This window comes from Vipera ursinii (genome assembly GCF_947247035.1).
Source record: "Vipera ursinii genome assembly, chromosome: 6".
In the NCBI taxonomy this organism is placed as follows: domain Eukaryota; kingdom Metazoa; phylum Chordata; class Lepidosauria; order Squamata; family Viperidae; genus Vipera; species Vipera ursinii.
In genome coordinates, this window is record NC_139515.1 from 58,634,517 (window position 1) to 58,706,605 (window position 72,089).

A 72,089-nucleotide genomic window follows, 5' to 3' on the forward strand; every position below is an offset into this window, starting at 1 on the left:
CCAATAGGTTTCTTCCATCCCAATGTGATCTTTTGGAGGCAATGCCTCCCCATCAAGAGACAGTGTCAGAGAGCTATTATTTTTCAACAACTCCACCCTGAGATTGCTGGAAATCTCTTTAAGCATCTGCCAGAATTCATCTAGAATCAACAGTCACTTGTAATACGTCATCCTAATCAGACTATTTCTTCCATAGAAATCATTTATCTGAAATGAACAAAATCCAAGGGCTATATATGCTATTATGCCCATACCTACTTGCATATATCAGGCTTTCTCTTTCTCATAAGAAGCCAAGGGTAAAATCAAGGTATATCCAGGTCAGTTTATTTGATACAGCAGAAAAAATGTAAACACAATTAATTTTCCTGCATATGTTAAAATCCTCAGATACAGATTATTCACAGCACTGGTTTCATAGTAACAAAATCAAAGTTATATGACTCCGGTAGACCCTGGTGCTTTGTCTGGTTGAAATGAACCCAGCTGAAGACAGGTAGGTCTTTCTCCACAGGTGGCCCATTGATGGCATAGGCTGTAAACTTTGCAGCCATACTGATATCTGCTACCTATACAAAATTTTAAAAAAGAGAAGAAAAGAAGGGGTAGATGGATATTTCACAAATATAAAATGCACAAATTATTTCTGAAATTTCCTTCAAATATGAATAGGTCATTTTAATTCATGCTTTTTCTGCTTTCTATGTGACATTAAAAGAAAGCAAAATCATTCAGAAATGGCCCAGGACAATCCAAACCATGTTAACTGAATCACATATGCCCCAAACCAGGCCCCTTTATACAGCAAGGTGAATGAAGACCAGAATGGAGATACTGAGTTATACATTTGATACTGGTGACATATGATTTTGTGTATTTTAATTTTGTGTAAAGCAGGGAGAGAGGCCTGAGTAATTTCCTAGATTTAAATAAAAAGGGAAAGCTGGCACATGAGGATGCATGACAACAAATTTGGATTCATCCAGGTTTTGTCTTGAGCTGACTTTATGAGCAGATTATCTATCAAATATTAAGCCACATTGCCTAGCAATGAAAGCATGGTGAAATTTCAACAACCAGCCTCCTTAGTGAGAGAATCTTAACAATTGTCCTATGCTATTTCTTCTCTGCCAAAGATACCCAGTCTTGTAATGTGTTGTACATACAGCTATCTTTGAAAACCATCCAGAACCAACAACTGGTGGTGTAGTAGTATTGGGAATCTCTTGTGATACCCATGAGACACTTTATTTCATGAGCTCCACTGACTGACTTCTGGGTATAAGTCAAGTTGCTGGTTATCACCTATGAAACCCCTCCTAGCATAGGACCAGGATATTTGCAAGGTGGCCTGCTTCCAACAATATTTCTCCTTCCCACACATTACAATTGGAAGGGCATATCCATATCCCTTCCTTGAAACTGTCATATTTTGAGACCTGAGATGTGCCTTCTCAATGGTGGCTCTTTTTAGAATAATCTTCCCCTCAGCATAAGTTGGCTGCAACCTGCAAGCCATTACAAAGAAGGTTAAGACCAAGCTAATACCTCAAGCCAGAATGAGTAGAGTCCCCATCCATAGGAGTTATACTACACTTCAGCTGTGTTTGCCATTTATTGCCTATATCGTTTTAATGATATAGATTGGGATTTTTCTGTTTGTTGGTTTTGTCTTTTTCTTTCTTTTTTTAATGCCCTTCTGTTCATATTTTCCCCATATTTCAATTAACTCTTTTAACTATTTCCTCTCACAATTCTTGCTATTTCTCTTTTTGACATCCTGAAGTAAAAAGTGAGTGATTACAAATATCTCAATGTTCTGTTCCTGTATGAGTCTTCCGTACTATTGCAAAATAGATGGATAAAAACAGTGGTGAGATTCAGCCAGTTCGCACCATTTCAACAGAACTGGTAGCTAATTTTTTATTGCCCAGGCCCAGAATAGACTTCCAGAAGCGGCATCCACACAGAGAACCAGTTGTTCACATATTTGAATCCCACCATTGGTTAAAAATGACAAGTCAATGTTCAAAATTTCTGAATCTTCCTTCCAGAAAATCAAATATTGTAGACTACACACATGAATGAAGGTAAATATACATGTCCCATGAAAATGTTGCAGGATCCAATCTGAGTCAGTTATCAGAACCAAAGTTTCATTCTTCCAGGGTTTTGGGCTGATGGTGGCTCCCCCATGATGGGACTCCAAAACAAGCCTGAAAACTTGGGAGAATAATCCTTTTGTCCCTTTTGTCAGTTTGGATCCTGTAACGTACACACAGGTTAAGAATGAAGACTATGATATTCCTTAGTCAAAATTAATTTCTCAAGAATAGGAGTGGCTATGGCTCTTCCAAGGGTTACTAAACTACAATTCTGAACTTCTACCACAGTTAGCCAGCAGGGTGGTTAGGACTACAAGAGACCCCTTGCCTCTATCTTAAAGGGAGAATTAAATTTTATACTGTACTAGTCTATATCGTGAAGCTGGAATAATTTTCAGGCTGCCTCTGCAATAGCTATACTTTACAGTCCTAACACTGAAACAAGTATTTACACTGAATCCTCGTTTTATTTTTAACTGTTAATTAGATGAAAGTTGTTATCAATGGAAGTGTGATAAAAATGGTATCAGTGATGGTCAAAGTAGTGTGGTTTTGTCAGCTCCTGGCACCTGCACTTGAATGCACAAGTAATTACAGGTGCATATAATGATGTGCAGGGGGCGGGGCAGGTATTGTGTATGCAGAATAATATGAGTTAACTCAACCTCACAACTATCTATAGTGGGGCAATATCTTTAAAGGAATGTTTACCTTAGAATCATAACACCCAGCTGGAACCGGAGACTTGTGGCTCAAGTCTTGTCGACAACAAATGGTATTGCAGGGATTGTGTTTTGTGTACGGATCTTCCTTATAATCTGGAAATAAAGGGGAGAGGATAAGTTTTTGCTCTCTTGCTTAACTATGAATGAACCTTGTATCTGTACAGTCAGAGGTCTGTCATTTGATTCTTGCCTCTCCTTCAAAGAACTCGGAGACATTTCTTGCCACCCCAGTTGGATTTTTTCCTATGGAGCAGGTTAGAATAAGAGAGTAGAAAAGAGGGTCTGCTCTGAGAAGCTGTGTAAAGATAACTAATTAAAATTTGGTTCCTATCACTCATGGACTTGGAAAACATATCTAAATGTATCTAAAATGTAACAAAGTAACAGCTTTGTTCCCTATGCCATCTGGCTGGTAAACTCACAAGATTCATTTTTCTCACCATGCACATCTATACATAATCTGAACTAGACTGTGTTGTTTCTCTGTGTCATAGAACATGTGGTTATGTGGGTATATGCAATTTTTTGGTCATATTTATGTAGTGCAGGGGTAGGCAACCTCGGCTCTTTTATGACTCATGGACTTCAACTCCCAGAATTCCTGAGTCAGCTGACTCGGGAATTCTGGGATTTGAAGTCCATGAGTCATAAAAGAGCCGAGGTTGCCTACCCCTGATGTAGTGTTTATTGGAGGTGGTGACCCTTTGAGACCTGTATGCAATGCAATTTGATTTTAATGTATGCTGATTAGTGTACATTTAAAGTGACAAAAAAGTTTTCTGTTCTGTTCTGTTCTTCATCAGGCATTTAAAATTCAACATTTCTTTGTTTATTTTAACAAGATTCAACAGATAATGGCTAAGAGTTTCACAGTTTAAGTTTGGGAAAATTGACCTGATACTGCTATTGCAAAAGAAATATTTGTTAATGAGTTTTTTTATTATAGAAGAGAAAATAATCTAAAAACAAATCAATAGAAAAATTTAAAATGACATACTATTATATCTCATGATGTGCTTCATGGACTCCATATCAGTTACTTTTCCTTGGTCCCGTCGGAAGATTTTAGCTCTTGGAGCCATTTCATAAGAAAACTCCAAACCATACCTTTGAACATATTCTGTATATCCACTCATATTGTAAATTACTTTATGGAAAGGGATGTTGTAGGAAGGCCAGTATCCTGTCAAAACAAGGCTTTACCAGTAAATGAATTCACCTGGAGCTTTTGTACATTGCTTGTATTCAGTTGCAAGTACTATATGTCAAAATTGAACAGTCCTCTCTCAACAGAAGCGGAGGGATATGACATCTCCAGTCTACAACACAGTCCTTTCAACAGTTCCAAGAAGGCTCCACATACATTTGCATCACTCAGGTGACTTGGAGGACACAGATAAGCCTCCACACAGCATTAATGACTAGCTAAAAGAATGCAAATGAACAGCTGTCTGCAAGGAGTATAAAACTTTCCATTCCCCACCATCCAGTCAGAGCTGAAGAAGCTTCTTGGATGAAAAGCGAAACATCTTCAAAGAAAAAACAAGAAAGTCCAGTTGCCTTGTGAAAAAAGCAACTTTGGGATAACTATGACCTGGATGACTGAGAATCTCCATAGACACCGAGTCTGAACAGAAGGTGAGCCAAACTAGCATAGTAGAAAAATTTCATAAAAGGAGGTTTCCTTTGGCAAAGCTGAAGTATTTAAGTATTTCAAATTAACCAGAAAAATGTGGATTTACATTGTCTAACATCTGTAGCACAATAGAAATTTGCATTTAGTGCTAAAGTGTCACACACGCATAATTTCTATAAATAGAAATTTTGAATTCCTGATAAGTTGCAATTACTAATGTTGAGATTATTTGCAATTTCTATTAGGAAGTTTAAGCTGAGGTTATTTATCTTTGGCCCTCTCCCCTATTCCATTATTCCAAAACTCTTACATATTTACCATTACGAAGAACTTTTGTTTGATCTGAATATTTTACAAGTTTGGGGATCTGTTCAACGATATAAAGAGTCCCATCTTCAAGGCTTCTTTGTAATTTGATCTTTTTTGTGTCAAGTATCATATACTGGTTATTGTAGGTACCTAAAGAGCAGTGAGAAAATAGTTAAATCTTTACCGTGCACACACACACACACACACACACACACACACACGAATCATGGGTGAAAAGATTCCCATTCAAATATACCAACCAGAATTTTCTTTTTCAAAGGTTTGGGCCCAGGTCTTTCCTGAATCTGCCATCATATTGGCAATACGGACTCTCTCCCATGCAAAGAGGCTCTCGGGTACCACTTGTTTAAGAAGAAAAAGGTTGTATACACTGTTTGTGGTCTGCAACATAATCAATCCACTGCCAAGTATGTAAAAGTCATCAAGGGAAACCAAAAGGCCTGAAACAAGAATTTTCAAAAAGTTTCTTATTCAAAAGGAAATCCTTCATAATTTTTTTATTCTAATGCTTTATTTCCAGAATGAAGGAAATTAAATAGATAAAAACAAAGACTCTACAGCAACAGCAGCACCAGAATCAACTGATTATAAATGAAAGAAAAACTAAATTCAGCTAAATAATATATTCAACAATGAGACTCTGGAAGTGGTGAACTTTTCCATACTGGAACTATCTGTGAAGAGATTAAAGTTTATCTGTCAACAATTGTGTCTAGAAATGTGGATTGGGCAGGACTGGACAAGTCTCCAAAGAGGCTTTTCTTGCAGTCTCTCCAACACAACACAATCAGGTAAAGACCTTCTTAGTGGTGTTATTTATATGGGACCATTCATTTGCACAACATGAATGTCCTTTCAATCAGAATAGATCTGTGGAAGGGACCTTGGAGGTCTTGTAGTCCAACCGCCTGCTCAAACTGGAGACCCTATAGCAGTGATGGTGAACCTTTTATAGACCGAGTGCTGAGCTCCCCTTTTATTCTCTTATCTAAGTCATTAATGAAAATATTGAAAATTGAAAATAGTGAAAATATTGAAGAGTTCTGGGCCTAAGATGGAGCCTTGTGGTACCCCACTGCTTACTTCTCTCCATGTGAATGTAGTACCCCTGAGGATTACTCACTGAGTACAGTTTGTCAGCCAGCTAGAGATCCATCTGGTGGTGATGTTGTCTATCCCACTTTTTTCTAGCTAATTTGAAGAGTACTGAGCCTAAGATGGAACTTTGTGGTACCCCAGTGCTTACTTCCCTCCATGTAGATGTAGTACCATTAAGGACGACTCGTACTGTCGTACGATTAATGTAGTACCCTTAAGTACGGTTTGTCAGCCAGTTACAAATTCATCTGGTGGCAATGCTATCTATCCCACATTTTTCCAGTTTACCAAGAAGTAGGTTGTGCTACTTTGTTGAATGCCTTGCTGAAGTCTAAGCATATACTATGTCCACAGCATTTCACTGGTCCACTAATTTAGCCACTCTATGAAAGAATGAAATAAGATTGGTTTGGCATGAACTCTTTTTAACAAATCTGTGCTGGCTACTAGTTATAACTTATTTGTTTCTAGATGTTCATAGATCTGCTTTTTGATTATTTTTTCCAGTTTTTCCCCAAGTATTGATGTTAGGCTGATCGGCCTGTAAATTCCTGGGTCTGTTTTTCCCCCCCTTTTTTTGAAGATGGGAACACATCAGCTCTTTTCCTCTCCTCTGGTAGTTCCCCAGTGCTCCAAGATATTTTTTTAAAGATATGGTACAATGGTTCTGACATAACATGTGCCAGCTCCTTCAGAATTCTGCAATGTAATCTATCAAGTCCTGGTGATTTATATTCATCAAGGTCAGACAGGTGTTCTCTTACCATTTTCTTGCTTATTTTAATTTTTATTTCTAGTCTGCCTTTTTACAGTTATGTTTTTGTTACATTGGGCTATAGTTTTGTTTTTTGCATGAAGACTGATGCAAAGAATGAGTTAAGCAGCTCTGCTTTCTCTCTACTACCTTTTACTTCCTTGCCATCTTCTTTCTCTAGTGGACCGACCGTTTCCCTGAACTTTTTCAAATGTTGAAAGAAACTTTTTTTTAAATTGTCGTTGAGTTTTGTTGCAAGTCTTTGTTCATTCTGAGCCTTTGTTTTCCTGACTTCATCTTTGCAGATTTGGGCTATCTGCTGATATTCTGCCTTAGTTATGTGTCCCTCTTTCCATTTTTTGTACTTCTCCTAGTATCTTTCCATCAGTTCATTCCAGTCATGAGTTTCATCCCACCAAGTTTCATTAATGGCAACTATATCATCTCTGCCTTCATATACTAATACTAATGTTTGTTCATATACTAATACTAATGTTTGTTCCCTAAACGTTGAGTGTTAGTTTATAGGTATTTGCAGTGCTTTTTTGTAAGAAAAAAGGTGCTGGAACTCACATTTTGTTAATCTTTTATTTATCTTTTGCACCACATGTCAGTTGTGTAACGAAACATAGTGGTCGTCGCCCACAGTAAGCACTCAGTGTGCAACCACACGACCAATCACAAGCTGAGCAGTGCCACAAGCTGAGCAGCTGGATGAAGTACGCATGCATTGGAGTTGACACACAAGTAGCCTACATGCACCATTTTAATGATTTTGCCGCCAACCTGCTATGCTCGACAGGGTAACTCAAGTCCACATGGACCAAACATCAAATTTTCAAAAGTTACTTTTAAAACTTGGAAAATCTGTTAAAAAAGGTGCCAGAACTCCGTTCCAGTGAGTTCTATGACAAAAAAAGCACTGGGTATTTGAGTCCTTTATGGCTCTTGGGTTTCTTATATCTCCTACTTTGTAACTGGGATTTCCATCTTTTTCATCACTCTCTACTTCATTCTGTTTTTCTTTTTTATTTCTTCTTTCTCTTTACTCCCTACCTCCTTATATGATTCATTATCTAGTGGTTTTTGCTTGGAATTAGGTTCTAAAGGTCATGAATATTGGGGCACCTCCCCTCAATTTTTGTTTAAAGCCCTTTTGATAAGATGAGGCAGTCGCTTTCCAAATATATTCTTTCCAGTTCTTGTAAGGTCAGTCCATCCCTTGCCAGTAACCTTTCATCTAGATAATACAGACCATGATCCATGGACTTTCAACCCCAGGCATGTTAAAATCCTATGATTCTGTGTTAATTTTAACAAAATACATGTAGAATTATTCACAAGACCAGCCAAAAAAATGTACTCTCTTTCAGTCCATCTCATGGTTTGAGGAATGATTGCCACATGTGAACTATAGGGGTGAAGGAGGATTAAAGATGGATCTAACTATTCCTGTTTCATTTTGTGATACATACAGTCCTAACTTTCAGGATGGGAACATATTAGATAAAGGACTGCAATGCTGCATATTTGCCCCTAATTTCGACTCACCCTGGGAAAAGCTCTCCTTGCTTTTCACCTCACAAAAGACACCACAAAAATGATTTATTTTATTACTTAAGATTCAATTCTAATTTAGACATCTGTACAACTGAAATGTAACTGTCTTTGTGTTGTGTCCAAGTACTTTCATATTACATTATAAAACTCTACAACACTCTTCTGATTGCAGTGCTGTTGAGCTATGTTGGTTTATCTTCATCTAGCATAGACAATGGAGGATGGTATACTCCAAATATGAATGGGGAGAAATTTGTTTGGTTTATGTCTCTAAGTTCAGTGTGTGCATAGAGGTCCAACCTGGAAAAGGCTTTAGCTTACAGACAAACAAAGAAACACATATGGCATGTTTCACTCATCTAAATTACCTGGATAACTGCTGAAAGAGGCACGTCCTGTCTTTGTCTGTGGGTCAGTAATTTTGAAGTCCCAGTGTTTATATATTCTCAAAGTGGCAGCATATGTGAACCAACTAGAATGAGCAAAATAGATATTCTCATATCCAGGGAGGACCTGAGAAACAGAATGAATTACCGTAATTATCTATAAATAACAGACAAATCACTTTTGTTTTCCTTTTATGGAACTTAACATTTAAAAATCATATTATTAATCGTTGGTTAGTATTTTTAATAGCCTGCATACAACTAGTGGTGTGAATTAAATATTAGTAGAAGAACTAGCTTTACACAATTTTGAAGGTGTTGCAAAAACTAAGGATTTAGAGAGAGACAAAAATGTGGGTTTTTTTTCCTCCTGCTTCTATCCATTGGATAAGAATAAAAAAGAAAGAATGGAGGGCAGGCGGGCCCCCACTGTATTCAGCAAACCTATGGAACTGAGAAGTCATGAAAACTTTTCAAATTAGCTTTCTTAGCATGCCTTGCACAGAATTAGGACACCATCACTGGCGTGCTTGTGTGTGAAAATTGGCAAGATGGCAGATGCAATGGTGCAAACCAAGCCCACCTCTTTTGTATGTGTGTGGTCTTATCTAACCTCAGGTGAAGATCTGTTCAAAGGAAAGGAATAGCAGTTGAAAAAGGCTGCCTACATGGTCCCTGATGATCATACACTTTCAAAGATAGGACTTGATGGCTGTTTACACCAAATGATTTTATTGTACAGAGACTGTAATGGTATGTAAGAATGACTTTGAGACAGGAGAAGGAACATAGCTCAGGGAACCCAGCAGATAAGAGGCAGTTTAGCCTGCAGCAGGGATGTGGGTGTGGCAAGCATCTCAGAAGGGACCCTGCCTAATTTCTTGGACTGTAAAAGCAACCGGGGAGAAACGTACTTTCAGACTTGCAAGATTCTGTTGATGTAATCTTACAATAAAGTAGAATTCATTCACCTGAACTTGCTTCCTTTCTGAACTGTCTTGCAAGGCTGTCAGAGACCCCTGGGAGCAGGCAATCTCAAATTTATCCAGATCATTAGCTATATCAGGTTTTAAAATTCCAAATAAAACCTTGAATTAAATTTGAAAGCCAATGAGTAACTAGTGTCATGGTTCCAATTAAGGAGGCAGATCAAAGAACACGGCATGATTATTTATTCCAAAAAAGTCTATAATAATTAGAATGGAGCAACAGCACTCATGGATGGATGCCAGAATCTGAATTCTCCTCCCTTTAACCATCATATCATACAGAATCTCCCTCCCTTAATTACACATCATGAATCACATTCACCATTTAGTTTAACACACAAAGTTTCACTTCTCTTCTGAAGCACGCTCTTATCTTCTCAAAACATCTGGGTTGAATTCCTCCTGCGCTTTAGTGATTCAAAGCCAAACAGTTAAAGCAAAAGGTTGCCTCTTATATTGTCAGTGCAAAAACATCAATGTTTGCAGCATTGACAACTAGTACAGCTCTTGCAGTGACGGTATTATCTGAGGAAAATAAGAAGCACCCATAAGACTCAAGCCACTGTATTCTGGACCTGCTGTAGCTTTCAAGTAGTTTTCAAAAAACACACCATGTAAATTGCATTACAATTGTTCAGTCGAGAAGTTACAGTGAACTGGTTTTCGTGATCTGGGAATGTTTGGAATTGAGACATAAAATGGAATTATGTAAAGGCCTTCCTAGTCACAGCTGACACCTGCAAGCAGAAATGGACCCTCAATTTATGAACCTGTCCAGTCTAGAGGAGTGCAACCAGAACTATTAATTTATTTACTTTTTTAAGACCACCCATCTCATCATAATGGGTCTGGCTAGCCAACAACAATTAAAAATAATACAACCTAAATAGCATAACAACCAGTGTACATTCATCAGACAGGGTAAAACTAGAAGCAACATCACAAACCAACATTGAAACAACCATTTTATGGGCATCTGAACCCCAAGAATTTAAAGAAATAGAATCTTAGGACTGAAGGAACCTTGGTGATCATCTAGTCCAGACATGTCAAACTCGTGACGTCACGTGATGTCACACGACGTATCGGGACTGTTTTGCCATTGCTGGCAATGGGGTGGGTGGCAGTTTGACACCCCTGATCTAGTCCAACCCATTGCTCAGTGCAGGAATCTAGCTCCAAAACATTTGAAAAACAAATATATGTCTTAATTTCTTCAGTATATTCTACAGTGCCTGCCATTTAAATCCAATCTGCTAAAAATGCATCTAAAATTTATGGTTTCTCATGCTACCTAGTAATGTGTGAAACTTGGGTTTCCCTAATTTCATGTTGGATTCACATCCTGCATTAAATTGAAAAGCCTCTGATTAAATAGAATTAGGCTACTTTTAAGCTGTTGAAAGAGATGAATCAATGTTTGTGGGTTGATGACTTCCTCCTTCCTAATTCAGCTGGTTACAGCAGTGCTCCTGAAAATCCAGGTAATGAGAATAATGGAAAATAAGCAGGTTGTGTTGACAATGCATTAATATTTGTACTGCTTGAGTTGTGCTGTAATCAGTTTCATCAGTCCTTGTAATCCTAAAATAAAATTTTAAAAAATGCTACTGCTCTCATGTCAGGGTAATGATTTAAAGGCTAACCAGCTGGTGTAATATAAGGTGGATGATGCAATGATAGGAATGATTCAGCAGGGTCTGTGTCTGTGTCTGCAACCCTTTAAGAGAGTGAGTATAAAAGGGAGGGCTTTTGCTGGAATGTCTCTCTCTCTTGTACATTTCCTGCTGTAACTGCTGTGTGTTGGAGTTTGCTGTATTACCACATGTATGTATTTTGTTCCTAGTGTATATTGCAGATAGTGTAGATACACCATTTTTAATAGACCACTGTTTACTGTATTTACTTCTGGGTTATCTCAGGGCAATAAGACTGTGCATGCTCTGACATCTCACCTTGATTAAAGCTGAGCAATGACCCATATCCCATTGATATATCCTGGAAACATCTGGCATAGAACGAAAATAACTTTTTCTTAACTGTGAGCTTAAGGCAGGAATGAGGTCAAGTAGATCGCCAAGTGCATTTAGGAAACTAATTTCAAAGTCAGTGAGAGGCTGAAATGAAAAAGATAACAATATACATAAGATTCAGGTTTATCTACATGAGTTTATCTACATGACAGGCTTAAAGAATCCATGCCTAACCATGAAAACCTAAAGAGCAACAGCAGTGATGTTTTAGTTTAAACATTCATATTAAAATTAAAATAAATAGTAGTTCATAAAGAAAGTTCATAAAGGAAATTGGATCTAAAACTGATTTACCAGACATGCTTTATTCAGACAACTTTACTGATTAGTATCCTATTTAGAGATAACCAGATACAGGACAAAGGAATATTTGTTCCTTGATAAGATTATACAATGAGTGAGCAAGGGAATTTTTTTGATTCAGCCCCTGCAGATGTGAGGCTTCTGAGTAAAGAGTCAGAGTCCTTATCAGCAGATTCTGGTAGCTCAAAGTGCTCCATACAGGTAGTCCTTGAGCTTCCAAGTCACTGCCGCACAGGTGAGAGACAAACTGCCCTGTTTTGTTGCCTTAACAAGATTGCACAGTGCTGCAGAAATGGAGCCTGCTCATTACATTTGCATGTCGCAATGGCCATAAAGTGTCTGGATCCTAGTAGGGTGGGAATCAGGCTTAAGGACACCTTAAGGACAGTAGGGTGCCATTGTGAGAGAGAAATTCTTGCAGAGACCCAGTGGGCAGGAGGAGGGAGAAGATAGTGGCACTGCAGCATCAATGCGGTTGATTGTAAGGGAGAATGAATATGGGGCATTGCAGCAGCCATAACTCATAATTAACTTTTGGGATACCACCATAATTTCAAACAACTGTTAAGCTATCAAGTGTAAGTCAAGGACTACCTGTATTCATTCCTTGATAGAGTTTCCATCATAGAATAGCCAGAGAAAAATACAGTCCGGGGAAGGTTGGGGAGAGAGAATTTCCTGCCTGTTGCCTTGTCCCACATGCCCCAATACAAAAGCACTCAACAGGAGGTGGTGAGTTCTGTCATTCTCGATAGGCAGCAAGTGGGGCAAGCAACAACCAGAAGGCGGGAGAAAAAGAGGAGCTCACCCCTACACTGATGCCTTAGCACACCAGCTGAAGCAAGAGCTACAAACCAACGCATGGTTTGTGGCTCATCAGAAAGAGCTGACCATGAGGGAGGGGTTGGCATAGAAGGGGGATAAATTGTATATCCCAGACCACCTGCAACTGCAAGTCCTGCAACACAGCCATGATGCTACACAGGCAGGCCACTTTGAGTTCCTGAAGACACTGCATCTTGCTAATCGTCAGTTCTGGTGGCAAAAGATGAAGAAAGACATCTATGTGGAGAGCTGTGTTGTTTGTGCGGCCAGCAAAAGATTACCAGAGAAGAGTCCAGGGCTGCTGCAGCAAGTGGCTGACCCAGCCAGACCTTGGAAGGAGATAGCCATGGACTTTATAGTGGAGCTACCGGAGAGTGGGGGGAGCACCATGATTTGGACTGTGATAGACCTGTTTTCCAAATAGGCCCACTTCATCGCCTGTACTGGCCTCCCCTCAGCCAAGAAACTAGCGAAGGTGTTTTTTGCAATACATCTACCGACTGCATGGAGCACCTAAATGCATCATTTCAGATCACGGGGTCCAGTTTACTGCTAGGTTCTGGAGAGAGTTTGTGAGGATGATTGGGTCCTCCCAGGGGCTCAGTTCTGCTTTTCATCCAAGTACAAATGGATCTGCAGAACAAGCTAATGCTATAGTGGAGCAGTGCCTGCGCTGCTATGTCAATTACCAGCAAATGAACTGGGCAGAGTTGTTGCCATTTGCAGAAATGGCATATAATAATGCAGTACATAGTAGTACTGGTTTCACTCCTTTTAAGTTAGCAGCAGGGGTGGAATTCGTGCTAATGCTAGAGTGCCCATAGGAGCCTTTCTCCTCAAGCACCCTAAGCGATTGAATGGGTTTGTTCCAACGGGTCTAGAGTGATGCAAAGAAGGCTTTAGCTAAGACAGCTGAAAGTAAAAAAAACCAGGCAGTTAAGAAACGAGCTCCCCAGGAGACATTCCATATAGGGGATAAAGTGTATCTGTCTACAAAGTATCTTAAGCTGAGACAAAGTTGCGAGAAACTAGGGCCGAAGTACATAGGTCCTTTTCCCATAATAAAAGTCATTAACCCAGTAAGAGTAGAGCTAAAACTACCAAGGTTGTTGGGCAAAGTGCACCCAGTATTCCATTGCAGCTTACTGAAGCCACACAAGGGATTAACACTGAGACCAGTAGGGACAGCGGCTCCACCCCAATAGTGGAAGAAGGGGAAATGCATTATGAGCTTAAGTGAATCCTCAATTCCAGAAACCACAAAGGGAAACTGCAGTACTTAATCCAATGGGAGGGTTACTCAATGTCAGAATCTAGATGGGTAAAAGCATAGCACATAAAATCGGATTGTTTGGTAAAACAATTTCACACCAAATACCCCCAGAAGCCAGGACCAATACAAAAGAAAGATAAGCATTGATGTGTATTCTTTTTGTTTTCCAAGTTCCCTTTCCTTCCAATGGGGCAACCTGTCAAGCTACGAAACCTACTGTCTTTAGAACTGCTGTATGCTTCTAGCTTGCCAACAGTACAGGAGGGAAAAAGGGGAGAATTTTGGGTCCACTGGTGCTACTTATCCACGTGAGAGCCAAAGCCATTGAACAGTTGTTTTGGTGAACTAAAGTTTCTTCTCATAATAATTGCTGGAAAATATATTGGACAATGTGACCTGAACTGTCAGAGAGGGAAAGGAAAATTTCACTCTTTTAATTATCTGCTTCCCACCATTTTCTCAGAGCTAGCTTCTTTTCTATCGATTTGCTAATGCCTAATAAATGTAACATTAAAGAATGCAATGACTCTGGTGTTTTACTTCGTTGGGCTTCTCAGCTGGAACTTGACATTAGGTAGGAGCCAGAGAGAATTTAATTCATTTGCCAATATTAAAATTGGAGAACAAACAAAATAGCTGGGTGTATACATATAAGTCTCCAAATATAACTACCATATTTTCCGGCGTATAAGACGACCGGGCGTATAAGACGACCCCCTACTTTTAAGAAGTTTTTCAAGGTTTTTTGTCTTATACGCCGGAAAATACTTACATGCCCTGCCCTCCCTGTCCGTCGCAGAGGAGGCGAAGGCCCAACTGGCCCCGCCGGCCCTCCCGCTGCTCCCGCGCTTATGCCGGCCCCCGAGGCGCAGCGTTTCCCGGGCAGCAGGCAGTGCCGGAGGGCAGCTGCCATCCCACCACGGCCGGTGCCCCTCCCGCTTCCCCCCCCAGGCCTTGAACTTCTCCCATTCGGCGCAGGGCGGGGCAGCTCCGCCCGCAGCCTCTTTTTCATGTGCCGCTTCCCTCTCACCGTTGGCTGAGGCGCGCTCGGCCCAGGCTCCCGGTCCCTCTTCCCGGCTGGCTTTCCGCCCTGCCCCTCATGGAGCTGGACTGGGCATGCAGCCTCTCGGTGTGGCTGCTTTTCCTGGGCAGCCTGGCAGTGCGGCTCCTGCGCTCGGACCTGTTGCTGAGCCGGCGGCTGCTGCTGCGCGTGGGGCTGCTGGCCGTCCTGCAGGTGCTGGGCCATCCTGCCGCTGCCCCTCAGCGCCGCGCTCACGGCGGCTGCCTGCTGGCTCGGCTCGTCCAGCACCGCCCGGCGGAAGCGCTGCGTCAGACGGGAGCAGGACTTCCCTGCCGGCTCCCGTCCGACGCTCTTCCCTCTTGAGGCAGCTGCTGCCTCAAGAGGCAAGAGCGTCGGACGGGAGCCGGCTCTTCCCTCTTGAGGGAAGGAGCAGCCAGGGAGTGCGCACGTGCTCAGGACTGCCCTGCCGGCTCCCGCCAGACGCCACCCACTGATTTTCCGGCGTATAAGACGACTGGGCGTATAAGACGACCCCCCAACTTTTGAGGTGATTTTCATGGGTTAAAAAGTCGTCTTATACGCCGGAAAATACGGTACACATAATTATCCAAATAGTGTTCAAATATCTTATTTTTGTTATTTTAAGAAATCTACCACCTTTAAATATATCATTTAAATACTTAAATCCAAATTCAACAATAAAACAGTACCTGGCTATCAATATAGCATAAAATTTACATATTATTATAAAATCTTTCAATATTAAAGAACAAATATGCTGCTTACTTTGTCCAATAGTTATCCAAAATATGAAAAAACAAGTAGTCTTTTATTTGTCTAACTGGTTTCTATTTTCATTATTTGTAAAGAGTATAATTCAATACTGTTCTCATGATTTTGCCTGGCATAGTGGAAAAAATGAAACAAACTACATATTTTAAAACTGGGTTTTTATGTATATTAACAAATAAGGCACTAAAAAGAGTACAGTCCTACTTACAAGATCAATGCAAAATGTATGCATTTGTTGGGGAAACACTGCCAGTATTTTGCATTGAACAATATTTCTGCCAGTGGCATCACTGGCAAATCATTCTTTATTTTGGTACAGATAAGGCTAAATTAAGGCTGGGGGGGAGAGGGGGATAGATGCTTATCAATACCATGAGGACAAAAAGGATAAGTATTTCCTTCTTTTGAATATGGATTATTAGCCCAACAGTTAATCTTAAATAAAAAATACAGGCAATTATTTGGGTTTACTTCTAGAACTTAAGTACATGCCAATAGTTTTCAACTGTTATGTTACATCTATTTCATAAAAAATGTTTTATTAACATTATATATAGAGTCAAGAAATACTTTTCTGTAAATCGCTTTCAGAAAAATTAATTCAAAGGGGATAAATGCTATTTTCACTTCAAATGATATTGACCCTGATTCCATTAGCCCCACACTCCATATTTTCTTGCAGTGCTGAGTCAAAGAAAGAAAATTTGTTTAGTTATTCATATCTTTACTGTCATGTTGTGCCTGAATATGGAAATAAAGGTGAAAGCTATTTGTATCCAATGAATTCTCCTCCTGCTAATTCACAATGGCAACATCCTGTTGGCTCTAGGAAGGTCACCCAGCCCATACCAAAATTAGACCAATAATGACAGCACCTTCCGTGTGTGGTATAGCAACCGCAGAGAGACTTTCATCTTCCATCTAAGCTTCCTAAATGGTTAGAGAATTCTTAAGTAATGCTCCGCTATAATGCTGTACCAAGTTCTATATCAAATGGAACAGCTGTAACATAAAGGATGTTTTACATATTCAGTATAGAAAGCAGAAAGACTTGGTCTTAACTTGAACCTTAAACTAAACTCTATTTCCCTTTCTGAAAATTAAAGACAACATATTGTTTCTTACTGTCCTTTTCTGCCGTTTAGCCCATTCCACGTTTCCCATGTACAGCCCATCCAGCTGAGCAATAACATAGCCTGTATTTCTCCAGAAGGGGTCATCCTTGTTATTTTTAATCTGTTGCCTGGTCCACTCATCTTGTTTCCTATATAGGAACAAATCTGAGTTTAAGATATATATATATTATCAAAACTACTGAGATTTATATTTAAGGTTTGCTCTATTCTATGACTCAGTGGAACTTTCTTATAAATAAATATGTTTAGGATTATGTTGTCCTCAAGCTATTAAACAATTAAGTCACAGAACAAAGGGCAAACCATACTAATATATGTTCTTTTGTTAAAAAGTGACTACATCAAGTCACCCTTCAACATGCGGCTTTGATAATTTCAAACATCACAGATGACTCTGCTAAATATAATGACCGCTAAACTGCTGGAGACCCTGTCAAAACCAAAAAGGCTTGTGGCATTTTAGAAATGTAGTAAATCAATTATGTCATAGCCTCTCCTTGTACCACATGCTTTAGCTTCAGTTCTTGCAGAGTCATGCTAATTCTGTTTGTCTGCTCCTCATTTAGTTATGTATTGCTGGAGCAAGTGGAATTCGCTTAGTAAAACATTCAATAACTGGGGATTGGTAAAGCCGTATTATGGTACTTGTTTCATTGCTGCTTATGAATGGAATCATTTTTGACAATAGAATACATACTGTATAAAATCTTTAACTTTTTGTTCAATGATGACATTCTTAATCATCACAGGAAAGAGATTTGCAAAATGGTCACTCATATGCCTGAAAGAAATATGCAGGAAATATTTAGTCCGCTTGTTTTGCCTTTCCAATAAGAATATACTGTATAATATACAAATTTGATGCATTTTATTACTTAACTTGTATCTTTAGTACAGCAACAGTTGTGACATTCCAATATAAAGAATAAGAAAAACTGCACATAATTTCATTCTGTATGTGAAATAACAATAAGCAGGTTTCCCACCCTACTCACAGTAACCCTAATTAAAACTATATATATACATTTCAAGTTATTTTTATAAGATTTTCCTAAATTAGCTTGCATCTTCTCTCATTTAGTGCTACAAGCAGCATGCTAATTCTGCCCAATAAACTTGGTTTGCCTTCTCTAAATTATAGGCAAAACAACAAACCATAGAGATAAAAAAATTGAAGAATGAATTCAGAGAATAAAAATAATCTGGAAAGAACTCCATATGGATTTTCATAGTTTGCTCATAGCAAACTCTTTGTCTTCCAAAGGACTTACAGAGGTTTATGAGTAGATTTGCAGATTGAAAGTAGTTGTGTGTTGTCAGTAAAATAGTTACTATTCTCTTTACAACATATGTGTATGATATAATTAAATTAAATGCAGATAATATAACTTTTTCCTTTGTGTTTGTTTCATATGCATTTCCCTCTCCCATGTTAATAATTACTGATATATTTTGCAGGGGAGTGAGGGTGTAGAGAAGGATTTGGGGGCCAGCATGCAGCCTGGGGTCAAAGTGCATCATTGACTTAAAAGTCAGATATCTGAAATAATAGATTTGTACAAAATTGTGGGAGTTGAAAGCCATATATCTTAAATATGCCATGGTTAGGAAACAGTGTAATAGACTGTACTAGATTGCAATGACATTTCAGTAGGAGACTATTTGCCACATTACTGGGTTATTTTTTTAAATTATTGTAATTTAATAATAATATAATATAAAGTTGGAAGGGGCCTTGGAGGTCATCTAGTCCAACCCCCTGCTCAGGCAGGAAGCCCTATACCATTTCAGGCAAATGGCTGTCCAGTCTCTTCTTAAAAACCTCCAGTGTTGGAGCATTCACCACCTCTGGAGGCAGGTTGTTCCACTGGTTAATTGTTTTAACTGTCAGGAAGTTTCTCCTTAGTTCTAGGTTGCTTCTCTCCTTGACTAGTTTCCATCCGTTGCTTCTTGTCCTGCTTTCAGGTGCTTTGGAGAATAGCTTGACTCCCTCTTCTTTGTGGTAGCCCCTGAGATATTGGAACACTGCTATCATGTCACCCCTCACCCTTCTCTTCATTAAACTACACATACCCAATTCCAGCAACCGTTCCCTATATGTTTTAGCCTCCAGCCCCCTAATCATCTTGGTTGCTCTTCTCTGTACCCTTTCTAGAGTCTCGACATCTTTTTTACATCGTGGTGACCAAAACTGGATGCAGTATTCCAGGTGTGGCCTTACCAAAGCATTGTAAAGTGGTATTAGTACTTCACTTGATCTTGATTCTATCCCTCTGTTAATGCAGCCTAGCACTGTGTTGGCTTTTTTGGCAGCTGCAGCACACTGCTGGCTCATATTGAAGTGATTGTCTACTAAGACTCTGAGATCCCTCTCACAGTTACTACTATTGAGCAAGGTACCACCTATACTATACCTATGCATTTGATTTTTCCTGCCTAAATGTAGAACCTTACTTTTTTCACCATTGAATTTCATTTGTTAGATAGTGCCCAGTGTTCGAGTCTGTCCAGATCCTTCTGTATCTTAAGCCTATCTTCTGGAGTATTGGCTATTCCTGCCAGCTTGGTGTCGTCTGCAAATTTTTAAATAGTATTTTCTTGCATTACACTGGTATTACTGGAGATAAGAAAATGCACTCTCTCCTTTGAGCATGTACCCTTGACAAAAAGAGAAGCAAGCTTTGAATGAAATATCACATGCAGCCTGGACTAGTGGCATGCAATACCAACACTACATTGTGACAATTTTGACTTTTAAAAAATGCTCTGAAAGTACTGTGATATTTCATGGTACCATTTCATTGAAAGAGCACTAACCAAGTCTTTCTAAAGAAGAGGAAAAGGTGCAAGCATCAGCATACAAGCAGTCTTTTTATATTTGTGAGAGGGAGAAAGAGAAACTCAAAATTTTGTAATGTGAAGGTGATTTCAATATTATCTAAGACCACTACATCTCCAACTGAAACATTTTTGTAACTTAAATAATTTATTTTTCTGATTATCAGTGTTCCCCTTAATTCATTACAAAACCTGTGTTAACCGAAAATAATGTCCTCCAATATGTCTATGGATATTCTCAATCATCCAGGTCAGGGTTGTTCCAAAGGTGCTTTTCCTGAAAAGCAACTGGACTTTTTTTGGTGTTTTCCTTTGAAAACATTTTGCTTCTTATCCAAGAAGCTTCTTCAGTTCTAACATTCTAACAGTTCTAACAATTATAATTGAAGAAGCTTCTTGAATGAGAAGCAAAATATTTTCAAAGGGAAAAAAATCAAGAAAGTCCAGTTGCCTTTTGGGAAAAGCACTTCTAGGTCCTCCACCGTGGTGCCCTTCAAATTTTGGACCTCAAATTCCCAACCTGTAAATCTAGAATAACCTAAGTTTAGGGATGTTTAGGCAAGACATCACTTGCCTTAATGCCTTATTAAGTTACAATTCACAAGAGGAAGAGAAGCACAATCAAATTTGCAAGATTTTGTTATGGTAGCCAGTCTTAATAAAGGTAGTTTTAGGCTTCCATAGAATTTGCTTCTGGCCTGGTCCACATCATAGACAATAGTTGTCTAATGTCCAGGAGATGAATTTTTCCTTAATATGTACTGTATTAAAAGTAACTATTACAAGTAACTAAGCTACTTCTTTCACATGCACAGTCTCCCATCCTATTTCTTACTGTCGTAATCATGGCTTGCCACAATATCTAAATTGTTTACAATTAATGTGGTTTGTCTATCATTTTTGTCCAAGGCAAAATAAGAAACCATGGCTCAAAATGGATTTATGTCTCTATTTTGGAGGCACGTTTGGTCAATTAGGATATTTTGGAACTTGTGAATACAGCTAACTAAGTAACAAGGGAGTGTATTTTTTTTTCAAAACTCCAAAAAGTCCAACCCTCATTTTAGATCATCAGTTAAGCAATGTCAATTTAGTTTACCAAACTACTTACGAAGCCGTGAGGTAGCCTTCCAAGAAACCTGCAGCATACATGAGTATTTCATTGCTTATGCGCTGGTTACCATAGCCTGCTTTGATCTCAAGAATCCCCCATCCAGTAGATTGTATAGTGTCATTATAATAGCCATAAGCGTCACCATTCTTGTCTAATACATCCTTAATTTGGAAAGATTTTTCAGCTTCCAACCAATACACAGTAGCATAGTGGATATCTGTAAGGATACAAAGAAGTTCATTGGAAAATCAGAATATAGTATTAAAAACTCCAATTCCTTGATTATGAAAAAATTATAAAGAGGAAGATGGGTGGAAGATATTCTTTTCTCAGTCATTGTTTGTAGTTAGAATCCTGTTTCCTTCCATGCAACATTCTAGTCGCTTGTCTTGACCTTGCAGCTTAACACAGGATGGTTACATCCTTATTTAATCTTACATCACTCATATAAACAATACAGGATGCATTCCAGTCAGATGGAAAGTCACTATTATAGTTCACCTACCTAAAAAGATGAACCAAAAAACTATATACCAATAAGTCTTATTGGAATCGTGGCTAAACTTTTTGATAAGGCAGCAACCCTATTTCCAGTAATCAGGTCCCTCCTGGGTAAGGAAGAGCTAAGGAAGCCCGTGCAAGGTCACTTTGAGGAATATTCTTGGATATTCTTGGCATGTGTAAGATAAAGTTGCTTGACTTTGCTCAGAGTTAGACTGTGGCTGAGAGACCCCATGGAAGTGATGGAAGCAAGTCTGAGTCATGTTATCTGGTAAGAATTTGAGTCAGTTGCGCTTGAGGAAATGGATAGGTTCCTGGGGGCTATGAGCTCAGTCACTTGTGTTCTGGATCCATGCTCCTCCTGGCTGGTGAAGGCCTCCCAGGAGATGGCATGTGATCCAAGCAGTGATTAATAGATCTTTGCAAGATGGGATGGTACCACTTGCCCCCAAAGAGGCAGTGGCATGCACCCTTCTCAAGAGGCCATCCTTGGACCCCATAGTATTGGACAACTTCAATAAGATCTCCAATCTTTCTTTTTTAGAGAAGCTTGTTGAGATGGTGGTTGGTGCAAAGTTATAAATGTCCAGGATAAAGCAGATTATCAGGACCTTTTCCAGTCTGGGTTCAGGCTGAGGCACAGCACTGAAACAGCATTGCTCATACTTGTTGACTACCTTTGGAGGTAATTACCATGATATCCTTTAGTACCAGTTTCAGGGGCTAAGAATGGGAGCCACTGTGCTATAATGGCCTCCTCTTTCATTCATAGCTGGTTCTAGCTGCTCTTGGTAGGAAAGGAGAGGTTAATATGCCATTTCACTGCTCCTTTTTAAGATCTACATGAAACTGCTAGGGGAGGTTATCTGTTGGTATTAGATTCGGTGTCATCAGTATGCTGATGATACCCACTTATATAACTCTACCCCTAGCTGAACAGGTGATATTGAGGCAGTATTGGCTAAATGTCTGGAGGCTATAAAGGCCTGGATGGGGAGGAACCAGCTTCAGTTTAATCCTAGCAAAATGGCCTCCCAGGTCCATCTGGTATTTTATCTTTGATTCTGGACAAGGTGGAACTTTCCCAGACTGAGTTGGTACATAACTTGGGGTTCTCCTGGATTCACAGCTCCTGCTCAAAAAGCAGGTGGCAACTTTGGCTTGGGGATCCTCTGCACAGATTCATCTAGTGCACAGATTACACCTCTTCCTGAACTGAGAGGACTTGTTCATGGTCATTTGGATAATCCATTTGGATTATTGCAATGCTTTCTAACTGGGGCTGCCCTTGAAGAACACCTGGACACTTCAACTTGTCCAGAACACAGCAGTGGGCACAGTGATGGGTACTCTCTTAGGTTTGCCCATGTAACATCTCTGGTGCCCAAGCTACACTGGCTTCCAGTTTCTTCCCAATGCAGTTCAAGGTGTTAGTCATCATCTTTAAAACCCTATATGTCACAGGGCCAGGTTTTTTGTGGGATTCCCTTTTCTTAAGGACAGCTTTCCATCCTACCTGGTCAGATAAGGTAGGCATTCTCCTAATCCATCCTCTTAAATGTTGTAATCTTATGGGAGCTAGGAAATGTGAGTTTTCCAGAGTAGTCACTGCCTTACGTAACCCCTCCCCCTTGAAGTTAATCCTTTATCCTTCTAGCTTTCCATAAAGCTTTGAAAATTTTGTTTTCCTCCAAGTGCTCAGATGAACTGACTTCATATTGGAAGCTTGATGAAGCCCAATTTTTGGTTTTTAATGTGTTTGGTTTTTATTGTTTTAATATGGTTTTATGTTATTTTAATTTTTGATTGGGAGCCAGCCAGAGTACGATATGAGTGGCTACATAAAAGTTTAATATATATTTCACTTGTCATAATTAGAAAAGCACTAAAATAGGGAAGAAAGGAAGAAATACATTACCTAAAGCCTTTTCTAAAATGGCAGAAAAAATGTATTCAAGACATATGGAGAGAAAAAAAATCCAAAAAAATTGCAATATACACTTTATTCAAATAGATACAAATCATGGTCTAGAATTGATATGGATATCCTCTGAACTGAGCACAATGATACAAGAAATAGAGATAGAAACTAATATCTGGGCAGATCATAATCCAATAAAGATGACTTGGAGAGGAGACAAGAAAAAATTAAGATGGTCCCTGAACAAATCTATATTGAAAGAAAATGAATTTATACAACTAGCGACAAAGGAAATGGACTTTTTTTTTCAAAATAAATAAGAAAGAAGAGACATTACTTCAAAATATGTGGATTACAGCTAAAGCATATTTTAGAGGGCTGGCTATAACCTATACTGCTAAAAAGAACAAAGAAAGAAAACAACAACAGTTTATTTTATTTATTTTTATTTTATTGAATTTATATACCACCCTTTCCCGAAGGACTCAGGGCGGTGTACAGGGTACTTAAAACATTGATACAAAAATTAAAAAGAATTAAAAGAATTAAATTTAATCCCTGAAAAATATAAAAACCCCAATTAAAAACTCTCAGCCTGGGCCGGAAAACTCGAAGAGCCAGGTCTTCAGGTTCCGGCGAAATGAACGCAGGTCGGGGGCGGTCCTAAGCTCCGTGGGCAGCTGGTTCCAGAGGGCAGGCGCACCCACAGAGAAGGCCCTCCCCCTGGGTGTTACCCGCCGGCAATCTTTAACCGGCGGCACCCTGAGAAGGCCCTCTCTGTGGGAGCGCACTGGATGAAGGGAACTTGATGCCGGCAGCAGGTGTTCCCTCAGATATCCTGGACCCAAGCCATTAAGGGCTTTATAGGTCATCACCCCAAACCTCCAAATAGTTAAAAAAGTTAAATATTTGGGAATCCATTTAATAGCAAGATATGCAATAATAAAAGAAGATAACTACATAAGATTATTAAACAAATAAAATTAGATCTGGAAAAGTGGAAAAATCTACAACTTTCGATGCTGGGGAGAATAGCAACAGTGAAAATGAATATCTTACCAAAATTACTTTTTTTATTTCAAACAATACCTATAAGATTGAGAAAAACCTTTTTTTGATAAACTAAATACAAAATACTGAAATTTATTTGGCAAGGAAAAAAAAGCTACAAGAAGCAAAAGAAAATGGAGGATTCGGACTGCCAGACTGGACGCTATATTACCAAGCAACTATATTAACATGGATAAAAGAGTGGATAATGCTTAGAGTCAAAAGATTTCTATACCTAAAGGGGCATGACCTACAACTTGGATGGCATGCTTTCTGTGGTATGGGAAGAATAAAATGCATGGATATTTTCAAAATCATTACATAAGAAATGCACTTTTTTCGAATATGAAAAAATAAAAGTGAAAATTTATATTAAAATACCTGGATGGCTTTCAACAATGGAAGCATTTGCTTACCCAAACGTGATTAATTATGGGAAAATTGTGACCTATAAAGATATTCTGGACAATGAATGGAAATTGAAATTGAAATATAGACAAGATTTGATTTATATATATACATATATCAATATATACAGTATTAATTTATCATGGTGGCCATATTTGCAAATTCAAACGAGATGTGAAAAAGATTAAAACAACAGGATTTTACAAAGAACAGACAGAATTTGACCAGATCCTGCTGAAAACAGATGAAAAACTGCTTTAAAAACTTTACAAACATTGTTAAGCTTAAAGATGGAAGAGGAACAAGTAAAAGAAACAATGATAATATGGGCAAAGAACTTTGGATATAATATAGAATTAGAAAATTGGCAAAGCTTATGGGAAAGAAACTTTAAAATAATGAAAGTGGCATCCTATAAAGAAAACTTATACAAAATGTTTTATAGATGGCATTTAACACGGTGAGATTAGCAAAAATGTTTAAAAATATGTCTAGTAAGTGTTGGAATGTAAACAAAAACCAGGTACTTACTATCATATCTGGTGGACATGCCCTAAAGCTAAAAGATTTTGGTCAAAAATACAAATATACATATGATTAAAAAACATTTAGACTTTAAGCCAGAATTGTTTTTGTTAGGCATAACAGTAGGAAAATATGAGAAAGAATGTATATACTTAATTTTACATGTATTAACAGCAGCAAGAATAGTATTTGCTCAATATTGGAAAAATGAAAACCTACCAACAGAGGAAGAATTAAAAAATTTTTAGATTGTGCAGAAATGACAGATTGACATTGAAGATAAGAGAGAAAGAAGATTCAGTACATGGGACAATTTTTATCAATGGCTAGAAAAATGAGTTAGAGAGAAAGGAACGTAATATGTACTATGTAACATTAAATATGTATTAGTAAGAAGAAGACTATCTGGTGAAGAGAAGGTTTAAGAAATATATTATTAACCAATTGATTATGAAAATATAGAAACTAATTATTACTGATTGTTTTTAAACACATGAATCCCGACAACATGCTATTTGCTAAATACTAAAAAATGTTATTTTATAAAAATTAATATATATATATAATCAAATCGTGGATAAAGACCCGATGATAACATTCAAAAATCAGATCAACAAGGTGGCCAACAGACTTAAGAAACAAAAGAGAGTTCATGAGGAAGACCTGAGCTCGATTTGACCTAAAGACTCAGCTATGGCCCATATGTATGGTTTGCCAAAAATTCATAAAGTGGGTGTTCCTTCACGCCCAATTGTCTTGCTCAGGGGCACCCCAACCTTTGGTTTGGCAAAGTGGCTTAGCAGATGATTGCAACAGCTCACTGAAGGTGCCATGACCACAGTAAAATCAGCAGAGGATTTTTTGAGGAAGCTAAAAACGACAACAGTTGAAGAGGAAGAGGTGATGATAACCTTTGATGTGATATAATTGTTCACCTCGATTCCTCAAGAACTGGCAGTATCGGTCATACGAGAATTATTACAAGATGAAGAACCACGAAACTCTGACTCACCCAGCTCAGAAGACCTCCTCCAGCTATTGAACTTCTGTCTCAGGACATATTTTACATTTGATGGTAATAAGCATGAGCAAATAAAGGGCACACCCATGGGTAATTGCTGAAGCAGTCCTACAGAAACTAGAATGTAAGGCAATGAATGACTATAAACCCAAATTTTGGACACGATATGTTGATGACACTTTTGTCATCATCAAACATCAAGACAAGGCTGGATTTATGGAAACACTCAATGCTATCTATCCAGACATACAGTTCACAGCAGAGGAGGAGACCAACAATGCCCTGGCATTTCTAGATGTACTGATCAGCTTGGAGCCAAATGGGAGTCTCACCACAAGTGTCTATTGGAAAGCTACGAACACCGACCGTATTTTACACAATGACAGCAACCACCCTAGTGCTCATAAGGTTAGCTGCATCCGAGCACTGTTTAATAGAATTGACACCCATTGCAGCACAGCAGCGGCAAAGGCCAAAGAACAGAAACATTTCTACCAGGTATGTATACAGAATGGATATTCAGCAGATTTTATCCGATGTTGCTGCCGGTGCCATGAACCATGACCAGCTGACAAAGGATCCACAGCTGACATCTGGACGACATTTCCATACATTCATGGAGTATCTGAGACAGCTGCACAAATATTCTCGACCTATGGTACTAAGGTGGCACATAGACCCAGCCAGACCCTGCGAACAAGGGCAATGCACCCTAAAGAATCCTTGCCTGAAGGAGAAATGTCATCTGTGGTTTATCGGATTAACTGCAATGATTGTGCAAGCAATTATGTTGGGGAAACCGCAAAACAAAAGTGCGTATTGTCAGGGCCAGTGATGGTGAACCTTTTAGAGACCGAGTGCCCAAACTGCAACCCAAAACCCACTTATGTATTGTCGGGTGCCGGGTGGGTAACGGCAGACTGGGTGGGACTAAAAAGTTCAATCAATCAATTCCAACTTTGCAAGATCTCTTTTTTTTTCCTGTGAGAAGTTGAAATTGATTGATTGATTGAATGTTGTTTTTTTTGCACATGGCGGTGGAGGCCTAAAGCAAAAAAGTTTTATAAACCCCAGCTGAAGGCCTAGGACTGGGGCAACCACGTGCATGCCCACAGAAAGGGCTCTGCATGCCACCTGTGGCACGCATGCCATAGGTTCACCACCACAGGTCAGGTCATGATTTTCCCAATTGCAATGTATAGCTGTGAAAGCTGGACCATAAGAAAGACTGAGTGCCAAAGAATTGAGGCCTTTGAACTGTGGTGCTTGAGAAGACTCCTGCGAGTCCCTTGGACTGCAAGGCGATCAAACCGGTCAGTCCTAGAGGAGATCAGCCCTGACTGCTCTTTAGAAGGCCAGATCCTGAAGTTGAAACTCAAATACTGTTATGTATGCAGGCATCTGCATAGCAACAGCCATCAGGGGGTGTCGGCCTGGACAGTTTTGGCAGGAAACCTAGGGCCAACCCCATTGGCTGTTAGCTTACCTGGCCAGGTATATAAGGAGGCCAGGTAGCCCTCATTCCTCAGTTCACTTCCCCTTCCAATAAAGAGCTGAACTCACACACCGGCTGGCGTCTCTCTTGCGTCGGACCCACTACACAATAGTGGCGACGAGGGTGGGATTGCTGCCGACCAAGAGCTGAAGTCACTGGGTAAACGCTCCGCGAGCTGAAGGGAAAGGCATTTTTCCTTCTTTCCCCCACGACCGCCAGCCGAACCGGCAACGCCAAGCGCCACATCCACGACCAACTGCCGCCATGGCTAGAGCCGGACAACCCCGCGAATTCGAGACCCGCCGCCCCGAAACCTGGACCTGTTACCTGGCTCACGTTGAACTGTACATGTGGTTCAATCAGATATCGGAGGACGGTGCAAAGGTGGCCGCCCTGCTCTGCCTTGGGGGACCAGCGCTGCTGGAAATCGCAGCGAACCTGTTCCCCCAGGAGGCCATCAACACCATCGCGTACCGAGACCTCGTGGCCAGGCTCAGTGCACATTTCAGGCCCTGGCGCTCCAAGGTGGCCGCACGGTCACAATTCGAGAAAAGGGACCAGCGCCCCGACGAGACCGGCGCCGACTTCCTCGCCGCCCTACGGGAAGCTGCCGTCGCTTGCAGGTTCACAAATTTGGAGGAGCGACTATGGGACCGGCTGATTTGTGGCCTACGAAAGAGAGGAGGTCTCTCTCCAGGAAGCCGAGGATGCCATCCTAGCCCACGAAGCAGCCTGCGGGGCCGTCCAAGCCTGCCAGGGAACCCGGCCCGGCAACCAGGCAACCAGCGTCCACCGGCAAGGGGCCACAGAGGAGGACGACCTGAGCATCAACCTCCTCCAGCGGAAGTCGACCCCCGACCAGTGAGCCAGATGCCCAGACAGGCCCAGGCCTCCCAGCAACACTGCCGTTCCCCAGAGGTGCGCAGGGTGTGGTGGGAACCACATGCGCAGCCTCTGCAAGTTCCGGTCCGCCACGTGCCGGGCCTGCAACAAAACAGGCCACATAGCCGCCGTCTGCCGTAGCCGCCGCCCCCGAGAGGAGATCCACGAGCTGCAGCCGGAGGAACCGCCGTTCAAAGGTACTGGGGCCCCACCAAAACAAAAATTGGCTATGTCGATAGCCGGCTGGCCATTAACCACACGGGTAGCCGCCGGCTGCTCAAACCCAAAATTAGATTAACAATCCGTTTGCAAGGTGTCCCTTGCAGCATGGAGCTTGACTCCGGATCAGCGGTCTCGATTATTTCGGACGAGACCCTTAACCACATAATTAGCCGGAGCAAGCAACGGATTAAATTACGGCCTACTAAATTAACCCTGACCGATTTTCATAATTCGCCGGTCAAGGTGAAGGGGGAGGCCACCATTTCAGTGGGGTTTAAGGGTCGCGAAGGGCACCTGGACATTGTAGTGGTAGAGGGCCGCAGAGCCAGCCTGGTCGGGCTGGACTGGTTTGAGGCCCTGGGAATCTCAGTATCCGGGATCCATCGGATCCAGGGTGACTCCGTTGAGGCTGTTTGCCGGGAGTTCGCCGACGTCTTCGACGGGTCATTAGGCAAGTACACCGGAGCCCCCATATCTTTCAAGCTTAACTCGAACGTCTCCCCCGTTAGGGTCTGGCCGCGGCGAGTCCCGTTTGCGCTCAAACACAAAATCGAGCGTGAACTAGACAAGTTGGTGGCCCAGGGAATCTTAGAGCCTATAGATGGAGGGGAGTGGGAAACCCCCATCGTGACCCCCCTCAAATCCAATGGGGAAATAAGGATCTGCGCTGACTATAAGTGCTCGGTGAACCGCGCCCTAAACCCGCACGCTTACCCGGTTCCCGCGGTCAGCCACGTTCTCGCTTCCCTCCAAGGCGGCGCCATTTTTGCAAGGCTCGATCTTGCACAGGCGTACCAGCAACTCACGGTCACTAGGGAAACAGCTGACATCCAAACCATAGTAACCCATAGGGGGGCGTTCCGGGTGAACAGGCTGCAGTTTGGAGTCAGCGTTGCTCCCGGCATTTTCCAGGAGGTTATGGAAAAGACACTCAAGGGCATTCCAGGAGTTTGCCCCTATTTTGATGACATCCTGATCGCAGGAGCATCAGCAGAGGAACTGGCAGGGAGGCTTAGGGAAGTGCTGGCAAGGCTGCGCACAGCTGGCCTCAAACTCAAAAAGGAAAAATGCAGCATAGGTGTTCCTTCCACAGAATTTTTGGGGTTCAGAGTAGACGCCAGGGGAATCCACCCCACAGAATCCAAGGTGAGGGCCATCAAACTAGCACCCACACCCACGACAAAGCAGAGCTTCAGGCATTCCTGGGTCTGCTGAATTTCTACCATACATTCCTCCCACACAAGGCAGCCATCGCTGAACCGCTCCACAGGCTGCTAGACAAACAGGCAACATGGGCCTGGACGGCCACCCATGATCAGAGCTTCAAGGCCTTGAAGGCATTGCTGTCGGACAAGTCCACAGTAACCCATTTCGAGTCCAAGCCCATTTGTATCGCCTGCAATGCATCCCCTTATGGTGTGGGCGCTGTCCTAAGCCACCTTGAGCCCAACGGGGCACAAGTCCCCATAGCATACTATTCTAGGACACTGTCTGGAGCAGAAAGAAACTACGCCCAAATAGACAAAGAAGCCCTGGCAATCGTGGCAAGAATCAAGAAATTCCACGATTACTTATATGGCAGGGAGTTCACTGTCTTCACGGACCACAAACGGACCTGGGCCTGTTCACGGACCTGGGCCTGTTCACCACAGACAGGCAAACCCCCCAGATTCTGTCCCCCAGGATGCTCCGGTGGTCCATCTTCCTTGCAGCATACAATTGCAAGCTGGTACACAAGCCAGGGAAGGAGATGGGACACGCAGACGGTCTAAACACACACGACCCAGACCCAGCACCAGCCACACAGATCCTAGCCCTGCAGGAACTACCCGAGTGCCCAGTTCTTGCCAAGGACATTGCCAGCCACACAGCCACAGACAACATCATGGGCAGGGTGCACTCATGGGTTTGCACAGGGTGGCAGGACAAATCCCCGGGACCAGAGTTTCAGGCCTATTTCATTAGACGCGATGAAATCTCCACACACAAAGGGTGCCTCCTTTGGGGTAGCAGGGTCATCATTCCACCCGCACTACGCGCCAGGGTATTGGACTCCTTACACGAAGGGCACCCAGGGGTGGTCAGGATGAAGGCACTGGCTAGGAGCTACCTCTGGTGGCCCGGGTTGGACAGGAGGTTGAGGATCGGGTCAAGGCCTGTTATACGTGCCAGAGATCCAGGCCAGAAGTGCCACATGCACTAGTACACCGGTGGGAGGCCACACACACGCCATGGTCCCGCATTCACACTGACTATGTGGGGCCATTCCAGGGTCAACTATTTTTAGTAGTGGTGGACAGTCACTCCAAGTGGTTAGAGGTAGTCCCTGTCCCCAACATGACCTCGGGGAGGACAATCCAGGTGCTCAGAGCTCTCTTTGCCACACACGGCCTCCCCGACGTAATTGTGTCTGATAATGGGCCTCAGTTTACTGCTGCTGATTTCCAGGCGTTCTTGAAGGCGAACTGGATTAGGCACGCCACCTCCACGCCTTTCCATCCATCTACCAACGGGCAGGCCGAACGGATGGTAAGGACGACCAAAGACGCACTCCGGCGCATCATCAGCGGGGACTGGCACCACAGACTGGCCAAATTTTTACTAGCCCAACACACAACACCATGCGTGGCTACCGGCAAGAGCCCAGCAGAACTGCGATGGGGACGGCGCCTCATCACCAAGCTGGACCGCCTACACCCAGACCAGGTAGCAGCCGAAACCGGTAGGGCAACATCACCATCATCACCATCATCACCATCAGCATCACTACCATCACCATTGGCATCATCACCCACACACAGGGTCCTCAACCTGGGGGACCTGGTCTGGGCAAGGAACTATGGGGCTGGACATCCTTGGGTTCCGGGGACAGTGGTCGGGAAAACAGGACCCCTTTCGTACATTGTAGGGGTGGAGGGGGACAGACGCATAAGGCGACACATCGATCAGCTCAGAGGAAGAGTCCCTGAGCACGTCACACACGCCCCTGAGCGCGTCACACATGTCCCTGAACTCAACGCACACGATCAACAGGAGGACCACACTCCAGGAGGGGTCAACCCAGCTGAGGACGTCACAGGGCAGGGACCAGAGGAGGAGGACTTCCTGATGCCGGCTCCTTGCAGCCCTGCACAAAGGCCTCAGGAACCCACGGTCCAAGCCCAGGGGCCAAGCACACCCAGACGATCCACCCGTCCACACAGGACACCAGCCTACCTGTCGGACTATGTGTGCAAGTGACCCTCACACAAGGACACCACTGGTTTTTTTATATATATACTCATAGTTATAGTAGTTGCATGTTGTTGTTATGTGGGTCTTCTCTAAGGGAGGAGGGGTGTTATGTATGCAGGCATTTGCATAGCAACAGCCATCAGGGGGCGTTGGCCTGGACAGTTTCGGCGGGAAACCTAGGGCCAACCCCATTGGCTGTTAGCTTACCTGGCCAGGTATATAAGGAGGCCAGGTAGCCCTCATTCCTCAGTTCACTTCCCCTTCCAATAAAGAGCTGAACTCACACACTGGCTGGCGTCTCTCTTGCGTCGGACCCACTACACAATAAATACTTTGGCCACCTAATGAGAAGGAAGGACTCACTGGAGAAGAGCTTAATGCTGGGAAAGATTGAGGGCAATATAAGAAGGGGACGACAGAGAATGAGGTGGCTGGATGGAGTCACTGAAGCAGTAGGCGTGAGAATAATTAATAATAATAATAGTAATAATAATAATAATAATAATAATAATAATAATAATAATTGGAAGGGACCTTGGAGGTCATCTAGTCCAACTCCCTGCTCAGGCAGGAAACCCTATACCATTTCGGACAAATGGCTTTCCAGTCTCTTCTTAAAAACTTCCAGTGTTGGAGCATTCATCGCTTCTGGAGGCAGGTTGTTCCACTGGTTAATTGTTCTAACTGTCAGGAAGTTTCTCCTTAGTTCTAGGTTGCTTCTCTGCTTGATTAGTTTCCATCCGTTGCTTCTTGTCCTGCCTTCAGGCACTTTGGAAAGCAGGGCAATGCACCCTAAGTTTTCCTTCTTCTAAAAAAATCAAAGAAAATGGCTGAATGATAGTGCACATTGATATTATTTGATCCATCATTTTAGAATAAGTATCTAGTTATTGGTGAAAATGTCCAAGGCATTCAAACACTGCTTTATATTTCTTCTGGCAATGTAAGACCAACAAGCTTGTAATTTCTCCTGGCATTCTTCTTCAACATTTTATTCTTTTTTTCCAGTTAATCTCTATTTCCTGAGATTTTCTTGTTGCATAGTTAATTTCTCCACAATTTCTGAGTGCTAATCTTCAAGGAACAAATGTTAAGCCTTGGGCTCACATTGTACATTGTTCAAGACTGATCCCAGCGGTTTGCAAATATTGTTGTATCTAACTAATGTTATCTAACAATTCACATCAGGAACACAAAATAATTCAGGAAAGAAAAATCACATACAGCAGGGAGCAAAGTCTAAGCCACTGACCCTCTTTTTTGGAGTGGGGGAAAGATCTCACAGCATTTCTATACTACAGGCATAGTTTCAAAATGAGTAATCCATCTTGTCTGGGAAAGTCTTTTTCACCTTCAGCTGCATTTTCCAATGATGAGGTGAAGGTGAAAAGAATGAATTGATTTTTCTCATAAGTTCCCAAAAAGCCACGTATGAAGAAATGCTTCCAAAAGAGTGAATTCCACAAAAGTTTGCCAGCAGCAGCAGCGCACATCCAGCTCCATTGCTATGGCTGCCCAGTGCCACTGACCACTATACAGCTGATTGGTGCAGCAGCAACTTCACCACTTTGGCATCAGCCATGTGGTGCAAGAATAGAGGCAGAGTGGGGGGCCGTGAGACTCCTCATTTCCCATTGCCTACGTGTAGGACCCCCAGTACTTCTTTTTTAAAGTATTTTAATACAGGATTATTCATTTTAGTGCCCCTTTATGCAGTGTTAGAAAGCTGGGGTATTTTGAAGCTGCTTATAAATATTTTTTAACAAATTAGGAGATATCGGGAATATACTCATACTCTCCTTTCTATATATCATCCATAATTCTTAAATCCAACTTTGCTGTCTTAAATTCATTATATTTTTCTCAGTAGACTTCATGTTGTACAGAGTTTTCTCAAAAACCTAGGAAAGTTATTTTTTTTAATCAAAATGAAAGCATATCAAGAAAATCAGCTTTTACAATACTGTCTCAAATCCACAGACTATACTGTCTCTGATCCAAAAGACTAAGGGAATGTGGAGACATGGAGATTAAGTTTACACAAACGCAGTATGTGAGCCAGCTGAACATGCTGATTACATGGCATGGAAGCGAAGGTCAGCATCTTAACTTACAATTTCCATACTAAAGGCTTTAGTTCTTAATTGAAGGTTAAAGTGCTTTCTGCATTGGACAGCCTTGTTATAACATTACTGCAACAAAATGCAATTAACATTGTGAAGATCAAGCAACATATATTTTGTAATTATATTGATATTATATTATGGAATTTACAGTCCTAAGCATTTATTAGTGGCAGATGAAAAGCAGATTCAGTACATTGCAGTAAGCATTCTCTTTTCTTTCCTTACTGTAAGGAACTTTCCTTACTTGCTTTTTGTGTGTGTGCTTTTGACTCAGCTTTGACTCCTAGCAAATGCCTGGACAAGTCCCTGACATTTTCTTGGCAAGATTTTTCGAAAGTGGTTTGCCATTGCCTCCTTCTTAGGACTGAGAGAGAGTGACTGACCCAAGATCACCCAGACTTTTTGTGCATAAGCTGAGATGAGAGCTCAAAATCTCCAACCAGATGCCTTGACCATTATATAAAAGTGGCTTTGGGTAAGGGAATCATACCCATATCTATTCTTTCCAATCTTTCACTCAAAATATATCCAGAAAGTAACAATGTAACTTAAGAATGCTGAGATAACACAGTACAACTTATCATTTCTTGGAAAAATAAACTTGAGTAATTTAATCATTAAAATTTCAACTAACTTCAACTACTTTTGGTATTTGAAACAATGGGAAAATATGTGATTGAAAAGATTGAAATTTACATCACTGTATTTTATGATCTTAAGAAGAATTTTTATAAAGTTATGTATTGGTACACATCACCAGAAAAAATTGTGTAGAATGTACATTACTAATTTATGTTGGCAAAGTGAAAAACAAGAAGAGATGTTTTACTACACTTGGTGGACTTATAAAATTACTCAAAAAGTTTGGATTCAAATACAAATACAAAGTCAGAGTGATACATAAACAACTGGGGAAAAATTGTAGAACTTTGTTTTTAAACTTGACAACATCATCAAAATTATTATATGTGCAAAGATGGAAAGATTTGGTATTATTCACAATTGATGAATAGTTGGTGAAGATTATGGAACTTGCAGAAATGGCCAAATTGACTTATTTGATTAGAGAAAAAAACAATTTCTGTGTTTATTGCTAACTAGAAATCCTTCATAGAGTTTTTGTGAGTAAGAGAAAAATGAACTTATGATTTATGGTTTTGATGATGAGTCAGGATATTTTATGGGGAAAAAATAAGGTATTTTGCAACCAAGTAGTATAATTTATTTGTACTTATAACTGATGTGAAGAAACCCAGAAGTTACTTCTTTGTATTTTCTTTCTTTGAAAATAGGATGTGTGGTAGGATGGAGGGTTTGTTGTCACTGTGTGTTGGGGGGAGAGAGCACGGGGGGAGGCTCAGCTAATATCAATGTACACATGTTGTACTTTGAAAATAAAGGTATATTTATTTATTTATTTATTTATTATTTATTTATTTATTTATTCTATAAGTTTTTTTTCATCTTCTTTCTTCAAAGTTTTAATAAAATTATATGCAAAAAAATAAATTTACCTACTTTTAAAATGATTTCTGATTATTTGAGAAAATGAGAATTTTGAATACTACATAAAAGAGGAAGAGATCACATATTTGATTATCATATAATTTTTGACACTCATTGATAAGGCTATATTTTTCTAAACTACTTCAATTGAAGTGTTATCTGGTTTCAGGACTTTTAAACAAATCAGATGAAAACTGTAAATCAGCTTGTGACATGGTCAGGGAATGGAAAAAAATCATTACATTTAAACAGTTAAAAAAAGATTCTGTAGATTGTAATTCATTCAAAGAAGCAGCTGTCCCCCAACTCTTAAAATCACTCTTAAGAAACAGATTCATAATTTATAGATATTATTTAATCTACTGAAATGGCCAAATTATTTTTAAAAATAAGTATATAGTTTTTATTAGATTATTATGAGTGAGTGTTAAATCATTCTTGTCAACTGTTCTTGCACTTCCTATATCAGTGTTTCTCAGCTTTGGCAACTTTAAGGCTTCAATTCCCAGAATTCAGGTGATCCACATATTTTAAAATTGCCAAGGTTGAGAAACACTGCCTTGGGTCCAAAGCAGCCCAGATTCAAATAATTGATGATTCTAATCTTAAAGATTCTCCACTCCATTAAGCCAGGCTGCATGGAAGTCTATATGTTTCTACCCATCTGGTACCCTTAACAGAGGGCCTTCTTTGTCTTTGGATCAACTTGAATTATAGATGGCCTTCTTGGTAGCACCACTCCAGTTGCTCATCTTAGAGAATTCACTTGACATCTTCCTACTTAATCCTTCTAAGCCAGACAATGTTCTATCTATGGATACTCCTTTACTTATAACCATATCTGAGCCTCAGATTTCCATTGCAAGGCAGTTATAGTGAGTTTTGCCCCACTTTACAACCCTATTGGCCACAGTTGTTAAGAAAATAACTGCAGTTGTTAAGTGAATCATGATGTCATTAAGTGAAACTGGCTTGCCCCATTGACTATGCTTGTCGGAAGCCATCTGGAAAGCTTACAAATGGTGATCATATGATCCCGGGACAGTTCAACTGCCGTAAATACATGTCAGTTGCCAAGTGCCCAAATTTTTATCATGTGACCATGGGGATGCTGCAATGGCCATATATGTGAAAAATGGTCATAAGTCACTTTTTTCAGTGCTGTTGTAGCTTTGAACAGTCCCTAAATGAATTATTATAAGTTGAGGACTACCAGTATCATTCTCATTTTTTCTGGAGTGCTGCTGAAGATACGATATTCCTTTTTTTGAATATACATTAAGTTATAATACTACACAGCCATCTGTCCCAGAAAATGAAGAGCTGGTTTGAATTTAAGAGAGTTATATTCAAATATTACTGTATAATTAAGTTACAACATTACCTTACATGAATTGTGCTCCTCTTTTGAAAGGTTGGAAAGAAATAACTTATTTTACAGATTAAGTTAAATATACATAATTAAATACACAGCAAAACATAAGATGAGGTATTTATGAAATATTGCTTTCAGTTCAGACAGTTTGGATACTTTTTAAAGTCTCTTATTTCACACATATCAAATTGTTATCTGTGTATTTTCTAGTTCTTACAGCCTGTATTCCATTATCTTAATCCATAAACTTGAGTACTTCAAATTTATTAGAACAGTTATACTGGAAATGGTTTTAACAAGACACTAAGAAAGCTAGTCATTTTGAATTGGCATTCACATTTATTTGTAAGTTATCATCTAGCAAAACATATCACAGCCATTATAAATAATCACAAATCAACCTCTATAAGTGCTGTGTAGGAATTATGCTGGGACAAGATTTAAGCAGTGGAATGTATATGTATGTGCAAGTGTATATGTCTGAGTGTTTGTGTACACCTTGGACAGCCAGAGTGACTAACAGAGAGGTGTTAAATTATCAAAAACCAGAAACATTGGAAGCTAAAATCATAAGACTGTTTCACTTTGGCCATGTTATGCGTGCAAATTCATTGGAGAAGGCAACTAGTAGCCAATCTATCCAACTACTGACTGCAGATGTGCTGGCTGAATATGCAAATTAAGTTACAAAATATTTCCCCAAGGTAATTTGTCTATTATGTATTTTAGCATTCATTAGAATGGAAGTTTATATACTCTCTTAATCCATGGTGCCGACATATCTGTACGTGTTAATTATAAATATTTCCAGCCTACAAAGCACTTACTGTAAAACTCACTGAAACTGAAGTTTACATGATACATCACAAAACATTTTCTCTTCTAATATTGCAGTAATAATTGTTAGGATCCATAGGCTTTCCTTTTCTAATTTGCAAGATTTTTTTAAAAGAGAATAATATTCAAGAGGGCAATCAAATCCCACCTTGTGTTTACAAATTTAAATGTAGTTTTCAAAGTTTATTCGGAATCACACTACCTACTGTATACAAGTATCTTATCCCTTATATATTGTAAGCCAATTTCTCGAATAATGGAAACAAGAATATATTTGCCTCTTGAAAATAAACCAGGAATGGAAGACTTACTGAAAGTTGTAAAAAGTGCCCCAAAATTTCTGGTTATTATTGATTTCAGTTCAGGATTTAATACTAGGAAACGTGGCTTTATAATATATGCAGCAGAGAATTACCCCTCAAAAAAGGAGAATGTGAAAAAAAAAGTGTTGCTGCTTGTTGCTTTTACTATTTTTACTCATTAGGCAAAAGTCGAATTCGAAACAGTTCCGTTCCATACTATCTATTCCGATTGTTTTAAAAATACGTTTCTTTTTGAAATTTAGAATAGGAATTCTGGAGTTATTTGCGTCGTGCGCCTTTTCCAAACGGAGGTCTTCTTGATGTCTTTTTTTTTTTTTTAAAAAAGGCTCGCTTAAGCCAAAGGAGATCCGAGAGGAAGCGACGGAGCCGTCCCTCTCCTCCTCGGTGCAGACCGGAGGCAAAGCAAAAGCGAGATTTCCCGGCTGCGCGGTAACGCAGGGATCGCCGAGCGCCCGGCGCACGCTCTCTTGGCGGGAGCCCGCGGAGGGGGCGCGGGAAGCGTCCTCCTCCTTGGAAGCCGCCTCAGCCACCCCGAGCCCCTTCCCGGGCCAGCGGCAAGTGGCCGGGAGAAGGGCTTTCTTTGCCTCTCCTGTCAAGCGGCTGACTCCTCACCTGCTCGAGTTTCTGCCACGGCCCAGAGAAGCAAAAGTCCCCCCCAGTACCAGCTCCAGCACCGCTGGCGGCGCTTGTCCGAGGAGGAGGGGTTGCCGAAGCGGATCATGCCGAGTCCTCCGAGACGGTCCGAGAGTGGGGCAAGATTACTCGCCTAGCTCATCCCCAGCCGCTGTCCTGGGTGGCACAACAGGTCCGCCCTCTCATAGGCGGGGTGGATTAGAAAGTGAAAAAGGTCTCCGCCCGGGCGTCGAGCATTATTATTATTATTGTGGTTGCGGTTGTTATAAGTGTCAGGAAGCAAAGGATAATAAAACAGCTTGGCTCGCCTTCGATTTCTCCAGACTTTTAAGGCCAAGTCGTCAACCCGGAATGACCTTTAAACAAATCTTAGAGATCAAGAAGCAAGGGATGGAAACTAATCAAGGAGAGAAGCAACCTAGAGCTAAGGAGAAATATGATTAATCAGTGGAACGACCTGCCTCCAGAAGTTGTGAATGCTCCAACACTGGAAGTTTTTAAGGAGAGATTGGACAACCATTTGTCTGAAATGGTATAGGTTTCCTGCCTGAGCAGGGGTTGGACTAGAACAGACATGTCAAACACAAGGCCCGGGGGCAGGATCTGGCCCGCGAAGTGGTTTCATGTGGCCCGCGAAGCCATCCTGGAAACAGTGAGGGAACGGCCCCCACTGCCTTGGCCCTGGCCCAGAGACCCTCAGATCTGTCCCATTCCTACCCAGGCCCCCATAGGCACCCTTGATGCGAACGATGTAGAGCTGGCCGTGCCCACCCAGTAGGCCATACGCACTCTAGCCATGGCCACCCAGTAGGCCACGCCTACCGTGGCCATACCCACCCGGCCCCCTGAGGGCAACTGCAATGCTGATGCGGCCCTCAATGAAATTGAGTTTGACACCCCTGGATTAGAAGATCTCCATGATCCCTTCCAACTACTTCTATTCTATTCTATTCTATTCTATTCTATTCTATTCTATTCTATTCTATTCTATTCTATTCTATTCTATTCTATTCTATTCTATTCTATTCTCAACACCTGGCCAACCCTGTTATGGGGTTTGGAAGGGAAGGAAAATCATGTCTGCTTGGTATTTCAGCGGCAGTTTTTTGGGCATAGAATAAGCATCCTTGTACGTACCTCAAAAGTGTTGTAATCTGATACTGAAGTGTACACTTTTGACTGGAGCCTCAGCATAGCACAGTTATATCTTGAGGGTTACATAGATTTTAATGGATGCTAACCACCTGGTGTTTTCCATTTTCTCCTCAGTTTATCTTCATGGATATGTCTGAGCAAACCAAACATGAGATATGTGAAACATAGAAAACTGACAGCAAAAAAGCCCTTGTAGCCCATCAAATCTGCCCTTTGAGCTTTATTTTTTAAATTAACTTATTATTTTTTGAATTACAATGTGTTCATTGCACAGTCAGACAGGTATTCAGACTGGATTTGGCATTTTTATCTACCTAAGAATCCTTTCCAAGGACCTCAGTTAGACAGATGTGAACGTTTGATGAGGTTAAAGGTATTGTCGCAGTATGTAAGCTGTTTTAACTAAAGCTGCCTTTTGCAATTTTTTATTTTTTAAAAAAAATCCCATTTATATCCCGCCCTTCTCCGAAGACTCAGGGTGGCTTACAATTTAAGCACAAACCAATGTCCTTAGCAATAGCCTTCATTCTATGTATATGGCTGCTTATTATTTATAGTTATATATTTTTATTTTTGTTGAATGTTGGACATGTGTTTATCTCAAGCATGTTTAAGCCATTTACTGATGATGTGCCTTTCAGTATTAAAGACAACTTACAGAAACAAAGTATACAAAGAACAGTGTGAAAAGGAAAAGCATTTTCCAGTTGTGATAAAAAAAATGAGTAAAACCCCCCTGTAGTTAAATTAGTTACTGCTTGTGTGATAAAAGCAAAAGCTTGGCTTGAAAGCGTTTAGTAGATCAATCATTTTTTTCTGAGCAAAATTCCTATAATTATGATAGATCTCCCTACTACAATTTTACCATACTTTTCTTGGGCAAATCTGATGTTTTTCAAAACAAACATTGTAGGCCAGCTTCCTAAATTGATCTAGCTGAGATTGAGCTCCCTTTCTATTTTTACAATTTTGGTTATTTTAAAGCCAGTCCAGTTCTAAAAGTAGGATTTTTAAACTGAATCTAAGAAGAATTTACTTTTTGCACTCAATTTACAACCACAATTGAATCCAAAATTTAAGCGAAACAATTGTGAATTTTGCCCCACTTTAGGCTTAAGTGAATCACTGCAGTTGATAAGTTAGTAATATGGCTATTATTAACTGGCTTCCCCATTGACTTTGTTTGTCAGAAGGTCGCCAAAGGTGATCACATGATCCTGGACACTGCAAATATCATAAATATGAACCAGTTGCTAACCATCCAAATTTTAATCACATGACCATAGAGATGCTGCAGTGGTCTTAAGTGTGAAAAAGGGTCACGTCCCTTTTTTCACTGCCATTTGTAACTTTGAACAGTCACTAAATGTACTGTTGTAAGTTGAGGACTACCTGTACTATAGCTAATGCAAAAGGAGTTCCTGTATTAATTGTGGGATATGATTTCTGATGTGGCCTACTTTGAATGGCTGTCACCAATTTTGAAAGCCTAATAGCATGTTCCCTTCCATCTCTCTTACACTGAAAAGAGTCAAGATGGAATTTAAATTACTTTCTCATGCTATTGTTTTTCCCATGTCAAATCAGTGTTTTGCTAACATACTTCACATATCTTTTCCAAAATCATGTCTGCAGTTCTCTGTATAAGCCCATTGATTGAATTATTCGAATTACTCAGTTTTAAATATCTGAATAACACAGAGGTGGCATTTTCTCAAGAGTTTTGTTATATAACAAGCATCATTCTGTAAAATTTCCATCATTAACTTAGGCTGATCCAAAGAAGTCAAGCAGTTCTATCATTTTTTTTGAAAGGCAAGGTCAAGTTACTTCTTTATGATCTAAAGGTTAGCTTAAATGTTTGTCTCTTTAACAGTCTCCTATGTGATCTTAGCCATGAACAAAGGAACCACAAAGAAACTGTTGCCAAGGGCGGGAAAATGCAAATTCCATTGTACATGAACAAACTAAAGATGTCTTTTTATTTCTCTGTGCTAACCACACCTGAAATAAATCAGTAATAACTTTCACTATGGCTTATCTGTTTGTTTTATCAGTGACATCATCAAAGTAAACAAACCTATCATGGATGCAGATTCTACCATGTCATGATCCTAACCCTTAACCCCTACCCTCTCCCTACCTGATGCTGTATTCAGAAGCTCATGACCCTTATAGGATATGACATGTTGAACCTAATCCCATCAAGAAAAAAGTGACAGTCAACCGTAAACTGTGTGATTACCCAGCCTTCATCCTATATGGATTTGAACCAAAATTAAGTAAAGTGAATAATTAACAGAACTCTAAGCTGCGGTGTATTTGGGAAGCAAATCCTATTTATGTATTTATAAATAAATCATAATAGTTTTCTCTCACTTTTTCCTTTTTTGTGGTGTTCCCTTTGCATTTAAATTATTCTTTCAATTCTAAAGTTTATTTTTCTTTCCCTGCTATATTGTTTGATAACTTGAGCAAAAATATATAGTAAAATATGTTTTATAGTGGCACTATCTAATTAAGTAATAAAATACGTCCATATTCTGGTATATGTACAGTATTTGGCTTCAACTAACACTGATGCATTTTGAAGAATATGGCAATAGTGGATTTCACAATTATTTCCAGGTGGGATGAAAGCAGTCATTTTATTTTATTTACTTGACATAGGATAATCTAATTATTTGATATAAAAATAAATGGCAGTTCCATGAGGCAGCTTTTTATTGCTAACTTCCCATCCTCAAAACAGCAGTAGATACTTCCTAAAAAGAAAGAAAATGAACAAAATATTCATAAAACATGAATTCGAGTTTTTAAAAATGAAGACAGTCATAATACTGCTATGAAAATAAAATCATAACCCTAACAGATGATACCCAGATTACCAGCTGTGTTGCTAGTGAAGACCCCAAAATGGGCAGCTTTTTATTTGCAGCATTTTTAATCTTGTTTTCTTGCCACGTAAATGATCCTCCAGAGTGCAATTACTCTCAATTGTATATAAGTAATAAGTAATCTCAATGTTATAAAGTACAAAATAAAATCATGTATGAAAAGCTGTATAGGACAGCAACAAAATGCCAACATCCACATAACTGTCTGCCTGTATCTCAACTGTGTGGGTGTCGGTGTAGAGAAACATATATATTCATATTTCATCTGCAACATGGTAAGAATTGGTGCTACATAATACTCTTATTCAAAAGTTTTATTGTATTTTCAAATGGACTGGTTACACTTTTAAACGTTATATAAAAAATAAATCATAAAAAATTAATGCCTTAACAGATTTTAAATGGCAGATAAAATTCTTCCTATTTAACTATAAACAGCATACTGAGTCTTAAAGATGTTACTAGTTAACAATCTCTTACTTTATTTCCGGTATATCCAAAAAGCAGTGTATTATTAAAGGCTCTAATAAGTCAGCAGAAGCAGCTTGCGTTAGATTATTTGCATGTTGGAAATGCAGCAAAGGAAATCTTTTCATAGTTTATTATTTGTATAATGATATACAAGTACAGAAGATATTATAGAGAACCATGTTAGTCTATGGTAGCCAAACATTGTTGCAAACTAACACATTCTATTAAAATAAGCTGTAGTGATGAAAACTTGTATGTCTTTTAATAAAGCTTGCTAGTTTGAAAAGGTGCCATCAGCCTCCTAACGATACTTAAAGGAATGAGCAACATTCTGTTTTTAACTAATTTTGCTCTCCTCAATCTTGTAAATGGGTGGCGATGGTAGGAATCTAAAATCATTTTATTTCTAACTTGTTCCTATCAAGTTTTACAGATAAGTGGCAGAGTGTTCTGTAGTAGCCAGCTGCAGATATTCCAGGCTGCCTTTGCAGTAATTAGTCATGCACGAAATCTCTTGCTTCTGGCAATCTTCTGTTGGTCTTCTTTGCAATGAGTCCTTTATCATCTCAGCAAAGTCAGCCTGCAAACGCTGCTGATTCTCCCTGGAAACAGCAGTAAATACATGTAATTATCCATTTCTATCCATCAATAATTCTATTCCTATAAATGCTGTTTAAAAGCTAGAGAATAGAGGGAGGTCATACTGCAGTGGCAACACCTAGTTCAGGGGTCGGCAACCTCGGCTCTTTTATGACTCGTGGACTTCAACTCCCAGAATTCCTGAGCCAGCATAGCTGGCTCAGGAATTCTGGGAGTTGAAGTCCACGAGTCATAAAAGAGCCGAGGTTGCCGACCCCTGACCTAGTTGATCTTAATCTTAGCAGTCTGAGGCCTGGATGGCACCTGGATGACAAACCACTAGAATATCCCAGGACTACAGTATAGAAATGGTGAAGAAATTGGGAAATAAAACCAAACAATAACAGAAAACAGTGGCAAGGCACTCTCCTGAATACAACGTGAATGTGTACTCATACACATCAAGCTCACCTGGAGTGAGAATGTACCTTTTTATGTGTGTCTATATCTTGCAGGAGAGGCCAAGGCACGCCATCAAAGTTAGTTTGGGAATGCATGAACCTGTCCTCCAAAAGCACCCCACCCTCAGAAAACAACAAACAGAAAGAACATATACTCCAAAAGATTCTCTCCCTATCAAAAGGAAAACAAGAACTATTAGTCAACAATGCAAAAGGCTACCCTGATTTGAATACTGGTATGAGTATTCTGTTTTTTAAAACAAAAAATCTCTTACGCAGAAGGAGGCGATGGAAGATTATATTTCTGATCCTTCACACCTGTCAGCCAATAAGTAATCTCAGTTCCTTTGCCCTAATATATGAAATGATAGGATTATAATTAATTATTATAATTATTGTTATTACTATATATTGCACTAGCTTTTTTATTTTTAAAAAAGCAAACTAAGCCCATTGAAAGTACAAATACATAAAATAACACATTATGCTGTGATTAACTCAACCCCAGGATTTGCTATCATGACAATTAAAAGAAGAAGAAGAAAGAAAAGGCCTTGGACAACATGTTATTTTATAAACTAAGCAATTCCAAAACTCTTCACCATAAAGGCAATGGGACTATTTTTTCCCTGAGGAAGAAAAAGATGTTTCATTTCTCATGCAAGAAGCTTCATTGATTCTGCCAGGTTGGTGGTGGTGGTGGGGTGATGGAAGGATTAGTTCTGACAGGATGAGGTTGTTTCTAGCAATTCTAGGTTGCTTCTCTCTTTGATTAGTTTCCATCTTTTGCTTCTTGTCCTGCCTTCAGGTGCTTTGGAGAATGGTTTGACTCCCTCTTCTTTGTGACAAGCCCTGAGATATTGGAACACTGCTATCATGTCACCCCTCGTCCTTCTCTTCATTAGACTAGACTTACCCAATTCCAGCAACCATTCCTTATATGTTTTAGCTTCCAGTCCCCAAAACATCCTTGTTTTTCTTCTCTGCACTCTTTCTAGAGTCTCAACATCTTTTTTACATCATGACAACCAAAACTGAATGCAGTATTCAAAATAACTGGGTAATTGGAACCAACAACTATGTCACCAAAGGACATGATTGTAAGGCACCAAACTGAGTTATTGCAGTTGTAAGGTGTAGTGTACATAAGGCAACTTGCCAACTTACAATGAATGTTCCAGGAGTATCAGTTGCCATAGTTAGGTGAATCCCATGTGATTGCAGCATCCCACAGTCACATGATCACCATTTGTGACCTCCAGCCGGCCTCCCCATTGATTTTCCTTGTCAGAAGATGGCAGTGAAGGCCACAAAAGTGATCATGTGATCACGGATTGCTGCAGTGTTGTACTTGTGATCTGATCATTGACAACCCAAACCACAGAGACTCTGCAACGGTTACAGCTATGAGGATCTGTCATAAGTACCTCTCAGTACACACTGTTGTAATTTCAAATGGATACTGAATGAGTGGATGTTGAGTAAAGCCTACCTTTAAGTAGTCTTGACATAACTGAACTGTAAGTAATATTTTAAAACCTACATAGCTCTTAAATAAATGTTCGCTGTAAATAGATTTTTAAAATTAGGAATATGTGGGTATAGATTACCTTCAAATATGTTTCTCCTCGTTCTTCATACTGGAACTGACAGTCTGTCCTCTTCAGAATATCAATAGTGGAACCACTTACATGAATCCGTAGAGCTAAAAGTAAGCATATAAAAAATACACAACATTTGTAAGATAGTTTTTTATTGCCTTTAGTTTGGTATTGTGCCAAATTTATATAGTTGATAATTTATTAATTCTTGCTTCTTCATGGGTGAAAACAATAAAATTCAGTTATCTGAAAAACACCCTGCAACAAAATAAACCATATCTTAATCCTGTGCACGAGGGTAGATACAATTATACAGATATTACTGAAACTGGATGGGATGGAACCCATGATTGGAGCATACTGCTAGAAGGATATAAATTGTTCAAAAGACACAGACTCAGCAAAAGAGGAGGAAGAGTTGCAATGTATACAAAGAACTACTATATCTCTACAGAAATACACAATATTAAGGATGAAAGCCACCTTGAAAGTATAATGAATATTGAGGGGGAGGATGACATTGCTACAGGTGTGTACTACAGGCTACCCTACCAAGCTGAGGAAATATGAAAGCCATATTTGAACTACCTTTCCATCAACCTGGGAACAAACTTTGCAAGGAGAGGGAGGTTCCTGATATGCCTAGCTGACAACTTTATCTCCCAAAAAGTGGAGGAAAGAACTAGAGGGTCAGCTGTACTGGACTTAATTCTTATTAATAGAGACCAAATGGCTGAGGGAGTGGAAGCTTTAAGAACTTTGGGGAAGAGTGACCATGTCATACTAGAATTCACCATAATGCAGGCCCAGGTAATTGATCAAAGTCAGACTGGTGATTTAGACTTTAAGAGAGCTGACTTCAACAAACTAGGAGAGAGAATAGAAAGGATTCCATGGATGGAGATCCTAGAGGGAAAAACAGTACAATATGTTTGGGATACTCTGAAAAACAAGATAATAAAGAAAAAAACAATATCACAAGGAAAGAAAAACAAGAGACTGCAGACAAGCATGGTTGCACAAAGAGCTCTCTGACAAAGTGAAGGACAAAAAGGATAAGTATAAAAAATTGAAAGAGTGGCATATAACAAGAGGAGAATACCAGCAAATAGTCCAAAACCGCAAAGACAGAGTCAAGAAGGCTAGGACTTGGAATGAACTAAGACTTAAAACAAATGCCAAAAATAACAACAAAAAAAGTTTCTTTCAATATATCAAGGAAATGGACAGTTCACTCATGGGAGAAAATGGCAAGAAGGTGATGGGCAGCAGAGAGAAAGCAGAACTGCTTAATTCTCTGCATCTGTCTTTAAGAAAGAGGGGGGAAACATCAAAAGCAGCACTGTATAAGACAGAACAGGAATGCAGATCAAATTAGGTAAGGAATTGATAAGACACCTATCTGCTTTGGATGAATTCAAATCTCAAGGACCAGATGGCTTAAATCCCAGGATATTAAAGGATCTGGCAGATGTGATCTTGGAATCACTGAATGAAATCTTTCAGAGATCCTGGAGCATAGGAGAACTGCCAGAGGAAGAGATGAAAAAGAGCTGATGTGGTTCCAATCTTCAAAAAAGCCAACTCCCCTCCCCCCCAAAAAAAATGGATCCAGAAAACTACAGAATAATTAGCTTGACATCAATACCTGGGAAAATCCTGGAAATGATCATTAAGCAGTGGATTTGTGAGCATCTAGAAATGAAGAAGATGATTACTGGAAGCCATGAACTTGTTAAAAACAGACCATGTCAGACAACCTTTATTGCCTTCTTTAATAAAGTGAGTGAATTAGTGGGTCAGGGAAATGCTGTGGATATAGTATACTTAAACGTCAGTAAGACATTTGACAAAATAGACCACAGCCTACTTCTTGGTAATATAGAACAATGTGGAGGAAATAGTACCACCACCAGATGGATTTGCAGTTGGCTGACCAAATGCACTCAGCATGTAGTCAATGGAGCTATACCTATGTGAAGCATGCAGCGGGATACCTCAAGTTTCTGTTATCGGTCTGGTGGTCTTCAACATCTTCATAAATTATCTGGATGAGGGGATGGAATGGGAGCTCATCAAATCAGATGATATCAAGCTGTGCGAGGCATTGTCAATACTTTGAAAGATAGATTTGAGCATTGAGCTCTATCCAACAAAATGTAGATCACTGGTGAGAAAAGTAAGGCCCTGCACTTAGAAGGAAAAACCAAATGCTAGATATAGAATAGGAGGTACCTGGCTCAACACTAGTAATTGTGAGAGGGATTTAGGTGTCCTGGTGGATTGCCACTAAGTATGAGTCAGCAGTGTGCTGCAACTACCCAAAAAGCCAATGCAGTCCTAGGTTGCATCAACACAGGGACAGCATCAAGACAATGAAAAGTGAAAGTACTGCTTTACACAATGCTGGTGAGACCACACTTGGAATAAACATCCAGTGTTGGTCACATTTTTTAAAAAGCTGAGGCCCTAGTAGGAGTGCAGAGAAGAACAACAAGAGCAACAGAGATAAGGGGTCTTGAGGCTAAATCAAACAATGAATAACTAAGGGAACGAGGTATGTTAGCTTAATGAAAAGAAGGTGCGAGGGAGACATGATAGCAGTCTTCCAATACTTGAAGGGATATCACAGGGAAGAAAGCATCAGTTTCTTCTCCAAAGCACCTAAGGGAATGACAAGAAGCAATGGGCGGAAGCTCGTCAAAGGCAGATTCAACCTGGAAATGAGGAGGAATTTCCTGACAGAACAATTAATCAATGAAAGAGTTTGTTTGCCTCCTGGAGTGGTGGGTGCTCCATCACTAGAGGTTTTCAAAAAAAGATTGGACAACCATTTCTTCAGAATGATATAGGGATTCATATATGGATGTGGGTTGGACTAGAAGACCTCCAAAGTCCCTTCCAGCCCTATGATTCTATAAAAATACATCCTGTTAAATAGGCAGGCCATCATGGTACTTATTGACATTTTTCAGTCTTTCGAAAAGTTAATATACTGCAGGGTCCACATCCCTTGGGAGGCATATTGTTCTACAATGGGGGCAGCCACTGAGAAGATACTCTTCTAGGTCCCCATTCCTAGAAGTATCACTTCATATGAGATAGTGACCCCCAGCATCCCATCTCAGGAAGACCATAAGAACAAGTCAAATATAACCAGAAGAAACTATTCTGGGATTACATGGAGCTAAGCTGTAGAAGGCTTCATCTGTTAATACTAGCATTTTGAACTGGACCCAGAGAACAATTAGTTTGAAACTAAAACATAAATAGTTAACTTCCAGGCCATTGCTTTTGGAATCAACAAATTGGTGTAGCTTCTGAATTATCTTGAAGACATATCTTCAAAGGGCACCTGATGTAGAGTATGTTGATAAAGTTATGTGTCACAATCAGGGATCTCTGATTCAGGAAGCCCACCAAATGCAAGGAACTGGGCAAAGGCTTCCCATGCTCTTCAAATAGGAACTATAAGTCCCGAATGTCCCCCACATTGTTAAATGTCTCCTTCAGGGTCAGCAGAACCATCTAGAACCAAAATCAAAGCCAGAATAGATTTTGATCGATTATCAACTAAAAGCACAGAGCTCTCAGTCCTCAGCCATCACAAGTAGTCCACAAGGATACCATGATTGAAGATATTAAACACTACCAATATATCTACAGTACTGGGATCAGGAAGGGCATACTTCCTACATCCAAGATCTGCTGACAGAGATCACCACAGTAACCAGTGCTGTATTAGTCCTATAATCCTAAGTGGAAGAGTCAAGCACATGGTTGCCACTAAAAGGCCATGAAATCTCAAGCCCCATCCAACACCACATCTGGAGATTGAAGGATTTCAGCATCAGTCTAGATATAAGATCCAGTGAATTGATAACAGATAATTCTTCTTCTTATGACTTTAATATGAACATCAATAGCTAGAAGGAAAGCTAACTGTATTATGAGAGGATGATCAGCAATTGCACAAAAATTGGAGGAAAGGATTAAATATGGAGGTCTTGTGAGAAAAACACCATAGCTGGTCAAATTATTTATTTACTACATTTATATTGTACATTTCCTTCAAGTAGGTTGCAGTGCCTTGTAATTTAGCTTCACAAAAATTACGTGCTTATCTATGAGATAATGATTGGCCCCAGATTCTAGCAAGTCATTATTATATCTTGATAAAATGTTTCTTTTTAAATATGGAATTCTGAATTTAACTGTATAATATATTGCATATTTAGAAACTCTCTTCTTACGTAAACCTGTAGACTCCATTCTTGAAGCTGTGTTCACCGTGTCTCCAAACAAGCAGTAACGAGGCATTTTAATCCCAACCACACCAGCTGCGCAAGGACCTGAACACAAAACAGAAACTGTCTGAAAAGTTGTTCATATTGTCTAATTAATCTCACTGTTTACAATCTCTCAATCATGTGTATCAATATTTGTAACTCATGACTGTGTGCTAACCCTAACCCTTACACCCATAGTTAATATTGTATCTCATGAGGTAGAATATAAAAAGTTATGCAATAATCAATTAGCAATCATATGAATAGAGTGAGCTATATTATTTATTATGCCACAATCAAGTTATTATTACTTAAGATACCATAAATTGTTATTTTTCATAACATCGTTTCATGAAAAGATACGGCAAAGGAATGAATGTACTAGGGTTGATCTGATCAGTTATGATTATGAACTGGGAGCTCTGGTAAAGAATACTTTCTCTTCCTGCATATTTAGATGGTGCAAGTGGAGAAATGTTAAAAGATGGATATAAGTTGCTGATGGAGTGACTATGCAATATTTTTAAGGTGTGATAATTGCATCACTGCCTGATAACTGGAAGAATGTTGTAACTGTTCCCTCATATACAGTAAAGGAAAAGGCAACAAGAGTGAATGAAAATATCAAGTGGACTGGTTTGATAAATGTGCTTGGGAAGATAGCAGAATGCTGATTGAAATATCCTGACACTGAGCAAAATTTGACAAATGCCTTATTTTCATTGTTAATTTTTTTAGTAGATCATTAGGAATTGTTTGAATGAAAATTTATTTGTGTTGTGTACACAAATGTGGATGTGGCTTTGTTCATGGATGATATCAGGCTGTTAATTGAGAATATGTGATTTGTAGTCATTGTTAGAGATTGTATAATACAATGAGGACCTAGATTGTTGGGGGCAATATGCTGACTGTGTAAACCGCTTAGAGAGAGCTGTAAAGCACTGTGAAGCGGTCTATAAGTCTAAGAGCTATTGCTATATCGGTCTGAAAAATATTGCACTGAAATCCAAGATAGATTTGGTCAAACATTGTAAAACAAATATCTGAAGGAAGAATGGATGAGCTGAGAATAAGGAGAAGATGTAGAATTTACTGCTGGATGGAACTGATTAAATTCTGAAAAACAGAGAGGTCAGAAGTATGCAGAACAAAAGGCAACACATGAATTGGTGAATGGATATGGTGAAAAAAGGATGGTTTGCAAAACTGAAACACATGGAAAGATACAGTAAATGCTGCTAAGTGTTGATATGAATTATATTTAGTTTCCTTTTCTTTTCTCATATTTCCTGTTTTTAATTTCTTTCCATTATTATTTTTATTTATTTTTATTTTAATCCCATTTATATCCCGCCCTTCTCCGAAGACTCAGGGCGGCTTACGCTCTAAGCACAAATCAATGTGCTTAGCAATATTAATATTAATTCTTAATCCTCATCTGCACTTTGCATAGTTGCTTCTCTCAAATGGGAATAGCATGATAGCTAAATATCAATATGTGTTTGATATGTTTCTATTGAAATAGTAAAAAATATATTGTTCTGTAATTTACTTGCAGCCTTTAATGCACTTAATTCAAGTACTACTTCACAGTCCACAGTCTATGACACAGTCTGCAAGGAAAATTTATTACACAAATTACAACTGATCATCCCATGTCAAAAGACTATCCACCTTATTATTAATATGTCGAGTAACAGGACTTTTCAAATAATAATGGGAGGACAAAAAAGCAAAATGCTGTTCCAAATCTAAAATCATCTTATTTCTGAATTTCAGGCAGAATTCTTCTCTCAATTCCAGTTATGACAAATTGTCTAAGTCCTTTTCCATCTCTCTATTATTTCATTTTACTTTATCAGTAGTTTGTTCTAGTTTTGCTGTGGGTTATCCTCAATTTCTTCAATTTGGTTTTTTGTCTTCTTTTTTTCATTTCCTCTTTACAACTCTTTCTTCAATTCTCTCTTCAAACGCAGCCACTTTAAACAGATTTGACAGAGTTGGATACTTTTTCCCCATCTTTTCAAACTTTTTTTTGTAATATTCCCAAAATAATAGTTTCTTAATTGCTTATTTTAACAGTCCTCTCTTCCCCTCATGACACTCTGCTGTTTTTGTAGTGATCACCATTTTTTAAATTTGTAATCCAAAAGTAAAACTGAGTCAGATGAGTTCCAGAAAATCCTGGTGAAGACACTAAAAAAAAGGTTATTTAATCTTTAACAATTTTTTTTGGAATGAGGTGAAGATGGTACACAGACAGAGCAAAGTATATAGGATTACTTCATAATTTGTAAAATTAAGAAATGTATTAAGGGATATTCTTGTGTACTTTTTCAGGAAGAAGACTACAGACCAGGTTTTGGGGCAGCATTCCAGGACCAGACTGAAGATTAATAACGTAGATGCAATTGTACTTAAAGAAATTGTGATAAGATAATGAGAAACAAAAAAGAGGTTTTTTTTCCTGAAAAGTTCAAACAGAAAAAGATACTCTTTTGATTGGACCAAGTGGATCCTTACTTCTAAAAACAGAAGCTCAAACTGAATTCAGTGCAAAAGCAAAAGAATTTCTAGAAAAAATTAAAGGGGAAAAGGAAGAAATGCAAATAGAGGTCATTAAAAGGATTAAAGAACAACTACAGAATACTGCGGAAGAGGCTCCCATCTTAGGCGCTACAAGTATTGACTTTTCTAAATTCTTGGCATAAATATGAATGTCAGATGTCTAACACAGAATATAAATGGAGCAAATGCTCCTCAAAAAAAGAATATTGTTGATTATTTGAAAAAATAAAACTAGATATATTTTGCTTATAAAAACACTTATCAGATAAAAGGATAAAAATATTTGATTTATATAGTTGTAGAGTGTATTTCAATGGAATTGTTTTGTATTTAAATCCACAATTACAATCAGAGTTGATATTAGCTGATGATTGCGGTAGATATGAGGGTGGTAGATTTGGAAATTAATCTAAACCAGATGTTCTTGACAGTTCTATTCAACCTTTATTGTTCTTGATGAGAAAGTCAAGATATGAATAAAACTTGTTTTAGATGCTACTCTCTTGCACCCCATATTTTCTTCTTAAGGAGCAAGGAATTTAGACAGGAGGGTCTGTGGTGGCTAAATGCCAAGTGTATGCTCAATAGATTTTCCTGATATCTTGTCCCATACCACAAGATGCTCCCAGATACTAACCTCTAACGATTTAGAAAGAAAAGGTTGATTTAAAAGAAAAACTCATGAGAAGCTTTCCTTGTACCAGGCAAATTGCAAATGCCGATTGAACTGCTATTGAACTAGGCCTGGTGCTTAGTTTCAGCTCTTATTTAGATTTCATTTGTACAATGTCCCCCAGTTGTACCAAATATGCATGTCTTCTAAAAGAAATTTCTATTAGTTTATTGATACAAAAAAGAAGAAAAGGTTTTGTAGACTAAGATCCAGTTCTTCAAATACAGGATATACAATTTTAAAGTGACAATTATGCATGAGGATGCAGATGAAAAACAGTGGAATCAGAGAGGAATTACCGTAGTTTCAAAATAATAACTACATTAAAAATAACTCATTAATAATGCTCTCTTCAGGCTTCTTGAAAAGGGCAATTTTCATAAACACTACAGAAATTCTGATTTTTCTATACAAGTGTATACAAAATTCAAATTACAAGGTATTGATCAATAATATTAGAAAACTATTTATGCTTGATATTATCTTTATAGTATTCACTATATTCTTTTTCAAATAATTGGTCACCACTGATAATTTTTTTAAAGGTAATATTTGAAATCATAAGAAATATATACCATTTCTATTATTGCTTTAGGAAAATTTAAACATGATATTAAAAATCATTGGTTGATTTGTTTGTTTTGATCAAATGTTTGATAGAATCTTCTATACCAGAATGAATTCCTATTCGAATCCATACAGGAAGGCCAGGAAGATGTTGTAACTCGAATGACCCCATGAAACTGAGTATATCCAGGGCCATCATGGAAATATCCACTGCGTGACAGTTACCATTTCTATTTGGTAAACCACTTACTACCATATACGCATCTCCAATGGTCTCCACCTGTTGAAACATGACAAAAAGTCATACATTTGCTTAGGGAAAAAGTATACTGAACAACCTTCAATTAACAAAATAAGTCTCTGATTAGAACTCCAGGTCCACTCAGTATAACAGAGCCTTCCCATCTTGGTGTCCCCTCAAGATAAGTGCACTTAGTAATTCAGACCACTGAAATTCTGATTGTGCTCAACCAGCATATATATCAACTATACCAACTGGGAGCAGGAATCTAACACTTTTAGAGAACTCCAGCTTGAAGAAACTTGTTACAGTGAGATTTCATGAAAGTATTTTCTTTGTCTGAAATGAGGAACATAAAGATTTTTAAATCTTAAGAAAAGTGTATTATTTTTATTATTTCAGAAAAACATTTTAATTGAGAAGGCCTCATCATTGCCTTATTTTAGTGCATTGCTGACCCCACTACCTTTTTTTCAGCTCAAGGTAATCTTTTATATTCTTTTCTCAAATCAGATCACCTTGTAAACATCATGATGATCAAGAATGTGGTCAAAGTTCTTGTAGATGTCATTCAGCATGTCTACCACTTCCATAGGTGTGCTGTATTTACATATGGTTGTGAAACCCACGATGTCACTGAAGTAGATGGTGACTTCTTCAAACAATTCTGGCTCTACACATCCAGTCTCCTTCAAAGATTTTACCACAGGCCTGTGGGGGTGGGGGAAAGGGGAGGGGGTAAGGCTTATTGATTTCAAAGGGTGCTTTAAAAAATTAATTATGGTATGATATCCACAGCTTTTCTCTATTGTTGTGCACCACACTGAATCACATTGAAGGAGATGGGCAGCTATAAAAATGTGATTAATAAATAAAATAAGTAATTTGTTGATAATTAGTTCACAGCTAATTAATAATTACTTAATTAAAGTACTAAAGCACTTATAGAACAGGCAATCATATTCCTTACAGAACACATTGGAAATCAATACTGAATTAAATAAGATCACTTTGCTGTTGTGAAATTCCTTTACTGTAATATCACAAGGTTGGAAGGAGGAGGAGGAGGTAGTATCAATAGTAATAGTCACCTTGGGTACAATCTCAAAACAACTGGAGCACCCACTTGAACACAATCAATATTGACAAATTAACTATCAGTCAATTGCAAAAGGCAGCTTTACTTGGAACAGCTTACATCCTTCAATGATACCTCTAACACCATCAATTCTGCCTATCCTGAATCCTTGGGAAGGCCTCCATAGGTGGACAAAAATTCCAAATCCAGCCTGAACATATGGCTCACTGTATGATGAACCATAATAATAGCAATAACAAGACCAAGTCTTAAGATCAAATGCATATAAAGCCAGAATTGAGAGGACAGCAATAGACAGCAAGTGTTGCCTCTGCAAAAAAGCTAAAGAAACAGTGGACTACCTGATTAGATGCTGCAAGAAAATTGCACAGACTGACTACAAACAATGGCATGACAAAAGAGCAACAAAGGTGCATTGGAAGAGCTACAAGGAATACCTTGTCAGTAAGCAAAAACTGGTGGGAACATAATATTTAGAAAGTAATAGAAAATGAAAATGGTAAAATGCTCTCAGACTTTAGAATTCAAAAAGACAGGTACCTGCCATATAACATCACAGACTTAACTTTTCAATAAGGAAGACAAAAAAGTCTGGATAGTGGATGTGGCAGTGCCTGGAGACAGCAGAATATAAGAGAAAAAAACTGGAGAAAATAACAATATACAAAGACCTGCAAAGAGAATGACTGTGGCAAAAGCAAGCAAAAGTAGTACCAATATTAATAGGTGCATTGGGTGCAATCTCAAAATAACTGGAACACTTGAGAACCATCAGCATTGACAAATTCACCATCAGTCAATTGCAAAAGGCAGCTTTCCTCAGAACAGCTTACATCCTGCGATGATATCTGTAACAGCATGAAACATCTACTGTAGATCTGTCTACCCAGGTCTTTGGAAAGGACTCGATAGATAGACAAAAATGCCAAATCCAATCTGAATATCTGGCTGACCATGCAACAAACTATAATTTATAAAGTAAGTATATTGGTCTAATTATGTAGAGTTTGAAATAGCATAAATACAGTATTACATTTAAAAACCATCCTTCCATAGATCAGACTTTCTATCTTCACAAATGCACACTGTGCATGGCAAGCAGGATACAATATTCCAAAGCAGCACTTGGTACAATACCAGTGGCCTTTCTAAAATATGCCCAAGAAAATTCAAGACTATATGTCCTTTTTCAACAAAATTACTTGGAAAATATAAACTTTATTCTACCCATTTGTAGAAGAATGATCTTTTTGTGAAAATGGTATTTTCGTATCTCTTGAAGAGGAATAGAATTTGCATGAAAGCAGAAGAAATTTTTGCATGCTATCCAGACATAACAAGAAAAATTACTCATGCTCTTCAATATTGTAAATGTTTTTGAAAATACAAATATATTCAACATAGATTTTAAAAACTTATCCTTAAGTGTTTGGACAAGAAACATATAAATCTGTTCACAATTCTTCAATGAACAGAATTCCCCTGCAGGTGCACACTATTGTTGTGATTCAGTGTCAGCCTGTGCTCCCAGCAGCTGAGTCTGAGGAATCTAAGGAGGAGGAGGAGGAGAAGAAGGAGAAGGGGTTTGGAGAGCCTTCAGTGTCAGAGGGAGGCTCTGACACTGAAGGCTCTCAGCCTTGGCCCTCCAGTCATGTTCCTCATGAGGCTCAGCTGTGTGAGGAGGAGGTGTTGGACTCAGAGGACTCACAGCTGAATCTGTTCAGAGACACTAGAAGCAGAAGGCAATCCAGCAGAGCAGAGCAGAGAAAATCTATGAGGCAACTCAGTGAAAGGAGGAGAGGGCATTGAGAAGCCACGCCTTGGGACAGATAATAAAAGGGGAAGGTGTGGGCGGTGCTGGTTGCTGAAGGCAAGCATTCGGAGACATTCAAAGAGAATCCTGGTCTGTTTTTGCTAATCTGTTTGACTCTTGTTTAACTCTTGTTGGATGTTTTGAATCATGTATTTTTGGTTAAAGAAAATGTTCTGCTGCTTTTTTGTTTAAAAGACTTTATTATTTGAAACTGTAAATAAATCTGGCTTGGGTTTTTTCCAGCCTTTTGATTGCTAAAAGGAAAAAGGGGTTGTCTCTGACACACAAACAGGGCCGGTTGTAGGCTGGAACAGAACAATTATATCCTGGTGGACAACACTCACCGTGGGAGAAGCATGAAATTTAGTTTGTCAGCTCTATCTCGTTCTGCTTTGTACAGCTTGGTTCTCTCTTCTACTAAATGCTCCAGGTTTCGTGAATACAACTGCAGACGTCGAATCAATGTGTCCATATAGCTCTCATTGTTTTGGCTGTGGTAGTTGCTAGGAATATTGTAAGAACAAAAATGATATTTTTAAAGAAAAAAAAGCAAATAGAACTTGATGGAAATTAATCTATAAATGTTATATAGTCAAAAGGAATAACCACCAATTCTCTCCCTCTGAATAATAATTATAAATAGATTAAAAATAACATACTAAGGATGGTTTTAAAAGTTGTAGATCAGTCTCAAAAGAAAAAGAAGTAAGAATGTTAGTATTTAAGGTTTTAAATTCTACACTAGATATCTTAATGAGAGAGAGAGAGAGAGAGAGAGAGAGAGAGAGAGAGAGAGAGAGAGAGAGAGAGAGAGAGAGATATGAATGAGAGAATAGTCAGGAAGATATATGTTCAGAATCGATTCTAGTCAGTGATGGGGAAGGAGATGGCCTGCCCTAGTCCCTGCTATGAGAGGTGTTGCAGGATTTACAACTGAAATTCCAGTCCCAATTGTGCTCACAGGTTGTGGACTACCTGGAGAAAGAGAGTAAGCGAGACAGAGAAGAGACAGAGAGAAGAGAAGAGCCTGGGTAGAACAACCTATATCACGGATGTCAAACTCGCTGCATCACATGACGTGTCGCGATGTGTCGTGACTTTTTTTGCATTGCCGGAGCTGGGGTGGGCACGGCCTCTGTATGATGCAACTGGCCCGTGGGCTGGTAGTTTGATATCCCTGAATATGATCCAACAGGATTTTTGCATCACTAAACTTTACAGTAAATAACCATGTTGTTTTACTTGATTTCTCTTCCCTTTATTTACATTTGTATCTTTTTTTCTCATACATGGACATTTTTTAATCAAATAATGGATTGTGATTTACTTTTGCCCATATCCTGAACATATTACTATATAAAACCTTGCTTTAATGTATATTATTTTCTTACCTAAATATCCTACCTAGAGTAGTTTCAATTTTCTTAAAATCTGGCCTCTTTTCTGGATCTTCTTCCCAGCAGCTTTTTACTAGAAAATGTATCTGGTGATGCATAATTCAAACCAGGGTTAATTAATATATTTTGGGATCTATGGTAAGATATCAAAATTGCATTTTTCCTTCAGATACAGTTCACTCATTTCCCACCCAATTTCCATTTCCTTGCTACACGTATTGTGTCAAATATTAACCAGTACCTCCAGTTCCAACTCTTTTTCTTTGCAAAATGGAATAACTAGTTAGGAAATTTATTTTAATATAGTCTACCTTTCCCCCTGGATCGTAAGACACTAACTATACAATGCATTCCTTCCATTTTTTTCCCTATAACCACAGTTCTGTGACTTAGCTTGGGTATGAGAGAAAGTGACTGGCTTAAAGTCACACAGTGAGTTTCCATGGTTGAGGCTAGACTGAACCTGGATCTCTCCTCTCTTAGTTCAACACCTTAACCACTACAACACACTGGTTGTATTATGAAGATTGAAATTAAAGATATTGTAGGTGAATTTGCACACTTTATTAAGCCTCCTTTTTTATGGTACAGGAACATAGATTGTGCTCTTCCAATTGGTTAGCCACCTGTCTTACACGCCTGCACAGTATTTTTTTTAAAAAAGCAAAAACACATCTCATCTGCTAAGCTGTTGATTGCTTTAATAACACTGATTTTATTGTTGCATTTTTTATTGGTATTCCTTAAGTGCACATATAAAGTGTATATATAAACAGGAAAAATTATAAATGGTATGAATAAATAAGTAAATGGGCGGGCTTATAGATATGAGCTGCAGAATTAGAAAAAGTCACTTGTGATTTCATTTAGTGGCCTTCTAGGTTTTGTAACCCAGATCTGGTAGCATATCTATCCCATTGTTCTTACCTCCCCAAAGGAAATTATTACCGGGTCTGTTTTCCCAATGAAGCACCAAGATTAGAAATAATTTGTTAGAAGAAATATGGCAGGAAAAATATAAGGGGGTTGCTTTTATGTCTGTTGAGGTGTATAAAACATCATTTTAACTGCCCCCTTTTGCACTTTAAACTCCAGCTGCTATGTAGGAATTTGGCACAACCTACATTCTAACAGTGGTACAGTTGGAGAAAACTTAATTACATTTTACAGATCTCCATGAGGTTGTTAATAGAAGCTCATTATAGGGTGTAATTAAAAAACACTGGACCCACAACACTGTTCGATACCTGACTCTTATCAAAAAAAACCCCTCTTGTTTCAGTTAGAACGTACATCTTGCTCTCGCTCCCCTTCTGTCTCCAATGAAAGATCTGGCCGGAATGGCCGTTCTTCTTCGCTGCTTTCTACTCTACAAAGTTTTTCTGGAGTGGGAGAGAAAATATGCAACATTTAAAAAATTAAGCATAAAAAGACAATGGATATGCTTGCTCAACCTGGGGAAACTCCCACTCTTTGGGAAAAATGGGATTTGAAATCTAATATATTTGGAGGATACAAAGAAGTAGGAGCATAGAAACAGAAATGTTGCAGGTAAACAGAAACCATCAAGGAAATATTTTATAAATAAAGATAGGCTCAAACCTAGCTCTGAACAAACCTGTTCATTCTTTGATAAAAACTATAGACTATGATTTTTCTATTTATGTGGCATGCCAGAATAAAATTCCTGCTAGGGTAAACAGAGGAATCAAGAGCAATTGAAGCATATTGTTACTACACACAGTATATAAAGCAATAAGGAAACAGTATGATGTTGGTATTTTTCCTACTCTCCAGATGCACTGAAGCTAAAGCTAAAAGTTGGGAGTCCCAATTATAGATTTCCTGTAACAAGTTATTTGATATTTAAAATAGTATGCTTTAGCTTACAGAAGCAAGTGACACCTCTAGTGAATTCCTTTGGACCCAGAATTTTTCCTTATAGGTGAGTTGGGTGGCTATATAAATTTGTTTAACAAATAAATAATGTTTTTGTAAACAGGACAAACATACTAAAATAAAAGCGTTTAAAGTGATGTTATAGCAATTTAATATGATACTCAGTGGTTTCCTTGTATTTGCTTTCCTATCCTGAACACATATTTGCTATTCTGTGCTATCAGCAAATGAGATATAAATGTAGGTTTGAAATCTTCACTCACATCTTCTCCAGTTCTTATAACAGAAAAAAGGTCATTAAAAACATCAGTGTCATCTCATAAGATCTTCTGTCTCCTCAGTGCTTTTTTTGTAAAAAAAAAAAAAAAGGTGCCGGAACTCACACATGTCATACAACCTGACTTGCCTAACCTACAAGGTTCCATCCAAAAAAGGTGCCGGAACTCCGTTCTGAGCGTTCTATGAGAAAGAAAGCCCTGTGTCTCTTTCCAGCTCTATTCTGACTCTAATTTATCTTCCTTTTTACTTTTTTTGTTTATCTCTTGTTGCTCAGCTATAATTTCATTCCCTATCTTTTTGTGTAAATATGTTGCATTTGTAAAATGTGCAGCAAAAATAAATGGGACAAAATAAAGGCAAATATGGAAGAAATGTTAAAAGAAAGTTTTGGCACTTACAAATATGCTTCTAAATCTTTTAAAAACATTTTAAAATGTTAAAATATAGTGACAAAACACTAAGCGTTTTATTATTACATTTCAGTTGTTCCTAACTATGTATCCTTCAAAATTCTAGATTTCAAGAAAATCAAGGTCAATGTAAATATTGGGTCATTCTTGTTATGAATATTCAATTACACTGCTCTAGAGGGTGGTTAGGCAAAATGCATCCATTAAGCTCCTTCCCCTTTGTAGTGTTACTCATTCCTCATGTTTTGGGGAACACATCCACACCAGTTTGCCAGAAGGACTACACAAAGAAAGTGGCTAATGTATTGCTGCCTCTCGTGTTTTCTTCTGTCACTCTCAGAACACAGAAAGTGTAAGAGTAGCCAGCAAAACAGAAGGGAACTGGAGGAAAAGATTTGCCACAGAGTTTCCTGCTGGAATATGTACAGTAACATGCACTCAGCGATGCTGACCAACAATATGATCCTATTATTGGGAAATTGGGGGGGAGCAAATTCAGAAACTTGTTAAAGGGGAGAACCTTCATTCCCAGCCTTTGAAAATTGCCAGACACTTTTGGCTATTAGTAGGTAAGCACTTAACGTTTTGATACCAAATCAAAAGAGAGATGTTTTACTAAATGCATGGGCCAAAGAAGTTGACTTATATTAGTTGATTCGTAGTGTTTCTTCTAAAGACTGTGCTATGAATATTATTTACCTATAACTTCTGCTTGGTAAAATATAAATGTGAAACCTGTGCTAACTAAACAATATGGCTCAGATCCTTTAGCAGCCCCAGAGGTGCCTGCGAGTTTAGAATTCTTAAGAGGTTCAGTGCTTGAATGGAAACCAACAATCCAATTTGATATGAAAAAGCAGGCTGAAAATTCATATTTGTTACCTAAATGAACTATGAAATAAAGAACTGAAATATCCAATCTTGGAAACTCCAGGATTTGAGAGTCAGAAAATGTTGATTTAAGACTGCAATTAATTCATCAGAAAATATTATTTTGTATTTGTTGGTTTCCTCAACAAATTTAGGAATTTAAATAATATTTAAAAAGAGATCTTTTTTTTGCTAGCATTGCATGAAATTTGAAGCTTCTTTAATTGATATAGTTTGACCTTATTCAGCTGTAGCTTTTTTTTTATTTCAAATTATAGCAAGAACATTTTTGGGAAAATATTAGAGCTAAAGACATAAATTGAACAATATTGCTAAAACATAGAACGTGTCATTTCAGGATGTTTTGACCTAGCATAGGGCATGGCAAAGAAGATAAAGTTATACAAATGAGGTAGACATCTTTCTAATATTAACAAGTGTTTTCGAGTATATGATTATGCTATCTCTTTTTGATATGTTTTTATGTACTAAAAATGAGATAATGAAACAATATATTTCGACATGGGCTTAAGATTGAATTAATTTAATGTTAATAATAAATGAACTATGAATCTTTCTTTTTTAGTTCTTTTTACTTTTTGTTACATTTCAGTTAATATAACATTTTTTCTGTACGTGTGGTACAACTGTGTTATACTTTTTTCTATTTCTATTTCTGGGAATATATTAATTCTTTTTTAAAGTGTAAACATATAGTCACCCCTTTCTTTATGCACCGTGTTTACCTTTAGAATCCCGACAATGGTTACTGTAGAAGGTCTCTTTACGCAGAATAATCTCTTGCGCTATAATTCCATAGCTATACACATCACCTTTCTGTGATACATCACCACAACGGAGGTGTTCAGGAGCAGTCCAGAGATCTGATTTACAGAAGGAAAACATGTTTGTAGATATGAGTAGCCAGACAGGTATCTGAGAATTTAATCTGTTCTCATATTGGTTTGGCTTCCATTAATTCTATTAATTTCATCTATATGAAACTGCTGGGTGAGATCATTCGTGGTTTTGGAGTTGGATATCATCAGTATGCTGATGATACCCAGCTTTTCATTTCAACCCCAAACCACCCCAGTGATGCCCTCGACGTGATGTCCCGCTGCCTGGAGGCGGTTCGGGTCTGGATGGGGAGGAACAGGCTTCGACTCAACCCTGACAAGACCGAGTGGCTGTGCGTACCGGCATCTCGGGATATTCAGGATATCCCATCTCTCTCTATGGGGGGTGAGTTATTACCCCCTGTAGATAGGGCTCACAACTTGGGAGTCCTCCTAGATTCACAGCTTTCTCTAGAAGACCATATAGTAGCTGTGACTAGGGGGGCCTTCACCCAGGTTCGCCTGGTGCGCCAGTTGCGGCCCTATCTAGACTGGGATGCCTTACGTACGGTCACTCACGCCCTTGTGACCTCTTGTCTGGACTACTGCAATGCTTTCTACATGGGGCTACCCTTGAAGACCACTCGGAGGCTCCAGCTGGTACAGAATGTAGCCACGAGAGTTGTGTTGGGAGTTTCCCAACACTCCCATGTTACACCTCTGCTCCGCGAGCTGCATTGGCTTCCAGTTGTCTTCCGGGTGAGATTCAAGGTGTTGGTAATGACCTACAAAGCCCTACATGGCATGGGTCCGGAATACCTTTGGGAGCACCTGCAGCCGGCGTCAACTTCCCTCCGCCCAGTACGCTCCCACAGAGAGGGCCTCCTCAGGGTGCCACCAGTCAAAGAATGTTGACTGGTGGCCCCCAGGGGGAGGCCGTTCTCTGTGGGCATGCCGGATTTATGGAACCATCTTCCGGTCAAGCTCCGGATGGCGCCTGACCTCCGCTCCTTCCGGCGCGATCTCAAAACCTACCTTTTCGAACAAGTTGGCCTGGCCTGATGGGATGGGGTTGGGTTTTATTAATCTGTTTTAATCTATTTTTAATGTGTTTTAACTTATTCATGGGCATTTGTTTAATCGTTTTTAATTTTTGTATCTTGTTTTTTAATATGTATTGCCCTATTCACCGCCCTGAGTCCTTCGGGAGAAGGGCGGTATACAAATAAATAAATAAATAAATAAATAAATAATTTGTTGCAGTTGATTTTGTAGATAATAGATGATAAATTGTCCTTGGATAATGGTTCTTTGAAGCGCATTACTTTAGAATGTAAAGTTTGGTTGGGACTGTGCGCAGTGTTGATATTATATGGTGCCAGGATTTTAGCAGTCGCTTCAGAGACCCCGTTGATATATGGGATGGTTGCCCAGGTTGTGGTGTTCTGTGAATCACAGTTTGAATGTCCTTGCAACATCATTGGACAAATTTAGGTGGATAGCCATTTTGTTTGCATACGTGGTAAAGGTAAGCTTTCTCCTTGGATTTAGCTGTCTCTGTGCTGCAGTGTGTTTTGAGTCTCTTGAACAATGTTCTTATGCAGCTAGTTTTGTGGGAAGTTGGATGGTTGCTTAAATAGTGTAAGATGCAATCAGTGTGAGTAGTTTTGCAGTAAACTGTGGTTGAAAGATTGCCACCTGGATGTCGGTAGACCATTACATCTAAAAAAGGTAAGGAATTGTTGCTTTCCTCCTCTGCTGTAAATTGGATGTTCGGATGTACTGAGTTGAGTTTTTGTAGGAATTTGGTGGTGCCATATCGTTTAATGACTGCAAAGGTGTCATCTATATACCTAACCCAGAACTTGGGTTGGTAATCAGACATGACTATCTGTTCAAGGTTCTGCAAAACAGCCTCAGCAATAATGTTTGATATGGGTGATCCCATGGGTGTGCCTTTAACTTGTTCATATATGGTGTTATTAAAAGTAAAAGTATATATATTGAGTATGTGAAGGCCAAATTCAGTTCTCAAGGGTATATGTCCAATAGGAGATAATACTCATTAGCTGATGTTAAGACCATCTTTAATGTACTGTGCTTGCTCATTTTATTTGCTGAAATATATTCTTGGTCAGGTGGTTCTCAATGTGTCAAGGATCTCTCAAGGGATTAAAATAGTTTAAGAAACAAAGTTGGTCTACTTTCTATGGGAATACACTGAACCAACTCTAAGGGACAAGAGACTTGTTGAGATCTGGCCACCAGACAAAAGCAGTCTAACTGCCTTGTATTTGTAGCAATTAGAAAAATTATGATTCCCTTCCTCTCAGTGAGGAAGGAAAGCACTTTGCTATGAGTCATAATTTTTCTAATGTATTATTGAAGCAGGAAAAGGTGATCGAGATCAGTTTAAGGACACATGAATGTAATTTAGAAGTGGATCCTCAAGTCTCTTGTTATATTAGTGAATTCATATAGGCTGCAATTAAAAGAAAGGTGGGGGATGTGATGGTTCAATAAAAAAAATCGCTTCTCAGAGTTTAAAAAAGAGCTGTGGCAAAACCTGATTTAATCACATATAATCCTGATTTAATCACATATAAAAAAACACATATTACTGTCTCTGTCTCAGTGGCATCATCTGCATCATTGTTAGATTTTCTAGATCTGACTGACTACAAAGGCCAGCATTCCTAGCAATATAACGATCGTCATACTGCCCTCTTTGCCTCGGAAACTAAAAGGTAGATAAAAGTAGTGTATTACCTACTACAAAATATGCTTGCCCCTATTGTGTAAGATGTTGTCGTGAGGGGCCATGACTTCATGAACAAACACATTCTTTGTATATGAGTCCTAGTACATACAATCTTTGGCATCTCTGCGTAAGTCCTTTCAGCAAATTAACTGCCAGTCAATGTCAGTACTGGTGTATTAGAGGGACCAATAATTTGATTCAGTATGAGGCAGTTTCCTATGTTTCCATTCCCAAAGCATGGGTGATATTCTTTTTTTTAAAGAGAGTAAATGGTTTCTTCCATATCCCTTAAGTACCTTTTTTAGATGGCAGAATAGAATTGCAGCCAAAATCAGTGATTTTTACAACCATACGTTTATCAACAACACAATTTGTGGATTTCAGGCGCCCATGGACCTCTGTTTTGCTTGAATGCAGGTAAGACATTCCCTGTGAAACAGAGAGGCAGAAGGTAACAGCATAATACCATTAGTAACAATTGTATGAAATAGACTGGGAGAGCTTGCTTTTGACAGTGGAAATTAGATCTCCAGCCCAGTCACAGCACTGACCTGAAAACAATTCTTGCATGATTTTACTCTGCAAGCTGGCAAGAAATTCTAAGACCTGTAGTTCCCACTATATCTAAATGAAATCATGTTAAAGAAATCTTGAGTAAAAATTAATGTGAACTCCAATTCAGTAGAGGCCCAAGCATGAATCCTTAGCTAAAGAAAATATCCCAGATTTGCAAGACTTTCAACCTACTTCGGAAATACATATTATAACTTTGACAAAATTTTAAATGACAAACATAATGTTTATACAACTAATTGGATTGGGAAATATCATTTTGTAGTATATAATGGAATTATTCCATATTTGTTTGCTGAGGTGATACATAAAAGATTCAAAACTGTTAAATGCATTAATTTAAAAAGTCTATAATATTTAGGAGCTAAGGTGAAAGTGACAAAACTGCTTCCTATTCCATTTGTAGTCTAGGTGAAATGAAGACCAAAGCGAAGTACTAAAATAACCTGGCTAACGAGTGAATGGCAGTGCAGGATTAAGTGTAATGATGTTTTCTTGATGCAATGTTTACCACTCTACCTTTTCTCCACCAACCACCCAGTCAGCTGGGCCCTTTTTAAACACAGATGTACCAGTCTTGCAGAATATTTGTAGTTCCATGTTCAGAAAAAGCCAGAAAGACAGGTTACCAGCATCAAGTACATTCACATGTCAACCTTTCACTCAGCCCATCTGAAAGAGGTATATTGTCAATCTAGGGAGGTATATTGTCTCCTGGAGCAAAAATCAAAGAGGTAACTGACTACTTTATTAAAATAATCAACCCCACGGATTATTACCCCTTTCTTCTACTACACGTGGGGACCAATAATACAACAATGAATGTGAAACCAATAATGAGATTACAAACAGCTAAGAAAGAAAGTTAAATTAAATTAAAGTTAAATTAAATTAGGAGGACAAGTGGTGTTTTCATCTATACTTCCAACAAAAGGCCAACATCCACTGAAGGAACAAAGGATTTTAGAAATGAATCACTGGCTTAAAAACTGGTGTCATCAACAGAACTTTGATTTCTTTCTGCATTACCTACATTAAGGGCTACTGGCAAGGGACGGACTACACCTCACAAGAACTGGAAAGAATATATTTGGAAAATGATTGGCTAACCTTATCAGAAGGGTTTTAAATTAAAATTGAGGGGGGATGGGGGCCAATATTCACAACCTTTAGAACCTAATTCCAAGCAAAAACCACTAGATAACCAATCACATAAGGAGGTAGGAAGTACAGAGAAAGCAGAAATAAAAAATAAAAACATAATGAAGTAGAGTGATGGAAAAGATGGAAGTCCCAGTTACAGAGTAGGAGATACAGTATAAGAAACATACCCAAGACCCATAAAGGACTTAAATGCCTATACACTAATGCTCAAAGTTTAGGGAACAAACTGGGTGAATTTGAAGTATTAGTACATGAAGGTAGATATGATACAGTTGCCATTGCTGAAACATGGTGGGATGAAACTCATGACTGGAATGTATTGATGGAAAGATATAAACTATTCCAAAGAAACAGACCTAACAAAAGAGAAGGTGGAGTTGCATTATATATAAAAGATCACTAGTTCTCTACAGAAATACATAAAATCAAAGATGAAAACCTCCTAGAATCCATATGGGTCAATATAAAAGGGGGGAAAATGACATTGCTATAAGCATATACTACAGGCCACCCAACCAAGCAAAGAAAGTAGATGAACACTTTGCTAATTAATTAACAAATGTATGTAGGAAACATGTCACAGTAGTAATGGGAGACTAACTCTGCAGCAACTGGGAGAACAAACAGATTCCTAATCAACTTGTCATCCAAAAGGTAAAGGAGGGAACCAGAGGAAAAGCCATACTGGACTTAATTCTTACTAATATAGAAGAAGTGATAGAGGGAGTTAAAGTTACTAGAACCTTGGGCAAGAGTGACCACGTCATATTGGAATTCAATATAATGCAAACACAAGCAATAGAATATAATGCAATCAGTGTCTTAAACTTTAAAAGATCTGATTTTAACAAACTCAGAAAATGCCTAAGCAAAATTTTATGGATTAAAGTCCTAAAGGGGAAACAACTCAAGAAGCATGGGAAGCTATGAAAAATACGATAATAAAAGCCCAATCCCACACAATACCACTGGAAAAGTAAAACAAGAAATCCAGGAAGAAATCAGCATGGTTGCACAAAATCTTTCTGACAAGCTGAAAGACAAAAAGGAGTATAAAAAATGGAAAGAGGGACACATAACTAAGGCAGAATATCAGCATATAGCCTGAATCTGCAAAGATGAAGGCAGGAAAACAAAGGATCAGAATGAACAAAGACTTGCAACAAAAGTCAAAGATAATTAAAAAAAGTTTCTTTCAACATTTAAATAACAAGAAAAAGTTCAGGGAAACAGTCGATCCACTTGAGAAAGAAGATGGCAAGGAAGTAACAGGCAGTAGAGAGAAAGCAGAGCTGCTTCACTCATTCTTTGCATCAATCTTCATGCAAAAAGAAACTATAGCCCAACCTACCAAAATCATAACTGTAAAAGACAGACTAGAAATAAAAATTAAAATAAGCAAGAAAATGGTAAGAGAATACCTGTCTGACCTTGATGAATATAAATCACCCAGATTTGATGGATTACATTGCAGAGTTCTGAAGGAACTGGCACATTTATGTCAGAACCATTGTATCATATCTTTTAAACATCCTGGAGCACTGGGGAACTACCAGAGGATTGGAAAAGAACTGATGTGGTTCCCATCTTCAAAAAAAGGGGGGGAAAACAGACCGAAGAAACTACAGACCAATCAGCCTAACATCAATACCTGGGAAAATATTGGAAAATAATAATCAAAAAACAGATCTGTGAACATGTAGAAACAAATAAAGTTATAACTAGTAGCCAGCACAGGTTTGTTAAAAACAGATCTTGCCAAACCAATCTTATTTCATTCTTTGACAAAGTGACTAAATTAGTAGATCAGCGAAATGCTGTGGACAGAGTATACTTAGACTTCAGCAAGATATTTGACTACAAGTAGATTACAATCTACTTCTTGGAAAAGTAAAAAAAAAGTGAAATAGACAGCTTCACCACCAGATGGATTTGTAATTGGCTGACAAACCATACTCAATGAATAGTCCTTAATATCTTCATAAATGATCCAAAAAGATCTTGACAGATTTGACCAATGGGCCCTATATAACAAAATGAAATTTAATGTGGAGAAAAGCAAGGGTTTACACCTGGGTAGGAAAAACCAAAGGTATAAGTACAGTTTAGGTTAAATCTGCCTCAAAAACAGTAACTGTGAGAGGGACCTTGGAATCCTTATGGACAATCACTTAAACATGAGCCAGCAGTGTATGGCAGCAGTCAAAAAAGCTAACACTAACCCTGGTTGTTTTTTGTTTTTTTACAAATTGTATTGATTTTCTAATATTACATTCACATATTTGAAAAGCAGCATGGTGGCTGGGTAATAGTAATTCAATTACATACAGATATCTTTACTACAGATTTCAGATTGCTACCATAAACATTTCCTCTCTTTTTTCCCTTCATATGTACTGTCTATTTGTGAATTTAAAGACAGGTTTTATCCTATCAATCACATAAAAATAACTTTCTTACATATATCCATAGTTTTTAGTTTACAAATATTCTAGTTGTTTTAACATACAATCTTTTAGACAATCAATGACCTAATAAATTTTTCAATTTTAATTTCCACTAACATTTAGATTTAACGTTTGATATTTATCATTCCCAAGATTTTTAATATACTCCCAATTCATCTATCACCATTCCTCACAAAATGTAATATTCAAAATACACATCCCATTTACTTAACTTCTCACCCTCTATGTCAATAAATTAAGGATACAATATGATATCTTTCCTTTTTGCTAATTTTCAGTTTTGCTTTTTTAAGTAGTGATCAAAATTTCTTTTTTATTTCAATGTTTAATACTTCCTCTCTTCCTCTTTGTATCTGCTATCTCTTGCTTAAACTGATAATTTTTGTTTTTAATGTTCTATATAGACCTATTTATGACTTTCAACAATAAGTTTTTAGCTTATCTACTTTATTCACCTTTACATGACCTTTATGCACAAATCAATATACAAATTAGCTATTAGTATTTATACTTCTAAATTTTAATGACCAAATTTTTTTCTTTATCTCAGTTCATAACAATGTCTTGTGTTCAAAATGCACATCTTATCTATTTAAGTACATTCTGTTTTAGATTTCGATAAGATGGTCAAAACTCCATTCTTCTTGAGTCTTATTCTGGCTTTTTTCCTTTGCCAAATCATCTTCCATGTCCTTGTTTATGGGTCATCGAACCAATCTCCTTGTAATATCATGTATATTAATTGATATTGGCAAAACCACCCAGTTGCCATTTTTTGAGAGGACTTGTAGGTCTAGTGGGTTGTCTCTTTATTCTTCTATATCGACATGATTGTTCTGAATTGTTTGTCTTCTCATCCAACTGTTCTTTTTCTAAATCCTCTAGTTCCTTTTGTGTTGTATAAGAAACCTTTTCCTTTTTCCAAGTTGTCGATATCTTTTCTGGATTTTCAAATATCGATATTTGTTGAATTGTGGATTCTTCTCTCATAGTATTTGAATGTTTCATTTTTTTTTCTATTGTATATTGTATAGATAGTTCTTTAGTTGAGGTCAAAGTTTGGGCTTGTTCCTTCACATAGCCTCTTAGTATTTCATTGGTAGTGGTAAGAGTTTGAATTAGTGTTTTCAACATAGCGAGAGTTTGTTGATCTTCATCCATAAAGAAATTTTGTTCCTGGCCTTCTTCCATATTGGTATTTTAAACTAAAGGCTTTACACTTAGAAAATCCAAGAGAGAGATTTTTTTTTCTAGTTAGGGAACACAGAGCCTTTGACAGTTGTTGTTCAGGAGCTCTCAAGGTTATGTATCTTATCTATTTCCCTGGGCAGTCAGCCAGGCCCCTTTTAAAGTTTCCCTTTGAGTCCCAAAGTTATCTTAATCTTTTCAGTTTTTCTTTTCTTTTTTTCATAAGAAGAAACCCAGATTTCCAACAGAAGTAAATAATGAAAAACGTTTAAAATGCCCCTGGATATTTAGTCGTTGCTTTTTCTGAAGAGAGGGCTAAAGTCCCCCTTCCCTCGCCTCAGGGGGGAGAATGCTTAGCAGCTTAAGGAGATACAGAAAGTAATTAGGGTGTAAAAGAGGTAGATCTCACCCAGTCTCTTCTGTGCTGCTTTAAGAGTTGCCTGGTGGAAAATGTGACTTCAGCTGTTCACAGCCTAAAAACGAGCCATAATGGCCAGTCCTTTTGTCCACCAGTTTGGAGGAATCACCAGGTATAACAGGAGAGTTGCAGTTCTCCCGTGATCCAGCGAGCACCCGTCCTTGCTGGTCACCTCTTCAGGGTGACTTTCGGCCCTTTTCAGGGGACCCCAGTGATGCAAAACTGGACGGGGGAGAGAGAGCAAGTCTCCTAACTGTCCATAGCGGCTGTGTGGCAAACTGGAAGCCTCAACACTATCCTTGGTTGTATAAACAGAGGCATAGAATCAAAATAACATGAAGTATTAGTAGCGCTTTATAAAGCCTTAGTAAGGTCATACTTGGAATACTTCATCCAGTTTTTCACCACATTACAAAAATAATGTTGAGA

At 38.9% G+C, this 72,089-nt stretch overlaps 2 protein-coding genes across 2 annotated transcripts in view; both read right to left on the reverse strand.

The window, feature by feature from the left end:
- Positions 1-305: 305 nt before the first annotated feature.
- PLBD1 (phospholipase B domain containing 1) lies at positions 306-39,135 on the reverse strand. The gene is made up of 11 exons (XM_083366749.1): positions 38,957-39,135; positions 20,916-21,135; positions 17,664-17,747; positions 16,956-17,094; positions 11,539-11,700; positions 8,577-8,721; positions 5,036-5,236; positions 4,785-4,925; positions 3,828-4,013; positions 2,817-2,923; positions 306-569 (listed from the first exon to the last, which is right to left on the reverse strand). Exons 1-11 carry the CDS (start codon positions 39,063-39,065, stop codon positions 402-404), a joined length of 1,662 nt encoding a protein of 553 aa, XP_083222875.1. The 5' UTR covers positions 39,066-39,135; the 3' UTR covers positions 306-401.
- A 4,742-nt stretch (positions 39,136-43,877) lies between these two features.
- GUCY2C (guanylate cyclase 2C) overlaps positions 43,878-72,089 on the reverse strand; it is a gene marked incomplete at its 5' end in the record, with an annotated part of 81,281 nt that continues 53,069 nt past the window's right edge. Inside the window, 11 exons of the mRNA XM_083365362.1 lie at positions 43,878-44,102; positions 44,816-44,892; positions 46,151-46,245; positions 50,395-50,493; positions 54,347-54,521; positions 55,001-55,193; positions 57,739-57,897; positions 58,786-58,877; positions 60,085-60,173; positions 62,996-63,133; positions 66,146-66,278. Coding sequence (XP_083221488.1) covers positions 43,928-44,102; positions 44,816-44,892; positions 46,151-46,245; positions 50,395-50,493; positions 54,347-54,521; positions 55,001-55,193; positions 57,739-57,897; positions 58,786-58,877; positions 60,085-60,173; positions 62,996-63,133; positions 66,146-66,278 — 1,425 coding nt within the window. The 3' untranslated portion in view covers positions 43,878-43,927. The remainder of the gene's footprint in view (positions 44,103-44,815; positions 44,893-46,150; positions 46,246-50,394; positions 50,494-54,346; positions 54,522-55,000; positions 55,194-57,738; positions 57,898-58,785; positions 58,878-60,084; positions 60,174-62,995; positions 63,134-66,145; positions 66,279-72,089) is intronic.

What these genes read in the sequence shown, in the direction of transcription:
- PLBD1 (XM_083366749.1), bottom strand. Translation starts at nt 39,065, where the DNA reads ATGATCCGCTTCGGCAACCCCTCCTCCTCGGACAAGCGCCGCCAGCGG. An exon ending in AAAGTTAAAGATTTTATACA is followed by an intron (nt 17,095 to 17,663) that starts GTATGTATTCTA and finishes GTTCCTATATAG; the next exon opens with GAAACAAGATGAGTGGACCA. An exon ending in GCACATCATGAGATATAATA is followed by an intron (nt 2,924 to 3,827) that starts GTATGTCATTTT and finishes CTTTATTTCCAG; the next exon opens with ATTATAAGGAAGATCCGTAC.